The sequence below is a fragment of the Pongo pygmaeus genome, chromosome X, assembly GCF_028885625.2.
Source record: "Pongo pygmaeus isolate AG05252 chromosome X, NHGRI_mPonPyg2-v2.0_pri, whole genome shotgun sequence".
Classification (NCBI taxonomy): domain Eukaryota; kingdom Metazoa; phylum Chordata; class Mammalia; order Primates; family Hominidae; genus Pongo; species Pongo pygmaeus.
Window position 1 is genome coordinate 53,330,015 of NC_072396.2, and position 69,890 is coordinate 53,399,904.

The 69,890-nt window shown below is 42.9% G+C and overlaps 2 protein-coding genes and 1 pseudogene across 2 annotated transcripts; 1 reads left to right on the forward strand and 2 right to left on the reverse strand.

The window, feature by feature from the left end:
* Window positions 1-31,124: 31,124 nt before the first annotated feature.
* Window positions 31,125-60,494, reverse strand: LOC129024828 (X antigen family member 3-like; the record flags this gene model as incomplete). The annotated part of the gene is made up of 5 exons (XM_054472065.1): window positions 31,125-31,147; window positions 34,649-34,774; window positions 59,276-59,375; window positions 60,064-60,067; window positions 60,424-60,494. Coding segments are annotated over 5 exons (324 nt in total), but the record flags the coding sequence as incomplete, so codon positions are not given.
* XAGE5 (X antigen family member 5) lies at window positions 45,495-51,611 on the forward strand. Its single transcript, XM_054472064.1, has 5 exons — window positions 45,495-45,551; window positions 45,850-45,929; window positions 46,432-46,537; window positions 48,405-48,530; window positions 51,501-51,611. Exons 2-5 carry the CDS (start codon window positions 45,858-45,860, stop codon window positions 51,521-51,523), a joined length of 327 nt encoding a protein of 108 aa, XP_054328039.1. The 5' UTR covers window positions 45,495-45,551; window positions 45,850-45,857; the 3' UTR covers window positions 51,524-51,611.
* Window positions 60,495-63,901: 3,407 nt separating the features above from the next.
* Window positions 63,902-65,146, reverse strand: LOC129024614 (eukaryotic initiation factor 4A-II-like; annotated as a pseudogene).
* Between the last annotated feature and the right edge of the window lie 4,744 nt (window positions 65,147-69,890).

The following is a 69,890-nucleotide window of genomic DNA, read 5'->3' on the forward strand; positions in this document are numbered from 1 at the left end:
TTAATCTGCATGAAAATAAGACTTTGTTCATATCACACATTCCAACAGGTTTCATTTGTGATTTTTCATGTGGGATACTATGAAAAAAAAAAACAAAACTAAAAACCTGGTCATTGAAATTGGACTCTGTTATTGTATTTTGTAAAGAATTTCCTCCTTCAGGGTTAATTACCCATGGGCTCATCAGCACCTCTGTAAATAAAGGGACAAAAACCAGGTGGCATCTACGAATGTGGCGAAATGAGGAAGTATAGGGAGACCACAGCACAACGGCTCTTGTTTCAAACAGAGTCTGTGGGGTGAAGCACCCTCATCTCTCCCCCATCCCTCAATATTCTCATCCTACTCCTGACTGTTCCCTCTTTAGGTGGGATTTTCTAAATATGATTGTCCACAAGTGTTGGTGGGGATGTTGCAATGTGAGGGTATCCATCATCAGTCATCTTAAAACAAAGATGAATGGAGAGGAGAGTTTTGTGATCCGTTTTCAAATGCACTGCTTTTGAGTGTGTGGCTGCAAAAACACATGGTCTCAGCAATCCCACAGCAGCTGTCTCAGAAGATTGGCCCCGACGCCACCACAGCTGCTGTTGCAGAGCCAGGAGCTCCTTGCGGTTTGGTGTCTTCTGCTTAAATTTGTGGACGTGACCCCCCTCTGCTCACCCAGTTCCTGGTAGCATCTGCTGAGTTTCCTGATTTGTTCCAGTGTTCCCTGAGAGCCAGTTGTGTAATGATATTTCAGAGGGTCTTCAGGGATTCCATCCACACTGCACCAGTTACTGTGCAATGGCCATGTGCTTATCTTCTTGGAGCCCCCATGTGTGTCCTCTTCAGTGGAGCTGTGAAGAATTCTACGTAAACATAGATCTCATTCTGATGCTCATCAGACTGCTTAGAAAGCTGCTCATCTCGTCTTTGGACACATGTACTTTATTCCTTTTGTGTGCATTGAAGGCTGATGCGGTTTTATTAATCATGTGGACCCTTGTAGTTAGGTACTTTTAAATATCTTGGTGAATGTAACTCTGGCAACAACTTGAAGAAGTCGTTGTGTGATCCCCATTTTATGGGTGAGGAAACTGACACTCGTGGAGGTAGAGCAGGTTTATTAACTCCACACAAGCTCTTGATGCATTTCACATCTCAAGGTAAAAGTCTTCCTCTAAGGTTCATGCTGTGCACTAACATGCACTACACATACTGATGAAAATAAGACTATTGTCCTCCTACCAAACGGGAAATTAATGCCACGGCTGGTTAAAGACACCTGTAAAAAAACTGCACTTCAAGGTTGTCTATCTCAGTATTCCAATGGAAAAGCACAGAATTTTAGCCAGCTCCTGGAGAGACCAGGAAGCACAGAGTGTCCTACAAGAATGGGGATTCCTTGAAAGTGAGGTTCACCTTGACTCAAGAAAGATGACTCACGTACGGTGAAAGGCAATTGTCCAGGGCCTCAAGAACAGCACCAGGAAGGAGAGCTGGGTCTGGTGGGATTCTGGGGGTCCTCTCTCCCATCTGAAAATCTACCGCTGTGTGCCGACCCTCTCGAGATGGCGACCTCTCTGGGTTCCAGCACCTAAAACAGGCAAAACTGGGAGGGTGTCGATTTCTCCATTCTGTGCCAGATATGTCTCAGAGAAACATGACCAAGGAGAACTATGAGAAAAAATGCAAACTCTGTCAGGCCATTCAGTGTTTGGCTGGTGCCCGGGGGAGCACATGCATCCCAAGAAGACTGAAGGGGGCCAAGCCTGCAGGGAATGTCTGTCAGACTTGCTTCTTAGACCTGGAGTATGACTGCCCATACAGGTTCTTGACACAGACTTGCCTTTAAAGGTGACTGCAGATATGGACAGAGGAATTTCTAACCCTGATAGAACATGGCCAGTTGTTCTGCTGGGGAAAGCCACGTCCAGTAGTGAGATGCTGCTCAAACTGGCCCGGACCACACTGTGCTGGCTGAGGAATAAGCCTTACATTTGTTCCGTCCAGGTGAAAGGAGAGGACTGTCTGTAAAGACATGAGAAGGCTGCAGATCCGGATGACCCCCCTTGCTGGTCAGAATATTAAAGATCGATATTGTGGAAACAATGACCCTGTAGCAGATAAGCTTCTAAAGCAGGCTTCAACCACACTTCATCTTGACTCACCAGCAGAGAAGGATTCCATCACAGTGTATGTTGGTGATCTGGCAGATACCATTACTCAGATTTAAGAAATTGTCTCTGCCTGTTGGTGAGATCCGGATGGTCACTGTTGTGCAGAGATAGCAGTGTGCCTTTCATCCAGCTTTCCACAGGATGGCTACAGAAGTGGGTGCTGAAAAGTCCTCTAATAAACTGATTGTCAATGGCTGCAGACTCCATGTAAAATAGGGACGATTCCAAGCACTCAGGGAAAAAAAAAAAAAAAAAAAAAGGTTGCGGGGGACAGAATCACAGAATCTGGGATCCTGCCGGAGCCTATTCCAGTGCCGCCAGGAGCTCCTTCTCTCTCTGTAGCTATGGTGCCCACTTTGGAGCCTGCTTACGTGGACTGAGGCCACGTTTTCTGACTTTTCCCAATGACAAAATGCACCCGACAAGGAGAATAGACGTAGGAACCTGGCCTCCTGGACCCTCACTTGCCCAGGATTTTCTTGGTGCTGTGAGCTGAAGGAGTTCTTGTAAGATGGAAGCAGGGCCCCAGGATCATGTGATTGGCCTCATGTCTCTGCCTCACTAATGGTCAGGTGGTGGGCACTCAGGGCCTGGGAACCCAGCCATCCCTGATTCCTTGAGTTGATGAGGCAGCGGGCTGGTCCACCTGCTCCCGCCCCACCATGGCCGTCATGGATGGTTGCTCTTTGAGCCTGGTAATGTCACTGGCTTGGCTCTGCCAGGCATGCACAGGCCCTGCGTACCCACACACTGCTTTAAGGGGCTTGCCCTGCCTTAAGCCACAGTCTAGTTCTGGCCAGTGTCCCAGGAACTCAGTCACCTGTGTGTCCATCTTAGCTGTTTCTGGGGCACCCATGGCTCCCCTGGGTCCTTTTTCTCTTAGGGCTTTGGTTGGGGAGGGCTTGGGCTGGATTGCAACCCCGTGGGTCTAGGACGCTTGCCATGTGAGAGAGGTTCTGTCACACGAATGGGCAGACAGGACATGTGACATGCTGCTGGCTGGCTGGGGCTGTGTAGCTGCCACAGTCACTCTCCCCTCCAGCAGCCTCTGAGGGCCCAACTTCCCCACTGATATTGATCCCATATGGCCTAGCAGTAGTACTGGCTGCTTTGGGGCTGTGCAGGTCACTATTCTCAGAGAAACGTCAGGTCCAGATGCCACCATGCAAGGGGAGTTTCTGTAGTCCTACCTCTGGGTTTTCAGTGGGGTGGGCAAGGTCTCGTTGTTGGAGCCCTGCTGGGGTTGCAGGGATGGGCCTGTCCATTGGTCCTGGCGGTGTCCAGGGCAGATGTGGAAGGAATAGGAGTTCAGCATGCCTGCTCAAAGCTGCACTGTAGAAACCATGAGCCCTGGATGCCCAGGTAAATGGGGAGTTTTGGGAGAGGATACCAACAGAGAAATCGCCCAAAATCCCGGGGTCTGTCCTGAGATAGGAACAGACTTGCTGCACTCTGGGCGGCTGAGCCCCCAGAGAGTGTCCTCCCGCCCGGGGCTCTGCAGAGGTCCCCTCGTGCTGCTGGGCCTTGGCCTCAGGGTCAGCTTCTGGACTTCTGGAGCTGAGCTGGTGGGCCACGGAGGGCCAGCCCATCTCCCTTGGGGAGGGTCTGCATGCTGAGGGATGCCAGCAGAGTCCTGGGTGCCAGGGACACTCACTCCTGGCCCAGGACCTTCCTAGGGATCTTTGCAGGTTTGTCTGAAAGGAAAGCAGATTTGGTCCACTTCTCTACCAAGCCCATTTGTCCCTTGCAGGGCTGGGCCCCATGAACCTGGACCCCTGGAGTTTTGGGGGCCTCTAGTGGCCCACCTGGTGTGACATTGAGGAAACACCCACAGGTTGCTGAACCCAGAGTGAGGGCTGTGTGCAGCTTGGGGCATGGGTGCTGTCGGGGCACCTCAGGCTGCTCCTGAGACGGACCCCAGGGTTCAGGCCGGCTCGGGGCTCCAGGCCTCATACCCTCACCCCAGGACGGCTCGGTCTGGGCTTCAGCTCTGGTCCAGAACTCAGCTGGGAGAGTCCTTACCTGTCACCTGGCCCCCTTGCCACCTAAGAATGAGGATCTGTCTCCATAGCGCATGAGACGCTCCTGGGCACTGGGCCCCTCTGCCATCCCGGACAATCCATGCCATGCCATGACTTCCCACAGCAAGGGGCCTACTGCACCGTTTCCCTGAATCCTCTCTGGGTCTGAGACACTGATTCTCTCCACTCCCTGGCTCAAGGCTTGCTGTCCTGACACCCTTGGAGGGGTGTTTGTGAGTGAGGGACCCCTGCTGTTCTCTGGCGTTGGTGCTGGCAGCTGTGGGTGTTGGCTCGCACAGATGGGACCAACCCCTCCAGTGCCCCTTAGGGTTCTTCTAGGCCAGGAGGGAGGGAGGGAGGTGTGGGGGAGGGGCTTGGCGGGGTCTTGCCCTCATCCCATGCCCTGTCACTGAGGCGAGTCTAGCACCCGCCCTGGGGCCCAGCTGTCCTGTTTTCAGAAACTTCTTTGAGAAGGAAGAGGAAAAGGAGGAAGGCCCAGGGAATAGGGATGGAGGGTCCTGGGCGCTCCCCATGATTTAATGCCTCAGAGGGTGACTCGGGAGGCTGGAGCCCACGTGGGATGCAGGTCGCAGTGTGTCCTTCTCAACTCGACCATGGAGGCCTGAGCACCATGTGGTCCTCAAGAGCCCAGGCCTGAGACAGCATGTCCTGAAGGAGCTCCCATGGGCCAAAGAGGGACAGCTTCAGGAGATGTTCTAGGAATAGGGCTGCACACCAGGCCAGATGGGGTCTCCTGGGAGGGGTCTGTGCCTTCACCTCATTTCTGCCCTGGGCACCTCCCAGTGGGCAGTGCTGGGCCCTTTTTGGGCAACCCTGGGGTCCAGCTGTGCACAGGAGGCCATGGATGCAGGGAAGGCCCAGGCAGCAGAGTGCTCACCTCACTCCTGCCTTTCTTCTGTGTCGTGTCAGGGGTGGGCTCAGTTTCCAGAAGGACTCACGGTGCCCTGCGCAGCTGACCAGGCCTGGCTTGGCTTGGCCGTCCCTCTAGGCCAGAGCAGAGGGTCGTGTGGACAGTGCAAGTGTTGCCCTTAGGCCAGCTGAGGTCTGTCTTGTGTGTTCCTCCTGCCACCCTCAGGCACATGGGGACAAGGTTCTATGAACTTTGAATGCCGCTTATGTCCTGGCTGTGAGCTTGTGCTCACCCTGCAGAAGGCAGACCTCCCAGAGCCTCAGGATGAGCCCAAAAAGGGTCTGTGGGGACAGCAGGCCTGGGAGGACCTGGCCCATCAAGGCTGACGGCTGGTGGAGTGAGCAGAGCCTATTGGGGTCTCAGTCTGTAGTGCCGGGGCCCACTCTGCACAGTATCAGACCCCCCTTCCCAATGAGGCTATGTCAGACAAGATCCTGCAGATCCTCATGGGGGTCGACTCATCTCAATGGGATGTGGCCCCTGGAAGAAGGGGCTCCCCAACTTTTCTCCCAAGGTGAGTCCTAGCCCAGTCTGTACACGATGCCGGCTCTGAGCCCCAGCCCCTGCTGTGGGATGTCTCCTCTCAGGCAGGGCATGGTTTCTGTGCCCTGCAGGGACGTGCCTCTGCCTCCTGTGCAGAGGAGAGGAGCAGGATCATTCTGGAGGAGTCAGAACCCTACAGCGGGGAAGCCAGGCGCTGTGGGCAGCAGAGTCACTGGACTGGGGTGGGGGTGGTCTCCTGTGAATCCTTGCCCCATCAATTGAGTGCTGTGTGAAGCACATTAAGGTGGCAATCTGGGTGCACAACATTTCCTTGCCCTCATGGAAGGAGCACAGGTGTTCAGAGCCCCTTGGACTTCCCTGAAAGCCTCCCTATTCCCGGGCCCTCTGCAGTCCCTTCCCAATGCCAGAACTCCAGGCAGTAGGCTGGGTTGCCACCCTCTTCTCTGAGACACCTACCTCGACTCAGAGACCTCCCCGATCCCCTTCAGATGGGGACCCTCCATAGGCCTTATTTGATTCTGTAGTGCTCTCAGAGCACACATTGTTTCTGAAGGCGTGGCTCACGTCCAGGCCATTCTGGTGTACATTCACTGAGGCCAGCTTGCCCTGCTCCACCATTTTCTGCAGAGCAGGGCCAAGAAGAGGACCCAGACTCATCACAGACACAAGACTCACTGCCAAAACAGCTGTCATAAAACAGCAGTTCTGGAAGGAAAAGAGGCTTTTTCTGCAAAAAACTTCTTCTCCTCCTTGTTTCCAAAGGCAGGGAAAGCCATCAGAGCCCAGCTCACCTGTGGAGCCCAGGTCACTATCTGTCCAGGATTTGTGACTGGCCCCTTCCACCTCCTCAGGACTGACTTTCCCTCCAGCTGGGTAACTGGGTTCCTGACATGGCATGGCATGTTTGTCCTGCTCTGGCCAGTTGTGGTCGGGCCAAACGAGGTATTTCCCTAGGTTCCTGGCCTTCCCCTTCTTGACATCCATCAGGAGTGACCACACTGGTCCCCAGACTTGTGGGGGGATTCCCTTGTAGATCCAGTGAGAAAACTATGGACAGAAGAAGGCTTTGGTGAGACAGGTCTCAGGGTGATAATAAGGGGGATCAGAGTCTAAGCATTCTGGAAGCCTCCTGCCTTTGGCTCCAAGGTTCCTCGGGAGAGGTTGAGTCTACCTAGGACCAGGCTTTCCTTCCAATGAACAAACAGTGGACAAGTGCTAAAAAAGACAAACAAAAAGAGTGTAACTGCACATTTAAAAATAATGTGAACAGTATAATTGGATTATTTGCAACTCAATGGATAAATGCTTGAGAGGAGGAATACCTCAATCTCCATCATGTCCTCATTTCAAATTGCAAGCTGCATCAAAACATGTCAAGTATATCTGCACCTACTAAATACCCACAAAAAATGACATAAATTAAATGTTAAAAAACAAATAAATGACATATATAGCCGTGTATCAATTAAAGGAATTGGATTCAGTAAAAGCAACAAAGAAACTCAACAAAGATATTTCTCAATTAAACCTCATGTTTCTGGTGACTTCACTGGATAATTCTGCCAAATGTTTCTGGAAGAAATAACACCAATTCTCCACAAACTTCAAGATAATTGAGGAGAGGCCACACTTTCCAAAGCATTTTACAGAGCAAGCACCAGCCCGATATCAAAACCAGACAACATTATGAGAAAATAACATGACAGACCAATATAACTCACGAACATAGACACAAACTCTGTAAAAAAAAATCAACCGGAGTTCAAAACTAGCAACATAAAAAATGTACATCATAGCCAAATGGAATTTCCCCATGTGAGTTTAGCAAAGTAACACGGTACAAGATGAACATGAAAAAGTCAATGCTATTTTTATACGCCAGCAACAAACAATTGAAAATTGAAAATCGATATCCCTTAATACAGCAGCAAAACCCCCATGAAACATGTAGTGGTAAAATTTAACAAAATATGTGCAAGACCTGTGCTCAGAAGCCTAAAAAACATTTCAGAAAAATATGAAACCACATTGAAATAAATAGAGAGGCATACCACGTTAATGGATTGCAAGACTCAAGACTGTCAATATGTCAGTTACTCCCAAATAATCTATATGTCTAATGTAAACCAATCAAAGTCCCTGCAGCCTCTTGTTGCTATAAAATGACAAGCTGACTTCAAAATTTATATGGGAAAGCAAAGGGACTAGAATAGCCTAACAACTTTATAAAGGACCAAGAATATTGGAGGACTCACATTACCTGATATCGAGATGCATTTGACAACTATGCTAATCAGGACACTGTGATAGTAGCAGAAGAAAAGGCATAAGAGTCCAAAGCTAGATCTATATATTCAAGTTAAATGGATTTTTCCATAAAGTGCCAAGAGAATTCAGTGGGGAAGGATGTTTTATTCCAGGAGTGGTGCTGGAACAGTCAGACATTGACATGCAAACAAATGAACCTCAAACTTTGCCTCACACCATACACAAAAGTTAACTCAAAATGCTTCATAGAGCTAAAAGTGAAAGCTAATGTTACAACACTTGTAGAAGCAAATGTAAGGGAATCTGTGGCATCATGTAAGATACAGACAGGATGAAAAAGTCCCAGAGTGTGATGTTCCCCTTCCTGTGTCCATGGTGGGTGCAGCCCACCAGCCTGGCACATGTACACATATGTAACTAACCTGCACATTGTGCACATGTACCCTAAAACCTAAAGTATAATAATAATAATAATAAAAAATAAATAAACAAATAAAAAAGAAAAAGCACAAACTATGAAATAGAACAAGCATACATTTTTAAAATTTTGTATACTACAAACCTGTCCCTTCTATACCTTCACAAAGGAGAAAGAAGCTTTGGAGCTGGGAAAGCAGACTGTTCCCCTGCTCTAGTAGTTCTCAGACAAGCTTCTATGAAAGTTAGAACCCAAGATCTGTTAAAAGTGCAGATTCCAGGAATCACACCCAGTGAAGCTTATGTAGTGTGGCCACAATGGTGTCCTAGGATCTGGGAATTCACTGCCCAGCCTAGCACGACTGTCTGAAATATATCCACTCTTCCCAGGACAGACATGAGGTTGAGAAGAGTGACCTCAGAGCACACAGAAACACAGGACATGATGAACACAGTGTGAAAATCACCAAAAGGGTAAGGCAGTGTGTCTTATGAGAAGACCTCACAACTCTTACTGGCCTTTCTCCCCAGAGGCCTCAGTTTATCTCAAATCTCTGCTCCTCATGGGTGGTGAATGGAGTTGTGTCAGGAAATGACCTTTTAGATCCCCAAAAGGCATGGGCTCCTTTCAGGGGCCACTGAACACATAGGATGGGATATGATGCAAGCTGTTGTTCCCCTCCCACCAGCCTTAGTTTCCTTCTTGCACCATCATGTGCTTCCACGGGAGCCTAGAGCAATGACACGACTTAGGGCCAATGTCTTCCCTTTCTAGGAGACCGGCCCCTCGCCTGAGCAGTGCGTCTCCCCTCTCCTCCTTTCAGCTGTCCTTCTTCTGATCTCATCTGCCATTCCACAGCAGACAGCTGTCCCTCGTAGCCTGATGATCTAGCCTGGCCCCTTCCTCCTGTGTCCCAGCCTGGAGAGGGCTGCCCTCGCCGAGTGGAAGGACATCAGTCCCAGGATCCCAGAGCCATGACTGCTACAGAACCATCCTTAGCATCAGTGTCCCATGGCAGTGGCTGACCTTTGAAATGAAGCTTCACCACCCATCGCAGCTGGCCCCGAAACACTTTCTTTTCTTTTTGTCTCATTTGAGACAGGCTCTCACTGCATTGCTCAGCCTGTAGTGCCGTGGAGAAATCATGGCTCACAGTAGCCTTGACCTCCCAGACTCAAGCAATCCTTCCATCTCAGCCTCACAAGTAGCTAGAATTACATGCATGCTCCACCATGCCTGGGTATATATTTTTAAAATTTTTTGTAAAACGGGGTCTCCCTATGTTGCCCAGGATGGTCGTGAACTCTGGGGCTGAAGGAATCCTCACGCCTTGATGACTCAACGTGCTGAGATTTGACGTCTGAGCCACCTCACCTTGCCGTGAACCATTTTCTTTCTTTTAAAATTATTATTATACTTTAAGTTCTGGGATATGTGTGCAGAACGTGCAGGTTTGTTACATAGGTATACACGTGCCATGATGGTTTGCCACACCCATCAAGCCGTCATCTACATTAGGTATTTCTCCTAATGCTATCCCTCCCATAGACCCCCGTCCCCCAACAGGCCCCATTGTGTGATGTTCCCCTCCCTGTGTCCACGTGTTCTCATTGTTCAACTACCACTTACCAGTGAGAACATGCAGTGTTTGGTTTTCTGTTCCTGTGTTAGTTTGCTGAGAATGATGGTTTCCAGCTTCATCCATGTCCCTGCAAAGGACACGAACTCATCCTTTTTTATGGCTGCATAGTATTCCATGGTGTATATGTGCCACATTTTCTTTATCCAGTCTATCATCGATGGGCATTTGAGTTGGTTCCAAGTCTTTACTATTGTGAATAGTGCTGCAATAAACATACATGTGCATGTGTCCTTATAGCAGACACACTAAGTCAGGGACAGGCAGGGCCGACCAGGGTTTTCCTGATGTCCCCACACCCGAATTCCAGGGTGTTTGTAGTGGAAAGACAGGGATGTGAGAGCTTTTGTGTGTGTGTGTGTGTGTGTGTGTGTGTGTGTGCGCATCTGTGTGTGTCTGTGTTTGTGTGTGTGTGTCTGTCTGTGTGTGTGTGTGTGTGTCTTGCCCAACCATTCTCGTGCATCCAGAAACATTGGGAACAGAGAGTCCCACGTCACCCTTAGTGCAGAGTGTGTCTCAGAAAGACTTTTTGTGACAGAAATAAAGAATTTTATGTCTATATTTACACATGCCTTTTTCTCAGGATGTTTTTCTGTTGCCAAGGGTGGAGGGCAGTGGCATGATCATGCCTCACTGCAGCATCCATCTTCTGGGCTCAAGAAATCCTCCTCACACTGAAACCTCCCGAGTAGCTGGGAGTGCAGGTGGCCGCCACCATGCCCACCTAATGCATTTAATTTTTTTTTTTTTTTAGATGAGGTGTGTCATTGTGTTGCTCAGGCTGCCTTCAAACACACAGCTTCAAGTGATCCTCCCATCTTGGCCAATTTTTATAAATGCTTTTTATACATGCTGTAGACTCAATCAATTCACACTTGTGTGCTTTTTTAATATTGTGTTACTCCACCTTTGAACCTGTCAACTGGTAACTGATTTCCATGAAAACCTGTAAGGTGATCATGGCTCATCAGTCAGTGTGATTTCAGCATTGACTCACAGCAGCTAGGAAAGCCTGCATGGGAAGTATGTCTTGAGGAAAACTGGAGAGTTTCCAGGAACAGTTTTGAAAAACAGAGACTACTTATGTCTTCCTTCCCTCCCTTGCTTCTCCTCATGTGCCAGGTATTCTGCTGTCTCCAGTTGTTAACAAATCAGCATGGAGTATTACGTGATGAAAAGCTTTTATCTCTTTCATCATCCTGTTTCTTTCTCAAACCATTTTTTTTTTCTGGAAGGGTTGTAGCAGAAGGGACTAAACATGTTCAGAAAAACACAGTATAATATAAATTTAGTGAAAAGATTCATCATATTTAAGAAATGGTCAGGATGAAATCCTGAATCTGTAATAATTGTAAAACTCAGTTTGCATAACCTCCAACCCTTTTGTCTCTATCACTTATCCGGCGAGAAGTGTAGAAAAGATGAATTCCTTGCTTGTGACAGCTGCATTAATTAGTCAAATTGCTTGACCTCGTCCATCGATATCACATATCCAGATTTAATAGCCACAAAATGCAAAGGCATTTTACAACTGTGGCTGTTTTCTTTATCTCATTGTAATTTCCATCAAACCCCTAGCACTAAATTCAACATTCACACACTTACAAGTACCATGGCCAAGAGAGATCCTGCCTGAAATGTTGAGAGGGGGCTGCAGCAGTGGCAGCCCAGCTGAAGACAAGGCTGGAATGTGTCTTCACAAACCTGCACCCCCCTTTTTGAGGCAGGGTTTCTCTCTTTTGCCCAGGCTGGAGTACAGTGGACGACTTATAATGCACCACAACGTAGGACTCCTGTGCTCAAGCGATCCTCCTGCCTTAGGTTTCTGAGTAGATGGGACGACAGACACATGCCACGACGCCCAAGTAATTTTAAAAATTCTGTAGAGCAGGGATCTCACTATGTTGCCCAGGCTGGTCTTGAACTCCTGGCTTCAAGTGATTCTCCTCCCTCAGCCTCTCAAAATACTAGGATTACAGGTGTGAGCCACTGCCCATGGCGTTTTTCTCACGTATTTTTCCTTTATCTAAGTTTTAAGGTTTGTCTAAGGCTTTGCTCCAGCCCAGGAAACTGAATTTTTTTCCTCCCACTTGGAGGAAACAGCAATTCAAACGTTCAGGATTTTTGACCTACTGAAAGTTCATTGGCAACAATTGTGTCCTGTCTCTACCTGCCTGCAGGAGAAAACAAAAATTAAAGTCAGCACCAGGCTGCACTTTTCCTCCATACATTATCCTGTGCAGAACAGCGTTTGAGGGATCCAGTGAGCCAGTTCTCTTTCAGTTGGAGGGATTATTGTTATATGCTGTGAGTACATGTATTTTTCATAACAGACAACAGCTCGGCTGTTGCTTCATACTATTGAGAAATGCATAGTCTCCTAGGAGTGACAGCTTCATCGTCTCTACCCCTTCACTCTTCCTTTACTCAAAGAAAGCTTTCACCATATTGTAGTGAGCCAGGGTCTTCCTGGTGAATCACACGGTTGCTGACACTGTGTCAGGAACCCCCAAGGCCGCCCTCACCTTCAGTGATTCATGGACATTCTCTGCTGCCCTTCTGCATACAATACTCCAAACTGAAGCCAGCCCCCTCACCTCAGGTCAGTATACCATGCCTCCCACCTTGTCACAGGCTTTGCTCCTGCAGTGATCACGCCTCTCTCCTGAACCATCAACTGCTCCCTCTACATTGGATCATTCCCCAAGCTACGGGAAAACTCACCTTCTTCCCCCACGTCTTTCTGTTGCCACGAACACATGTGTCTGCTGCCCTGCAAAGGAAAACTGCATGAACTTATGCAGCACACTTCACTGGAGTCCATTTTCAAAATTTTCTACAAAGGAAAATGAAAATCTAAACAATTCTGAAGTGAATTGTTTACAAATTCACAAAATTCACAAAAATTTGTAGAATTTACAAATTCTACAAAGGAAAATGAATATAAAACAATTCTGAAGTGTAACTTGGGGGAATTCACCCCACATGATGTCAAGATTCACATTAATTCTATTTTATTGATTGATTGATTATGTTATCAGTGAGTTGGAAGACGGTGACTTCCCCCTTGGCTTGGGGATTGATCCGATATAGAGGGAGCCGTTGATGGTTCAGGAGAGAGGAATAATCAGGGCAGGAGCAGAACCCCTGAAAAGGTGGGAGGCATGGGATCCTCAGCTGAGGTGAGGGTGCTGCCTTGAGTTAGGAGCATTGAATGAAGCTATTGATTATGATTTTTAATCATCCAGCCCCATATGGCAATTATGTTACTTCTCCGGTATTCAAGATAGTGTGGTATTGGGGAAAACTCTACAGATCAAAATAGAGCCAGCAATAGACTCACAAACCTAATAAGTTGATTTTCAGAAAAGAGGCAAAGGCAATGGACAAAGATGATCTTTTAAAAAATTGTGTTATTTTCTCCTGCCTCGTGGCCACTACATTAATTGTTTTTTATTCCTCTGGTTTCCTTTCCTGTGTTTCTCCTTTGCACTTCAACTGCTGTTCTGTTTGTCTGTCTGCCCCACCACAGTGTGATATTTCCCACAGCAAGGACCAAGTGTCTTTGTGATATTTGCTGTGTCCATCTCATCAATGATAAACCGAATCAAGAAAACGTGGTACACATACACCATGGACTACTATGCAGCCATTAAACGAATGAGCTCATGTCCTTGGCAGGGACATAGATGGTGGTGGTGGCCATTATCCTTAGCAAACTAATGCAGGAACAGAAAAACAAATACTGGATGTTCTCACTTATAAGTGGGAGGTAAATGATGAAAACACATGGACACATGGGAGAACCATCACACACTGGGGTGTAATGGAGTGCGGGGGTGGGAGGAGGGAGAGGATCAGGAAGAATAGCTCATGGATACTGGGCTTAATACCTGGGTGATGTGATGATGTGTGCAGTAAATCACAGTGGCACACATTTACCTATGTAACAAACCTGCACATCCTGCACATGTACCCCTGAACTTAAAGTAAAATTTGGAAATTAAAAAAAAATGTCAATATCTCAGAATCCTTATTTCTATGCTTTGGTCTTTATGTCATTTATCTAAGCATTATGGTGACATGAAAGCTGAGGCATAACAACAGTTAGTATGATTAGCAATTTAGCAGGATTATAGCTCAGTATGATCTAACATCATGAATTACATTTAACTCCTCGAAATACTTAAGGAAAGTTGGTAAGAAAAAGTATTCACGCTTGAAAACATTTTTAAAATTTATGTAAATTGCATCAACACTGAGTACCACAGATGTCACTGTCACAATGCTAATGAATTACATAATAGTAACCATAAGACCCAGTAAATAATAAAGGAGGAAATAAAAGGAGACATATCAAAGCATCATCAGATGAGTGCACCAACACACACATGAACACACCCTGCAGTCAAACTGACAATTTAAACATCACTGAGTGCTATTTCAAGCATTATGTAGAAAGCTACAGACAACAGTGAACTTATTCTGAGCACGTCTTAGTCCATCGTCTTCACAGATGGCTATGGAAACGCCCTGTAAACATTTTGTCTGATAACCGCTGAAGTAGTGACGTTCAAACTCTTTTATGACAATGTGTGAGAAATACACAGTTTATATATAGTCGACTAGGCAAATAAATATATGTATGTGTATAGGGATGTGTAGTGCATTTGTATATTCTATATGCAGTGAACGCTATTTAGTAATTTATTTTATCTCCATTCTTTAAAATGCTGTTCTTTAAAATGCTGTTTTTGGCTGACAACATTAATCTTATAATCTACCATGGACCAAAAACCAGTTTAGAAATAATTAAAGTCTTTTCAGAGAACATCCCCCATGGTTGATAAATGTTGCCATAGAATATATGCAAAAACACATTAGAACCCAATTTTGTCGGCCTCCTTAGCAATTCAGTGTTTTTAGACAAAAATGTCATCTTTGATATGGGCCACAAAAGCTACTACAAAATGTACAATTACTGATGAAATGTGTGCTTCATCTGCAGATATCAGTGTCTGTTTTGCACAGGTGAAGTCTTACTTGCACAGACAGGAACTCACAGGCAAAAGGGACAGAAAGTACATGTGACCTTTTGTCCTCTTGATATCATATGGAGGCTTTGCTTGGGCTTCAGCATAGCTGAATGTCATACATTGCATGCATTCACAGGGACCTCCCTGTGAATGCACAGGGACCTCCATCCCCCTATGGTGCTCCCATTTTGTGAAGCAAGTGGGGAGCTACACTGAAAATGGTAGGTAGTAAATCATTTGGCCTCAACCACCAAGCAATCTGAGCTCACGTGACAGTGTTTACTCTGGTACCCTGAAACTTGCCAGCTGCTCAGAAGCTGTAGACTTTGTCCCACCCACCCACCATCCTGTGGAAATCTAAGTTTGGTCATAGATTCCCATGCATGGAGGATGGGAAGCTCTGGTCATGTGGGAAATTGAACCCTGTCACAGGTAGACTGGCTGTGTTGGTCCCAGCTCTGTTTCCTCCCTTCACAGCCAGAGTTGCTAGGGTCATGTATCAGGCAACTCTTCTTGTCTCTACAGTGTCTTTCATACTTCCTACTGCTTCCTGTTTGTCACAAGGGCTCCTTCACAACTTTCCCAATCCCAATGCTATAATGATCCTTTGAACTCATTCAGCAGGTCCGGAGTTACAGTCCACAGGAATGGCAGCAGGAAGTTCAAATTTGGCAAGAAATCCAAGCCTGCCCTTTGAAGCTGGAGTGAGGCCACTCAGGAATCATTAAAGTCCAGGTCTGCAGGTGATGGTTAATATTGTCAACTTGATTGGATCAAAGGGTGCAAAGTATTGTTCCTGGGTGTGTCTGAGAGGTTGTTGCCAAAGGAATTCTCTGGCTCTTAAAGAATAACTGCATTTTAAAGCCCTCCCGCAATGAAGCCTTGAATGACTGAATGATAAAATGGCAAGAGATCATCAGGTTTCTGTGGCCAGTGTAGTAGGGAGGATGCATGTAGGTCAGTGATGCTTAAGGTGGGTGTAAGATGCTTCTGCTAAGCATGCTCCCTGCTCTCCTGTCAGTCTTCATGAGCTACTTCGTGTAATTAGATTAAAGACTGGTATAGTAGAGTCACCTCTAACCATACCATAGGTTACGCATTACAGGTTTCTGCCTTGACACATTAGATGACAGGGTTTAAATTTCAATAACAGTAATGTGCTAATTCCTGAGTAGTTGACATAAGTATGTTTTACACATGTTTTCCAAACTGGTGACTGTTAATTAGAATACCTCTTGAAGTTAAAGGAAACACTCCATGTTTAAGGGAGAAATTAACTAAATGCTTTTACTCTCCTCTGCTGAACCATTCCATTAGACTATTTACATTAAAAGATAGTTCTCGGGAGGAGCCAAGATGGCCGAATAGGAACAGCTCCGGTCTACAGCTCCCAGCGCGAGCGACGCAGAAGACTGGGGATTTCTGCATTTCCATCTGAGGTACCGTGTTCATCTCACTAGGGAGTGCCAGACAGTGGGCGCAGGTCAGTGGGTGAGCGCACCGTGCGCCAGCCGAAGCAGGGGCGAGGCATTGCCTCACTCGGGAAGCGCAAGGGGTCAGGGAGTTCCCCTTCCAGGGGTGACAGACGGCACCTGGAAAATCGGGCCACTCCCACCCGAATACTGTGCTTTTCCGACGGGCTTAGGAAACAGTGCCCCAGGAGAGTATAGCCCGCACCTGGCTCAGAGGGTCCTACGCCCACGGAGTCTCGCTGATTGCTAGCACAGCAGTCTGAGATCAAACAGCAAGTCGGCAGCGAGGCTGGGGAAGGGGCGCCCGCCATTGCCCAGGCTCGCTTAGGTAAACAAAGCAGCCTGGAAGCTTGCTAGCACAGCAGTCTGAGATCAAACAGCAAGTCGGCAGCGAGGCTGGGGAAGGGGCGCCCGCCATTGCCCAGGCTCGCTTAGGTAAACAAAGCAGCCTGGAAGCTTGAACTGGGTGGAGCCCACCACAGCTCAAGGAGGCCTGCCTGCCTCTGTAGGCTCCACCTCTGGGGGCAGGGCACAGACAAACAAAAAGACAGCAGTAACCTCTGCAGACTTAAATGTCCCTGTCTGACAGCTGTGAGGAGAGCAGTGGTTCTCCCAGCACGCAGCTGGAGATCTGAGAATGGGCTGACTGCCTCCTCAAGTGGGTCCCTGACCCCTGACCCCCGAGCAGCCTAACTGGGAGGCACCCCCCAGCAGGGGCAGACTGACACCTCACACGGCCGGCCAGGTACTCCAACAGACCTGCAGCTGAGGGTTCTGTCTGTTAGAAGGAAAACTAACAGAAAGGACATCCACACCAAAAACCCATCTGTACATCACCATCAGCAAAGACCAAAAGTAGATAAAACCACAAAGATGGGGAAAAAACAGAGCAGAAAAACTGGAAACTCTAAAAACCAGAGTACCTCTCCTCCTCCAAAGGAAAACAGTTCCTCACCAGCAACGGAACAAAGCTGGACGGAGAATGACTTTGACGAGCTGAGAGAAGAAGGCTTCAGACGATCAAATTACTCTGAGCTACGGGAGGATATTCAAACCAAAGGCAAAGAAGTTGAAAACTTTGAAAAAAATTTAGAAGAATGTATAACTAGAATAACCAATACAGAGAAGTGCTTAAAGGAGCTGATGGAGCTGAAAACCAAGGCTCAAGAACTACGTGAAGAATGCAGAAGCCTCAGGAGCCGATGCGATCAAATGGAAGAAAGGGTATCAGCCCTGGAAGATGAAATGAATGAAATGAAGCGAGAAGGGAAGTTTAGAGAAAAAAGAATAAAAAGAAACGAGCAAAGCCTCCAAGAAATGTGGGACTATGTGAAAAGACCAAATCTACGTCTGATTGGTGTACCTGAAAGTGACGGGGAGAATGGAAACAAGTTGGAAAACACTCTGCAGGATATTATCCAGGAGAACTTCCCCAATCTAGCAAGGCAGGCCAACATTCAGATTCAGGAAATACAGAGAACGCCACAAAGATACTCCTCGAGAAGAGCAACTCCAAGACACATAATTGTCAGATTCACCAAAGTTGAAATGAAGGAAAAAATGTTAAGGGCAGCCAGAGAGAAAGGTCGGGTTACCATCAAAGGGAAGCCCATCAGACTAACAGCGGATCTCTCGGCAGAAACCCTACAAGCCAGAAGAGAGTGGGGGCCAATATTCAACATTCTTAAAGAAAAGAATTTTCAACCCAGAATTTCATATCCTGCCAAACTAAGCTTCATAAGTGAAGGAGAAATAAAATACTTTACAGACAAGCAAATGCTGAGAGATTTTGTCACCACCAGGCCTTCCCTAAAAGAGCTCCTGAAGGAAGCGCTAAACATGGAAAGGCACAACCGGTACCAGCCACTGCAAAATCATACCGAAATGTAAAGACCATCGAGACTAGGAAGAGACTGCATCAACTAACGAGCAAAATATCCAGCTAACATCATAATGACAGGATCAAATTCACACATAACAATATTAACTTTAAATGTAAATGGACTAAATGCTCCAATTAAAAGACACAGACTGGCAAATTGGATAAAGACTCAAGACCCATCAGTGTGCTGTATTCAGGAAAACCATCTCACGTGCAGAGACACACATAGGCTCAAAATAAAAGGATAGAGGAAGATCTACCAAGCAAATGGAAAACAAAAAAAGGCAGGGGTTGCAATCCTAGTCTCTGATAAAACAGACTTTAAACCAACAAAGATCAAAAGAGACAAAGAAGGCCATTACATAATGGTAAAGGGATTAATTCAACAAGAAGAGCTAACTATCCTAAATATATATGCACCCAATACAGGAGCACCCAGATTCATAAAGCAAGTCCTGAGTGACCTACAAAGAGACTTTGACTCCCACACATTAATAATGGGAGATTTTAACACCCCACTGTCAACATTAGACAGATCAACGAGACAGAAAGTCAACAAGGATACCCAGGAATTGAACTCAGCTCTGCACCAAGCGGACCTAATAGACATCTACAGAACTCTCCACCCCAAATCAACAGAATATACATTTTTTTCAGCACCACACCACACCTATTCCAAAATTGACCATATACTTGGAAGTAAAGCTCTCCTCAATAAATGTAAAAGAACAGAAATTGTAACAAACTGTCTCTCAGATCACAGTGCAATCAAGCTAGAACTCAGGATTAAGAATCTCACTCAAAACCACTCAACTACATGGAAACTGAACAACCTGCTCCTGAATGACTACTGGGTACATAACGAAATGAAGGCAGAAATAAAGATGTTCTTTGAAACCAACGAGAACCAAGACACAACATACCAGAATCTCTGGGATGCATTCAAAGCAGTGTGTAGAGGGAAATTTATAGCACTAAATGCCCACAAGAGAAAGCAGGAAAGATCCAAAATTGACACCCTAACATCACAATTAAAAGAACTAGAAAAGCAAGAGCAAACACATTCGAAAGCTAGCAGAAGGCAAGAAATAACTAAAATCAGAGCAGAACTGAAGGAAATAGAGACACAAAAAACCCTTCAAAAAATAAATGAATCCAGGAGCTGGTTTTTTGAAAGGATCAACAAAATTGATAGACCGCTAGCAAGATTAATAAAGAAAAAAAGAGAGAAGAATCAAATAGATGCAATAAAAAATGATAAAGGGGATATCACCACCGATCCCACAGAAATACAAACTACCATCAGAGAATATTACAAACACCTCTATGCAAATAAACTAGAAAATCTAGAAGAAATGGATAAATTCCTCAACACATACACCCTCCCAAGGCTAAACCAGGAAGAAGTTGAATCTCTGAATAGACCAATAACAGGAGCTGAAATTGTGGCAATAATCAATAGCTTACCAACCAAAAAAAGTCCAGGACCAGATGGGTTCACAGCCGAATTCTACCAGAGGTACAAGGAGGAGCTGGTACCATTCCTTCTGAAACTATTCCAATCAATAGAAAAAGAGGGAATCCTTCCTAACTCATTTTATGAGGCCAGCATCATCCTGATACCAAAGCCTGGCAGAGACACAACAAACAAAGAGAATTTTAGACCAATATCCTTGATGAACATTGATGCAAAAATCCTCAATAAAATACTGGCAAACAGAATCCAGCAGCACATCAAAAAGCTTATCCACCATGATCAAGTGGGCTTCATCCCTGGGATGCAAGGCTGGTTCAATATACGCAAATCAATAAATGTAATCCAGCATATAAACAGAACCAAAGACAAAAACCACATGATTATCGCAATAGATGCAGAAAAGGCCTTTGACAAAATTCAACAACCCTTCATGCTAAAAACTCTCAATAAATTAGGAATTGATGGGACGTATCTCAAAATAATAAGAGCTATTTATGACAAACCCACAGCCAATATCATACTGAATGGGCAAAAACTGGAAGCATTCCCTTTGAAAACTGGCACAAGACAGGGATGCCCTCTCTCACCACTTCTATTCAACATAGTGTTGGAAGTTCTGGCCAGGGCAATTAGGCAGGAGAAGGAAATCAAGGGTATTCAATTAGGAAAAGAGGAAGTCAAATTGTCCCTGTTTGCAGATGACATGATAGTATATCTAGAAAACCCCATTGTCTCAGCCCAAAATCTCCTTAAGCTGATAAGCAACTTCAGCAAAGTCTCAGGATACAAAATCAATGTGCAAAAATCACAAGCATTCTTATACATCAATAACAGACAAACAGAGAGCCAAATCATGAGTGAACTCCCATTCACAATTGCTTCAAAGAGAATAAAATACCTAGGAATCCAACTTACAAGGGACGTGAAGAACCTCTTCAAGGAGAACTACAAACCACTGCTCAAGGAAATAAAAGAGGATACAAACAAATGGAAGAACATGCCATGCTCATGGGTAGGAAGAATCAATATCATGAAAATGGCCATCCTTCCCAAGGTAATTTACAGATTCAATGCCATCCCCATCAAGCTACCAATGACTTTCTTCACAGAATTGGAAAAAACTACTTTAAAGTTCATATGGAACCAAAAAAGAGCCTGCATCGCCAAGTCAATCCTAAGCCAAAAGAACAAAGCTGGAGGCATCACACTACCTGACTTCAAACTATACTACAAGGCTACAGTAACCAAAACAGCATGGTACTGGTACCAAAACAGAGATATAGATCAATGGAACAGAACAGAGCCGTCAGAAATAATGCCACATATCTACAAGTATCTGATCTTTGACAAACCTGACAAAAACAAGAAATGGGGAAAGGATTCCCTATTTAATAAATGGTGCTGGGAAAACTGGCTAGCCATATGCAGAAAGCTGAAACTGGATCCCTTCCTTACACCTTATACAAAAATCAATTCAAGATGGATTAAAGACTTAAATGTTAGACCTAAAACCATAAAAACTCTAGAAGAAAACCTAGGCATTACCATTCAGGACATAGGCATGGGCAAGGACTTCATGTCTAAAACACCAAAAGCAATGGCAACAAAAGCCAAAATTGACAAATGGGATCTAATTAAACTCAAGAGCTTCTGCACAGCAAAAGAAACTACCATCAGAGTGAACAGGCAACCTACAAAATGGGAGAAAATTTTCGCAACCTACTCATCTGACAAAGGGCTAATATCCAGAATCTACAATGAACTCCAACAAATTTACAAGAAAAAAACAAACAACCCCATCAAAAAGTGGGCGAAGGACATGAACAGACACTTCTCAAAAGAAGACATTTATGCAGCCAAAAGACACATGAAAAAATGCTCATCGTCACTGGCCATCAGAGAAATGCAAATCAAAACCACAATGAGATACCATCTCACACCAGTTAGAATGGCAATCATTAAAAAGTCAGGAAACAACAGGTGCTGGAGAGGATGTGGAGAAATAGGAACACTTTTACACTGTTGGTGGGACTGTAAACTAGTTCAACCCTTGTGGAAGTCAGTGTGGCGATTCCTCAGGGATCTAGAACTAGAAATTCCATTCGACCCAGCCATCCCATTACTGGGTATATACCCAAAGGACTATAAATCATGCTGCTATAAAGACACATGCACACGTATGTTTATTGTGGCATTATTCACAATAGCAAAGACTTGGAACCAACCCAAATGTCCAACAATCATAGACTGGATTAAGAAAATGTGGCACATATACACCATGGAATACTATGCAGCCATAAAAAATGATGAGTTCATGTCCTTTGTAGGGACATGGATGAAATTGGAAATCATCATTCTCAGTAAACTATCGCAAGAACAAAAAACCAAACACCGCATATTCTCACTCATAGGTGGGAATTGAACAATGAGAACACATGGACACAGGAAGGGGAACATCACACTTCAGGGACTGTTGTGGGGTGGGGGGAGGGGGGAGGGATAGCATTGGGAGAGATACCTAATGCTAGATGACAAGTTGGTGGGTGCAGCGCACCAGCATGGCACATGTATACATATGTAACTTACCTGCACATTGCACACATGTACCATAAAACCTAAAGTATAATAATAATAATAATAATAAAAGAAAAAAAAAAAAGATAGTTCTCAGACGATTTCCAGGAGCCTATTGAACAAGACTTAGTTGTATTTTTAGGGAGATCATTGCTTTAAATGCAAATCTTCTTAAAATAAATAGCAGGTTACATGATAAAAGAAAATAATACTGTGAAATAATAATAAAAGAGCCACAGAATAAACTTAAAGGAAAAAGAAAGAGGTAGTGAATAAAAGACAATTACAAATCATTAGTAAAAGAAAAAATAATTCAAATGTAATACATTTAAAAGAATGGTCTTTTGAAAAATAGCTGTGAATAGAGTATTCAGTAGTTTACACCATCTTGAAGAAAATGGAAAAAGCACGACATGGAATATGAACAAGACAGAGCGATTTAATATAGGGCATTATTGAAAGTGAATAAAATCTTGAACGCTAATATTTTCAGAGCATGAGTGAAATGGTTGATAAGCTCAGAAGACATACATTATTTATTTCTGTAATACCTGATTATCTAAGCATCACAATGCCTGTGGAAGAAAGTGTGAAATTTGCCAGTTGTCCCTCAAAAACATTTACTTTTAGAAACTGATTTTGGCTTTTTCAGATGTCTCACTATTGTTTTCCATTTCCATATCCCTTCATTTTTTCATGTGTGACACAGTTCATAATGCTGTCACACATTGATGACAAAACTGATAGTGATAGCTTAAGAGTAATGTGACCTTATATTTAATTATACCAATGGGAATACTTTCAAGTGTAAAGAGAGGTATGATTCATGTTGACATCACGGTAGGAGAAAGCTGGGTACAAACGGTTACTGTAACTTAAAAACCACAGAAGGGTAAACGAGCCCAAATAAATATTTTTGCCCTTCTGCACAATAGAGTAAAAACGAATGCAATGCTGGCCTTTCTATTCACTTCCCTGATGCAGTTCCTAAGGTGACATTAACCGTTTTCTTCCAATATAGTTTTTAGACTATTTCCAGGAGCCCATTTGGCATACAGACCATAGATTCAAGCCAGAACATTAAAAGAGCGTTTGCAAAAGATTATACATTTTACATTATACATTACAAAGGAAGAAATACATCAGAAACAAAGAAGTGAAATAAAGACTTTTTCTCAAATAAATTTCACATTTCTGGTGACTTCACTGGATAATCCTGCAAAACATTTGTGAAAGAAATAATGCTGTTTCTACACAAACTCTTTATAATTGAAAAGAGATCACACTTTCCAAAGTATTTTACAGAGTCCACATCAACCTGGTATCAAAACGAGACAAACATCATGAGAAAATAACATGACAGACTAATATAACTCATGTTCATAAAAGCATAGATTTACGTTTATGCTATAATAATAGCAGATCAAAACTAGGAATATATTAAAAATTTACAACATCATAGCCAAATGAGATTCACCACATGACTTGAATATATTTATACATGTATATGTGAGTTTAGCATAGTAATGTGTACAAGAAAAGTATGCAAAAGTCAATGTGATTTTTATATAGCAGCAACAAACAATTGAAAATTGAAAATCAATGCCACTTAATATAGCAGCAAAATCTCATGAAATGTTTAGTGGTAAAATTTAACAAAATATTTGCAAGACCTGTACTCAGAAGCCTAAAAAACATTGCTGTGAAATATTAAAGCAGACTGAAATCACTGGAGAGGTATACCACATTAATGGATTGCAATACTCAAGATTGTGAACATGTCAGTTTCTCCCAAATGAGCTATACATTCAGTGTAACCACGATCAAAATCCGTGCAACTTTTTGTTTCTATAAATTGATAAGCTGACTTCAAAGTTTATAAGGAAAAGCAGAGGGACTAGAATAGTCTAACAATTTTATAAAGAACAAAGAATATTGGAGGAATCGTTACCTGTTTTCAACACGTATTTCGTAACTGTGGTAATCAGGACACTGTGATATGGGCATAAGGAAAAAATAAGGGCCAAAGCTAGATCTATATATTCTCATTAATTTTTTTTCCATAAGATCCCAAGATAATTTAGTGGGAAACGATGCTGTGCTCAGAGAACGATGGTGGAACAATTAGATGTTGACATGCAAACAAATGAACCTCAACCTTTGTCTCACACCATATACAAGAGTTAATTCAAAATGCATCATAGAACTTATCACACTTCTAGAAGAAAATGTAGGAGAATCTGTGGCAACCTGTAAAACAACGATAGATGGGATACAAAACACACAAACTATGAAATAGAAAATTCATAAAGTTTTTAATATTTATATACTTACATGCTCTCCTTATCCAGTCACTAGTTACTTTTCCAAGCATTATACAAATCACATGAAGAGGTCGTTAGACTTCTGATTTCCTAGAGAAATTTCCATTTAAATTTTTCATACAAGCTCATGATGATGAAACCCCAGCATTACCTTTAGGCTCCACATTACCCTGTAAGGAGAGCTGAATATTTATTATGCTCATAAAAATATGACCTCACCCTGCCCCCACAGACTCAGTCCTTGAGTCCCTGAAGAAATGAAGTGATAATCAAAAGATCATGGAAGGGGTCAAAGGTAGTCGTGACATTGTATCTCTGGAACATGCTCCAGGGAAATGTGGGAACAGCAACAATATTAACAGCAAAACAGTAACAGCTAGAATTGATTGGAAATTGACCATATGCCAGGGACTTTCCTGACAACCGTACCTGTCTTCTTCACACACTCAGTGCTCTAAACTGCCCCAAGAACTACATAAATTTACTAGTAGTATTTCTATGGTACTATTGGAGAAAGGAGTCACAGAGATGTTAAGTAACTTTCTCAGTGTCACCAGCACTGAGTGGTGGAGCCACAGGTCAGAGGCATCATGGAAAACTCCATTGTGCTGCATATTTGTGCAAGGGTAAGATCTGAAGGGTAAGAGCCAAAGGCTATAGCAAAATATTTAGAATTTTATAACATGGGACTGCACAGGCAAGAGACATTTGATTTCTTCAGAAATAGTTAAGAGATGGAGACTTGAAAGGATTGGCCTGGGTATGATTTAGAGACAGTGCCCTGAGTGTGTCATTACCATAACAGGCAGCATGTCCTCACCTGAAGATCTTGGGTTTGTACGTCAGAGAACACAAAAAAACCTGTCCCTTCTATACCTTCACAAAGGAGAAAGAAGCTGTGTAGCTGGGAAAGGAGACTAATCCCCTGCTCTACTAGTTCTCAGACAAGTTTCCATGAAAGTTGGAATCCAGGATCCTTTAAAAGTGAAGATTCCACGATTCACATGCAGTGAATCTCATGTAGTTTGGTCAGAATGGTGCCCTAGGATCTGGGAATTTACTGCCCAGGCTAGGGAACTTTCCGAAAGCTGATTAAATCCCTTAGGTTGCAAAACTGTCTGCAATATACCCACTCTTCCCAAGACAGACATGAGATTGAGAAGAGAGACCTCAGAGCACACAGGAACACAAAACATGATGAATGCAGTGTGAGACTCACCATAAGGGTAGGGCAGAGGGACTTTTGAGATGGCCTCACAACTCTATCTGGCCTTTCTCCCTGAAGGCCTCAGTTTATCTCAAATCCTTCTCTTCATGGGTAGTGAATGGAGGGAATGCCAGAAAATAACCCTTTAGATTCCAAAATTGCATGGACTTCTCTCAGGGACCATTGAACACATAGGATGGGAGGTGATGGAAGCTATCGTGCTCCTCCCTGGTAGCCTGATGACCTAGCCTGGCACCTTGCTCCTGTGTCCCAGCCTGGAGAGGGCTATCCTCGTCGAGAAGGACATCAGTCCCAGGATCTCAGAGCTATGACTACCACAGAACCATCCTGAGTATTAATGTGCCATGGCAGTGATTGACCTTTGAAATGAAGCTTCACCACCCATCGCAGCTGGCCCTGAAACACTTTCTTTTATTTCTGTTTTATTTGAGATGGGGTCCCACTCTGTTGCTCAGCCTGGATTGCAGTGGAGAAATCATGGCTCACTCCCACGCTCAAGCGATGCTTCCATCTCAGCCTCCCAAGTAGCTGAGACTACAGGCATGCTCCACCATGCCTGGCTGTTTTTCAAAATTTTTAGTAGAAAAGGGGTCTCCCTATATACCCCAGGCTGGTGGGAGCCACCACGCCTATCCCTGAACCACTTTCTTATCACAGAAAGCAAAGCAACACAGAGGAGGAAGGTGTTTGTAACCCCTCCCGGGGACATTGTGTCCTCCTCCTTGGTGCCCTGTTATTTCCTTTGTACCGACCACAATATCCCTACTCTTTTTATGTAAACAAGAAGTTTGAAGATACTTCTTTTCAATCATAAACTTGTGGCTTATAGCCAGAATATCGTCACCTACTTTGGGGCATTTTGGAGTTTTCTGAGTGCAGCTGTGGTTGTTGGAATGATTGGTAGGGGCTACTGGCATTTGGGGAATGAGTGTTACAGGGAGGCAAACATCTTTTTCTCAAGTCTTCAATAAACTGGATTTTCCATACATGTCACTTCCTGTAAACTGAAGGAGACTTGTACGTTTCTTCATCTAAGAACTTATAAAGACTTAGTGACTGCTTCAGAAATCACATCACCGCAGGGCATCCCATTCTTGGATTGCACTCCAACACAACATTCCAGCAACAGTTTTCTTTGTATCTGTGCCTTCCTGGGGAAAATAGAATAAGGGGAATCCACCATACCTATGAACGCAATCATTTCCATGATAAGCTCTTTGTTGATGGGGAAATTTACATGGGAGATGTTGGTAGTGTGATCTCTCATGAGTTGGTGAACACACTGGCTATGCCCGTTGCTGTTACCGCTGTTGCAGGTGTATCTCCCTCACCAGGCTCCAAGGTCCTTCCTGGAAGGATGGAAACATACCCAGTAGATTTCTGCATCCTCAGGATGGAACGGAGGAGCTCACATGCAGAAGGAGGGCAGGGAATGCTTGTGGAATTGTAGTGACCTCTGCATGGTTGGATGACCAAACCCTGAGTCACAGTGATGACCAGCATGGATGTCAGTGCATGGCAGGGGAACTCCACAGGCCTCTGCCTTTGGAGCCATGCAGCAGAGTGAGATCAACCTGCAGTACCGATCTCAGTTATGCACTTTAAGGGCCCCAAATATAAGCAGCCTATTGGTTAGGGTTCCTCTGTGTGTGTGTATGTGGAGGGGTGGGCTTGGCACCCACGTGTGTGTGTGACAGAGTGGAGAGAGAGAGAGATTGAGTTTGAAGACCTAGCTGATGCAGCTGTTGTGAACGGCAAGTCCAAATCTCACAGAGCAGGATGTCAGGCTGGAGACCCGGGGAAGAGGTGATATGAGAGCTCAAATCCAGGGGCAGTGTGGAGGCAGAATTTCTTCATCTTGTGAACCGCAGTCTTCTCTGAAGGCCTTCAAGGAACTGGATGAGGCCCACCCACACTGGGGAGGACAATCGGGTTTACTGAAAGTCTGCTCATTTAAATGTTAGTTCTCCTAAAGAAAACCCATCACAGAGGCATCTACCCTGGTCAAAGCGAACATTTCTCATGCATCGTGGCCTAGCAAAGTTGACACATCAGCTTTCCCATCATAGCCATCTTATACAAATCCTAATAATGATGAAGGCCTATCTGACAAAGGCAGGTGACTTCCTAACTAAGATTCTGTATTAGCCATTTTTGTCCAACCCAAGCCAGCATTTCAGGGTCTTAACAACTCTGGCCAGGAAGCCGAAGCTGATGTGAATGCCTTCCAGGGATGAGGCAGTGATGGGATAGTCAGGGCATACAGGTAACAACAATCCCAGAGGGCACAGGTGATACCCCTGGATACCAAGAGTTTACCTTTGTTAAGGCACCCCCAGCAGGACATACAGTCATCAGGCAGGAGCTGGCCAAGGCCCCCAATGTGGCCTCCCACTGAGGGACCTTTCCCTCTAGGGTTCTTTGTCCAGTCCAAACAATTGATTTGCATCTTTCATTTAGTGGAACTATCAGCAGGCAGTCAGTTCAGGGTAGTCATTGACACTAGTTCCTCCTATTCACAAGTGTGGATGACATCCCTAGGTGTTCTATGTGGGATGTTCAGCAGCTGGGTCGCCCCTGCTGTCCCATAGTCACAGCTCGGTCAGATGTAAGTTTGGGTTCAGGATTCAGTGTAGTTTCAAAATTGGCCTTAGGTTTTGACTGTGGGTCCCTCACAGGCAGAGAGACCCACCATCTGTGCTGTCACTGAGTATCTCCAGTTCAGTGTGGTACTGTGGGAGTAGCGACACAGTGTTGACACAATGCTGATCTTGCTTTTGTTCCGTCTGCAACTAATCAACCATTTCGATCCGTTTGGGCTCATTGTCTTCTTACCCACCAAATCTATGAATATATGACAAGACAAAGTAACAACCGCACTGGCGATCCTTGTGTCCCCGTTAGCCACCACAGGGCTGCTTAGGGACTGCCTGAGCTCTTGACACACTATGATATTGAGTTGTGTAGGTTTGACTGACTGGAGTAGACTTATTCTTCAATGGCATCACACACACCAAACAAGTTTTCAGCACATACTACTGACATAGTGTTGGCCTTGTCACACCTTGGTTATTTACAAATCAACTTCAAAAGCAATGCCATGTCTGATACCAGCTACAACTGCTATTTAATTTACATATTTACATCAAATCAGTTTCTGAAGTCAAATGCATTTTAAAAGGTAGACTAATATTCCTACTTGAAATTCCAAAGCACTTATCACATACTAGAGAAGTAGTTGTAAAAAAAAAAATATGTGAAATTTTAAAGGGATTAAGGAAAGATAACTAGTAAATTTATCTGCAATGTAATGCCTGCATCTTTTTTTTTTATTATTATACTTTAAGTTTTAGGGTACATGTGCACAATGTGCAGATTAGTTACATATGTATACATGTGCCATGCTGGTGTGCTGCACCCATTAACTCGCCATTTAGCATTAGGTATATCTCCTAATGCTATCCCTCCCCCCTCCCCCCACCCCACAACAGTCCCCAGAGTGTGATGTTCCCCTTCCTGTGTCCATGTATTCTCATTGTTCAATTCCCATCTATGATTGAGAACATGTGGTGTTTGGTTTTTTTGTCCTTGCGATAGTTTACTGAGAATGATGATTTCCAATTTCATCCATGTCCCTACAAAGGATATGAACTCATCATTTTTTATGGCTGCATAGTATTCCATGGTGTATATGTGCCACATTTTCCATGTTAGACCTAAAACCATAAAAACTCTAGAAGAAAACCTAGGCATTACCATTCAGGACATAGGCATGGGCAAGGACTTCATGTCTAAAACACCAAAAGCAATGGCAACAAAAGTCAAAATTGACAAATGGGGTCTAATTAAACTAAAGAGCTTCTGCACAGCAAAAGAAACTACCATCAGAGTGAACAGGCAACCTACAAAATGGGAGAAAATTTTCGCAACCTACTCATCTGACAAAATGCCTGCATCTTATGTTATTTCATTTATTCTTCATAGCAAGTATTTAGTCTAAATATTCTCATTTCTACTTTGGAAATGGGGAACAGTTGCATAGGATATAAGTATCTTGCCCAACATCACAAGGCCAGTGTGTGAGAGGCAGGATGGACACCCAAGGCTATGTCATGCCATCGCCCGTAAGGAGACAGTGTAGGTAGGATCCAAGTAATTTTGCTTCAGCAAATTGACCTAGTTGCTTTCCTTTTGCTTCTGCCTAGGCCCTAGTTCTTTCATCCAGCTCTATAGTCTAGGGAATTCTCACATATCTTGTGGCAAATGGGATATCCTAACAAAGGATGCAGATACAGAGATACATAGGGGAAGGAATGAAGGAAGAGGCAGGGGGCTTCCATGGCCTCTACGGGCATGCTACCCTCCAGGTGTTCCACTAGGCAGAAGCTCTATGAACCCTGTCCTTTTGGGTTTTGATGGAGGTTTTCATTATAAAGGCGTGATTGATTAAACTGTTGGCCCTCCATTGGCAATCAACTTAACCTTCAGCCCCTCTCCCCGTCCTGAAGGTTGGGGATGCGGCTGAAAGTCCCAAACCTCTCAGCTCCCATCCTAGAGCTACCTAGGAGCTGCCAGCCATCAGTCAACTCACTAGCATACAAAAAGACATCACTGTGAGGAGATTCTAAAACCTGTAGGAGTTGTATGACAGTAAGCAGCGTCCAAGACCAAATATATATATTTCACAATATCACACATGTGTATACCAGCTCAAACAGAATGCAAAGTTGCAAAAATGATACTATCTTTTATTCAGACAGAGTTGCGTTTGCCCAGGCTGGAGTTGCAGTTGTGTGAACATGACTACCTGCATCCTCGACCTCCTAGACTCAAGGGATACTCCCATCTCAGCCTCCAGAGTAGCTGGGACTACACCTACAAACATATGTGCATACATTCATGCATTCATTCATTTATTTTTGTAGAGAGGGGGTTTTGCCATGTTGCCCAGGCACGTCTCAGTCTCCCAAGCTCAAGCAATCCCCCTGTCTCAGCATCCCAATGTGCTTGGATTACAGGCATGAGCCACTGCACCCGGCCAAAATTTCCAATAGGGTCTAATATGTGAGAATAAATGAACAAAAGATGTGCGATACTGCTTTGGAGAAAACTGGAAATCTTTATTGAGATTTTTAAAATTCAAATATCTCGGATAAATCCAGTTGGCATTCTTTCAGCTTGTCTTTGTTTAAAGCTGTGGTTGCCCTTCCCCTGCAACAGAAACATAACAGGAAGGAAGATTACTAGCAGAACTGTATTCAGATGAAATTAAAGGTATACAAAGGACACCAAAATTTTAGTTTTATACATGGGACAAAAACCTGAAGCCTATGGCTAACATTCCACTAGACCTCTGTAGAGACTTTGAACATACACTTCCAAGCGTATACATTAGCAACGTTTTTTAAACACACCCTGCTTTTGGTGCTAGAAGGATACCAAAAGACAGTCAGACCAGAACACATTAAGTCAAGTGAACCTATTAAAAGGGGGTAAAAGTAGATAGCAAACATTATGTAGAGTTTTACTCAAAATACAACTAAAACACAAAAAACCTAAGCAACCAAAGGAATTTGAAAAATGTATAATTTAATGTTTTGGCTTGAAACTATCATCTGGATGTCCAATAGGCTCCTGCAAATAGTCTGAGAAGAATGTTTTGCCATAATGTAACTGAAAACAGTTAATGATACATTAGGAAATACATAAGTGAAGTGAATAGAAGGTCCAGTATTGCATTTGTTTTGTCTATTGTGCAGAAGTGCAATAATATTGCTTTGGGCTACTTTACCCTTCTTTGTCCTTTTTTGACATACGCTAACCATTTGCATCCAGTTTTCACCTATAGTCATCATGTCAATATGAATAATGACACATTTTTCACCCGAAAGTATTCCCATTTGTATAATTACTTCAATGGTAATATAAGTTTTCAGGTATCACTGTCATTATTGGCATTAAAACGTGAAAGAGTTTTACATCATAAGCAGTGTGGCAAAGAAAAAGAAATGGAGAGGGAAACAAAATCGGAGAGTAACACATCTGGAAAGCTAAATATTTGCTTCTAAAAGTGACTGTGTTTGGCTGGGCACAGTGGCTCACGCCTGTAATCCCAGCACTTTGGGAGGCCGAGGCAGGCAGATCACCAGGTCAAGAGATCAAGACAATCCTGGCTAACACGGTGAAACTCCATCTCTACTAAAAATACAAAAAATTAGCCGGGCGTAGTGGCTGGTGCCTGTAGTCCCAATTGCTCGGGAGGCTGAGGCAGGAGAATGGCATGAACCCGGGAGGTGGGGCTTGCAGTGAGCCAAGATCCTGCCACTGCACTGCAGCCTGGGCAACAGAGAGAGACACCATCTCAAAAAAAAAAAAAAAAAGTGACTGTTTTTTGAGGTACAACTGGCAAATTTCACGTCCTTCCACAGTCTTTGTGATGTTCAGATATTCAGGTATTTCAGGGTTATATTAAATAATGTAGGCATTCTGAGCATATCAACCATATCATCCACACTCTGAAAACATTAGTGTTCAAGAATGTATTCCCTTTCAATTATGCCCTACATTCAATATCTGTGTCTTGTTCATATTCTGTGTTTTGCCTTTTCCATTTTCTTCAAGATTGTTTAATCTACTGGATGCTCTTCCTAGCTATTTCTCAAAAACACATTCTATCAAATTTATTAATATCAAATTAGTTTTCCTTTTGTTAATGACGCATACCTTTCATTTACTGCCTGTTTCTTTTTCCCTTAAGTTTATTCTGTGACTCTTTTATTATTTTGCTCTTTCTTAATATTATTTTCTTGTATCATGGAATTTGTTATCTATTTTAATAAGATATGCATTTAATGCTATGACTGTCCTAAGAATACAACTGAGGCTTGTTCGGTAACCTCCTGGAAATCATCTGAAAACAATCTTTTAATGTTAATAGCCTAATGGAGTGGTTCAGAAGTGTGGAGTAAAAACATTTAGGTAATTTCTCCCCTAAACATGGAGTGCTTCCTTTAAATTCAGAAGTTCTTCTAATTAAGTCAGCAATTTGGAAAACGTGTAAAAGATACTTACGTGGACTAATCAGGACTTAGTATGTTATAGTCTTTGAACTTTAAATCGTATCTTCTGATGACTCAAGGCAGAAACCTGTAATATATAACCTCTGATATGGTTAGACGTTGCTGTATGTGTCTTCAATCTAATTACACACAGTAGCTCATGAAGACTGACATGAGGGCAGGGAGCATGCTTAGCCCAGGCATCTTACAACCACCTTGAGCATCACTGACCTACATGCATGCTCCCTACTTCTTGGGCCACAAAAACTTGACTGTCTCTTTCCATTTTATTATTCAGTCATTCAAGGTCTCACTGCGGGAAGACTTTAAAATGCAATCACTGGGTCCGGCAAGGGAGGTGGCTCATGCTTATAATCTCAGCACTTTGGGAGGCTGAGGCGGGTGGATCACTTGAGATCAGGAGTTCGAGTCCAGCCTGGCCAACATGGTGAAACTCTGTCTCTACTAGAAATACAAAAATTAGTCGGGTGTGGTGGCACGCAACTGTATTCCCAGCTACAGAGGAGTCTGAGGCATGAGAATCCCTTGAAACTGGGAGGTGGAGGTCACAGTGAACCAAGATCAGACCACTGTACTCCAGCCTGGGCAACAGAGCCAGACTCCTACTGAAAAAAAAAATGCAATCATTGTTTAAGAGCCTGAGAGAATTCAGGATTTGACAAAATCCAAGAACACTCATGAAGGTCTCCATACAGGAAAACAAACATCAAGTAGAGTGCCAGCTCATTTACTTAGGAGCAATGAAATCTCAAATTGGACTGAAGCTGATTGTTATGATAAACAAATCATGAAAATCAGATTATCTTTGTATTTTCTCCAACAGAACCGGAACATGCAGAAATCAGCAATGAAATGATTTTAATCTATCTGATGTGCATTCACTACTTTCAATAAAAGCAAAAACCAGTGCAGGATTTATGTGTTTTGTCCAGAATCTCACAAATTATCTTAGAGCTGGTATTAGAATCTTCTTCAGGGTCAGCATATTTCATACGAAGTGGTATTACAAATGTATTATGTATTTGTGAAAAGCAGAAAGTAGAAAATAATCTACAAATTTTTAGCTGTTGGTTGTACTCAGAAGTAAGAAAATGCTTTTCTTTGCTTTTCTTTTCCTTTCTTTTTTATCCCCCCCGAGATCGGAGTTTCACTCTGTTGCCCAGGCTGGAGTACAGTGGCATGATCTTGGCTCACTGCAACTTCCACCTCCCAGGTTCAAGCAGTTCCTCTGCCTCACCCTCCCGAGTAGATGGGATTACAGGCGCCTGCCATGAAGCCCGGCTAATTTTTTGTATTTTTAGTAGAGACTGGGTTTCACCATTTGCCCTGGCTGGTCTTGAACTCCTGACCTCAAATTATCCACCCGCCTCGGCCTCCCAAAGTGCTAGGATGACAGGCGTGAGTCCCCACTTCTATTTGATGATTCAATATGGCTTTGACCCAATTTGTGTCTGTATCTGATAGTCTTTCAGTTTTGCAGTCAGGCTTCTGGGGTCTCAACTAACTTCCCGAGAAAGTCTGCATTTGGACTCTGTTTTTAAAGGGGCAGTAATGTTCTCTCTTTTCATTATCAAAAATGTAATATTATGGAATACAGAAAGCACGTAATTTTGAATCTGAATGGATAACATACCTCCTTCTGGCATTTTAAATTGCTCTGATTTTGTCAGAATCTTCCCCTGGACACCAGGGCCAACTCCACATTCATCCCCAGTCTTTGACTGAGACAGCTCCTGGAGATCAGCTTCCAGGTCAGGTACTAAAAAATACCAAGGATATCGACTGCAGCAGCCAAACCAGAATGATAAATAAGGAAATGATCCTATTCTTTTCCTCAGTGTGATGCAATAAAAGCCTGTAGGTTACTGTGGTAATAAATGTGATGCAAAGATGTCCCACCTTTGTTTTCCTGTATTATGATATCTCAACTAACAATCTGAGGATAAATCACACCACACCTACATTTCCCATACTTTTTAACATTGTGTGTTATAAACACTCAGCTACCTAGGAAATCTGAAGTATCTCAGCTACCTAGGAAATCTGAAGACTGCCCCGTGGATAGCATTTTAATCATACCTTAAATACAATGTTCTGAATGATTAGATCAATGTACTGGTCTGCCTATGACAAATCTTATAGTCCTGACACTAATTCCCTGTTCAGGTACCCTGAAAATGTTGGGGTTAAACTTAATTAATGTTTAGGTCCAAAAGCCCTATATGTCATTAAGAAAAAGTACCTGATACAACAGCAAAACCACTGTCTTCCAATGAGAGTACAGGAACTGAAGTGCAAAGAAATTAATGGGCATTGTTGACAGTCATATTCTGGAAACCCCTTAACAGGGAATTGCTAAAATAATCCATGGCCCAAATTCTGTCTATCTTTAGTTTGAAAATGCTGTCTATTCGTTGAGGAAACAATTTCTGTTTCATGATAATCTTCTTGTACTTGGAGTTTTCTAATTATAAAAATATTGAAACAACTTTTAAAAGCCCCTTCAAAGTCCTACTAATATAGTTACCTGTATTCCAGTGTCCTGAATTATCCACCTTTTACCAAACATACTGTCAAAAATACGCATCAGAGGAAACAGTGGCTGTCATTTATTGGCCTCTTTTCTGGAGACGCTATCCTACTTCACTGAACTGCGTTTTGTCCTGAGCCAATGCTGAGTACCTTACAGTGCAGACATATTTGAGTATTAAGCATTTTTAAGCAAAATCATTCACATTTTCTAACATGGATGGTGGGAAGAATGCAAACCTTGGAACAAAATATGAATTCCTTCTCCATGAGTCAAATGTTCTTGGTAAGTCTCAATCTCTGAGCTTCATTTTTCTGTTTTTTTTTATTAATTTATTTATTCATTTATTTATTTATTTATTTATTTATTTATTTATTTATTTATTTTTTGACACGGAGTTTCATTCTTTTTGCCCAGGCTGGAGTGCAATGGTGCGGTCCCAGCTCACTGCAACCTCCACCTCCCGGGTTCAAGCAGTTTCTCTGCCTCAGCCTCCCGAGTAGCTGGGATTACAGGCATGGCCACCACGCCTGGCTAATTTTTGTATTTTTAGTAGAGACGGGGTTTCGCCATGTTGCCCAGGCTCGTCTCAAACTCCTGAACTCAGGTGATCCACCCACCTCGGCCTCCCAAAGTGCTGGGATTACAGATGTGAGCCACCATGCCTTGTGCAGCAAGGGGCATGCACACTGAGTCAGGCACATGCAGGGCCGGCCAGGGTTTTCCTGCTACCCCCACACCCTTATCCCAAGTTGTTTGTAGTAGGAAGAAAGGGACGTGAGAGATTTTTTAAATTTTTTTTTGTCTCTTGCCCAGCCATTCTCAGGCATCCAGAAACATTGAGAACAGAGAGTCCCATGTCACCCTTAGTGGAGGGTGTGTCTCAGAAAGACCTTTTGTGACAGAAATAAAGAATTTTATGTCTATATTTACACAAGCTGTTTTCTCAGGATGTTTTTCTGTTGTCCAGGGTGGAGGGCAGTGGCATGACCATGACTCACTGCAGCCTCCATCTCTTGGGCTCAAGCAATCCTCCTCACACTGCAACCTCCCCTGTAGCTGGGACTGCGGGTGGCCGCCACCACGCCCACCTAATGTATTTAATTATTACTATATTTTAGATGCGGGGTGTCACTGAGTTGCTCAGGCTGCTTTCAAACACATGGCCTCAAGTGATCCTCCCATGTCTGCCAATTTTTATACATGCTTTTTATACATGCTGTAGACTCAATCAATTCACACCTGTACTTTTTTTTTTAAGGTTGTGTTATTGCACTTTTATACCTCTTGACTGATAGCTGAATTCCCTGAATACCTGTAAGGTAATCACTGGCTCACCGATGAGTGTGGTTTTAACATTGGCTCACAGTGGCTTGGAAAGCCCTCATGGGAAGTATTTCTTGAGGAAAATTGGAGAGTTTGCAGGAATAGTTTTGAAAAACAGAGACAACCAAGGTCCTCCTTCCCTCTCTTGCCTCTCCTCATGTGCCAGGTTTTCTGTTTTCTCCTCTATTACAGAATCACCATGTAGTGTTCTGTGATGAAAAGTTTTTATCTCTTTAATCATCCCATTTCATCCTCCAGACCTTTTTTTATCTGGAAGGGTTGTAAGCAGAAGGGACGAAACATCTTCAGAAAAACACATTGTGATATAAACTTAGTGAAAAGATTCATCACATTTAAGAAATGGACAGGATGAAATCCTGAATTCATGAAAGTTTTAAAAATCAGTTTACATAACATCCATCCCTTTTGTCTCTATCCCTTATTCAGTTGAGAAGTGTAGAAAAGATGAATTCCTGGCTTGTGGCAACTGCATTAAGTAGTCAAACTGCCGGACCCTTTCCGTCAATATCACACATCCAGATGTAATAGCCACAAAACACAAAGACATTTTACAACTGTACCTTTTTTTTTTAATCTCATTGTAATTTCCATCAAAACCCTAGCACTGAACTCAACATTCACAGAGTCACGAGTACCATGGCCAAGAGAGATCCTGCCTCAAATGTTGGGAGGAGGCTGCAGCAGTGGCAGTCCAGCTGAAGACAAGGCTGAAGTGTGTCTTCACACACCCCATTCCCTTTTTGAGACAGGGTTTCTCTCTGTCATCCAGGCTGGAATACACTGGAGGACTTAGAGCTCGCCACAACCTAGGACTCCTAGGCTCAAGCAATCCTCCTGTGTTACCTTCCTGAGTAGATGGGACTACAGACACGTGCCATGATGCCCAGCTAATTTTAAAAATTGTGTGGAGCAGGGGTCTCACTATGTTGCCCAGGCTGGTCTTGAACTGGCTTCAAGTGATTTTCCTCCCTCAGCCTCTCAAAATACTGGGATTACAGGTGTGAGCCGCTGCATGTGGCCTTTTTCTCTCTCACTTTTTTTCCTTCATCTAAGGCTTAAGGTTTAGCTAAGGCTTTGCTTTATCCCAGAAAACTGATTTTTTTCCCTCCCACTTAGAGGAAAGAGCAATTCAAACCTTCAGGATTTTGGGCCTACTGAAAGTTCATTGGCAACAATTGTATCCAGTCTCTACCTGCCTGCAGGAGAAAACAATAATTAAAGTCAGCACCAGACTGCGATTTTCCTCCATACATTATCCTGCACAGAACAGCGGTTGAGGGATCCAGTGAGCCAGTTCTCTTGCAGTTGGAGGGATTATTGTTAAGGCTGTGAGTACATGTATTCTTCGTAATAGACAACAGCTCAGCTGCTGCTTCATACTATGGGGAAATCCATAGTCTCCCAGGAGTGACAGCTTCATCATCTCTACCCCTTCGCTCTTCCTTTACTCAAAGAAAGTTCCACCATATTGTAGTGAGTCAGGGTCCTGCTGGTGAATCACACAGTTGCTGCCACTGGGTCAGAGACCTCCAAGGCCACCCTCACCTTCAGTGATTCACAGACATTCTCTGCTACCCTTCTGCATACAATACTCCTGACTAGAGCCAGCACCCTCACCTCAGGTCAGTATACCATGCCTCACACCTTGCCACGGGCTTTGCTCCCAAAATGATCACTCCTCTCTCCTGAAGCATCAACTGCTCCCTCTTCATTGGATCATTCCCCAAGCTAAGGGAAAACTCACCTTCTTCCCCCATGTCCTTCTCTAGCTATGAACACATTTAATTCCTGCCCTGCAAAGGAAAACTGCGTGAACTTACTCAACACACTTCACTGGAGTCCATTTTCAAAATTATCTACATAGGAAAATGAAAGAGAATATCCAAAACAATTCTGAAGTTTAACTTTGGGGAATTCACCCTACAGGAGGTCAAGATTCACATTAATTCTATTATATTTATTGATTGATTATGTTATCAGTGCATTGGAAGAAGGTGACTTCCCCCTTGGCTTGGGGATTGATCCAATATAGAGGGAGCTGTTGATGGTTCAGGAGAGAAGAGAGATCAGTGCAGGAGCGGAGCCCCTGAGAAGGTGGGAGGCATGGGATCCTCAGCTGAGGTGAGGGTGCTGCCTTGAGTTAGGAAGCATTGCATGAAGTTGTTGATTATGATTCTTAATCATCCAGCCCCATATGGCAATTGTGTTACTTCTCCAGTATTCAAGACAGTATGGTATTGGAGAAAAATCAACAGATCAAAAGAGAGCCAGCAATAGACTCACAAACTTAATAAGTTGATTTTCAGAAAAGTGGTAAAGGCAATGGAGAAAGATTATCTTTCTAAAATATTGTGTTGTTTTCTCCTGTCTCGTGGCCACTACATTAACTGATTTTTATCCCTCTGGTTCCCTTCCCTGTGTTTCTCCTTTGCACTTCAACTGCTCTTCTGTTTGTCTGTCTGCCCCACCACAGTGCGATATTTCCCACAGCAAGTACCACGTGTCTTTGTGATATTTGAGATGTCCAACCCATCAATGAGAAACCGAATCAAAAAAATGTGGTACATGTACACCATGGAATACCATGCAGCCATAAAAAGAATGAGATCATGTCCTTGGCAGGGACATGGATGGTGGCGACAGCCACTATCCTTAGCAAACTAATGCAGGAACAGAAAACCAAATACCGGATGTCCTCACTTATAAGTGGGAGGTAAATGATGAAAACACGTGGACACATGGGAGAAGCATCACACACGGGGCCTACTGGAGTGCGGGGGTGGGAGGAGGGAGAGGATCAGGAAGAATAGCTCGTGGATGCTGGGCTTAATGCCAGGGTGATGTGATGATGTGTGCAGTAAATCACCCTGGCACACATTTGCTTATGTAAGAAACCTGCACATCCTGCACATGTACCCCTGAACTTAAAGTAAACTTTGGAAATAAAAAATGTCAATATTTCAGAATCCTTCTTTCCATGTGTTGGTCATTGTGTCATTTATCTAAGCATTATGGTGACATGAAAGCTGAGGCATAGCAACAATTAGTATGATCAGCAATTTTCCAGGATTATGCCCCAGTATTTTCTAACATCAACTACTAATATTGAATTGCATTTGACTCCTTGAAGTACTTAAGGAAAGTTGGTAAGAAAAAATATTCATGCTTAAAATATTTTTAAAATTTGTGTAAATTGGATCAACACTGAATACCACAGATGTCACTGTCACTGGATGCTAATGAAGTACATAATAGGAACTATAAGACACAGTCAATAATAAAGGGGGAAATAAAAGGGAACATATCAAAGCACCGTCAGACGAGTGCAGAAGCACACACATGAACACACCTGCGGCTGCAGAAAGACATGGTAGGAAGTAAAGCCCCACAACTCATCAGCCTTCCTTCTCACCAGCTCATGAGTTCACAAATGAGTTTGCTGAGGGTCAAATGCCCACAGTAAAACTGACCAATTTAAACATCACTGAGTGCCATTTCAAGCATTATGTAGAAAGCTACAGACAACAGTGAACTTATTCTGAGCAAATCTTAATCCATCATCTTCACAGATGGCTATAGAAATGGCCTATAAACATTTTATCTGATAACCGCTAAAGTAATGATGTTCAAACTCTTTTATGACAATGTGTGAGAAATACACAGTTTACATATAGTCAACTAGGCAAATAAATACATGTATGTACATGGGGATGTGTAGTGTATTTGTATATTCTATATGCAGTGAACGCTATTTAGTAATTTATCTCCATTCTTTAAAATGCTGTTTGTGGCTGACAACATTCATCTTATGATCCACTATGGATTAAAAACCAGTTTAGAAATGATTACAGCTTTTTCAGAGAACATCCCCCATGGTTGATAAATGTTGCTATAGAATATATGCAAAAACACATTAGAACCCAATTTTGTCCACCTCCTTTGCAATTCAGTGTTTTTAGACAAAAATGTCATCTTTGATATGGGCCACAAAAGCTACTACAAAATATACAATTACTGATGAAATGTGTGTTTCATCTGCAGATATCAGTGTCTGTTTTGCACAGGTGAAGTCTTACTTGGAGAAGTGGGAACTCATAGGCAAAAGGAACAGAAAGTACATGTGAGTTCTTGTCCTCTTGATATCATGTGGAGGCTTTGCTTGGGCTGCAGCATAGCTGAATGTCACGCATTGCATGCATTCACAGGGACCTCCGTTCCCCTACTGTGCTCCCATTTTATGAAGCAAGTGGGAGAGCTACATTGAAAATTGTAGGTAGTAAATAATTTGGCCTCAACCACCAAGCAATCTGAGCTCACGTGATAGTGTTTACTCTGGTACCCTGAAACTTGCCAGCTGCTCAGAATCTGTAGACTTTGTCCCACCCACCCACTATCCTGTGGAAATCTATGTTTGGTCATAGATTCCTGTGTATGGAGGATGGGAAGCTCTGGTCATGTGGGAAATTCAGCCCTCCCACAGGTAGACTGGCTGTGTTGGTCCCAGCTCTGTTTCCTCCCTTAGCAGCTAGAGAGTTGCTAGGGTCACGTATCAGGCAACTCTTCTTGTCTCTACAGTGTCTTTCATACTTTCTGCTGCTTCCTGTTTGTCACAAGGACTCTTTCACAACTTTCCCAATCCCAATCCTAATATGATCCTTTGAACTCATGCAGCAGGTCTGGAGTTATGGCCCACAGGAATGGCAGCGGGAAGTTCAAATTTGGCAAGAAATTCAAGCCTGCCCTTTGAGGCTGGAGTGAGGCCACTCAGGAGTCATTAAAGTCCAGGTCTGCATGTGATGGTTAATAGTAAGTGTCAATTTGATTGGATCGAAGGATGCAAAGTATTGTTCCTGGGTGTGTCTGAGAGTGTGTTGTCAAAGGAGATTAATATTTGAGTCACTGAACTGGGAGAGGTAGACCCACCCTCAGTCTGTGTGGGCACCATCTAATCAATTGCCAGCGCCACTTGAACAAATCAGGCAGAAGAACATGGAAAACTAGACTTGCTGAGTCTTCCAGCCTCCAACTATCTCCGGTGCTGCATGCCTCCTGCCCTCGAACAACAGACTCCAGGTTCTTCAGATTTTGGTCTCTTGAACTTACACCAGTGATCTGCCAGGGGCTCTCGGGCCTTTGGACACAGACTAAAGGCTGCAATGCTGGCTTCAATACTTTTGAGGTTTTGGAACTCGGACTGCCTTCCTTGCTCCTCAGCTTGCTGAAGGCCTATTGTGGGACTTCACCTTGTCACCATGTGAGTCAATACTCCTTAATAAACCTTACTTCATATATACATCTATCCTATTAGTTCTGTCCTTCTACAGATCCCTAACTAACACGGCGTGAAACACTACCATCCAGCCATCTGATGGCATGACCATTTGCTAAATAGTTGCTCACAAAAGGTCTGAGTCCAGAAATCACTATCTCCCATTCTTTGAGCACTTCTGAGTGCACTATATTAAAAACTAGAGTTAATAAGAAACAAAAGAAAGTGAAATTTAATAATGATAGTGTCCATGCCAAGAAAGAATAAAAAATATAAAAGGTAAATTAAATAAGAGATCATGATTATAACTGCTCTCGCATTTTAAAAAAAAAAAAATTTGAAACACCATGATTCCTACTCAAGTTGCTTTTGAGAGAGAGACAGAGAGAGACTGAGCAACCTTTCTTTTCCAGCTCAAGGTATTTGCCTAAAAGAAGCCCAGCTGCATGAAATATATAGGCGTCATTTCAGCAATATATCTTAATTTATTTATAAAGGGCTGCATTCTAATCAGGACACCCTTCCTATCCTTCCCTTCCATATAATATTTCCCACATTAAACTGCTAAAGAGTACAAAAGTAATAAGAACAGGAATCATGAGCACAGCTTACTGTCTACATTAAGGAGAGCTTATACTCCACTGGCTTCATCAACATAACTTTACTAATACAGCAATCTCTTGCCTAGGAAAATAGAAGTTTCAAAGAACTTTACTGTTCATTTCAGTAACTGCCTGAAAGATCCATCAACTCTTCAGTCAAAAGTGTCAAATGACATTTTTCAATCCCAAAACTCATTGAACTGTTGCCTAAAAATCTTTGTCTTCTTGGCTCCACCAACCCTAAATCATTATGATTCCTACCTAACTCTTACCAAACAATCCCCCACTTTAAAAGACCCACTTTACACCAGATTTCAAAATCAGAATAAATATACTTAAATCCCTTCGACGTCTGATGTACTAGTGCCTCAGTAGAGGTAGTGCTCTCCCTTACAGCATTATGCAAATAATGTCAGCCCTGTCATATGAACAGGCTATTTGGCTGATATTTGGAGAGTACAGTATATGATCCAGTTAGTCACTACTGCTTTGCATTATGTCACAGTAGACTGCGAGTAGATCCTGTCATCAATATGTATGTATATTTCTGAATCAAAATACATGATCTGAATGGCCTACAGGTATATTCAGGCAAATCAGTCACCAGCCCAGAGATTTAAATGTGCAATAACACACCCTCCCAAAAAAAAACTAAGCATGTGTGAATATATTTAGTCTGCAGAAGAGTTTATTCCATTACATTCATTAGAAGCATGGCAGAAAACTGAGAACCAGAGGAAAAAAGTGACTAATCAAAGCATGTATAAAAATTGGTCAAGGTGGGATGATAGCTTGAACCCAGGAATTCAAGACCAGCATGGCATCAGACTGAAACAACGTTCCAAGAAAAATTAAATTAATTGCTCAGGTGTGGTGTTCACACCTGTAGTACCATCCGCTTGAGAGGCTTCAGCATGAGGATTATTTGAGCCCAGGAGATCCAGACTTCAGTGAGGTATGGTCATGCCACTGCCGTCCAGCCTGGGCGACAAAGCCACACCCCGTCTGAAAAAAAAAATTATAAATAAAGATACAAAAATAGCTTATTTCTTTCACAACAGGCTTTTCTGAGACACATCTTCCATTAAGGGTGACATAGGACTGTGTGTTCCCAACGTTTCTCAATGCATGAGATTGTTTGGGCAAAGAAAAACAAATGCTCTCTTAAGTCCCTTTCTTTCCACTACTAACACCCTATGGATGCAGGTATGAGAACAGCAGGAAAACCATGGTCAGCCTGCAAGTGGCAGACTCAATGGGCATGCTCCCTGCTAAGCAAGTTCCTGCTGCCCATGTGCCTTGCTGTCTGTCTTCTATCCCTGCAGAGCTGTGGAAGGAAACGTCATGACTTCTTTCTTGCCAACTATGACACAGCAGGTAGGTCAGCAGATCAGTCCTCCCAGAAGTTGAAGTGTCAGTGAGTGTGAGGGAAAGCGGAAGGGCTTCCCGTGGGTTGGACCACTCGGTCCATTGCCTCATATAGGTTGTCATCCTTCTACTAAAAGGCAGCGACATCACCATGGCCTTGCTGTTGTGGGATCCTGGGCACGGGAGGAAGTAAGGGCATAGAGCGGAGGAGGGTCAGATGAACATGGAATGAGTTGAAGGGTGACATTATTTGCAGTATTTCAGTCTCAGAGGCATAAAAAACCACACAGAGAGGATGGATTCCAAAGTCCTTAGTGGGGACCTTGGAAGGAGCAGAGGACAGGGCATGGGTGGACACTGAAAGGCAGTGCAGCTCTTAAGGCAAGAGGGGACCTCACTGCGCATGCTCCTTGGGTGCCTCCTTAGTGCGCATGTTCATTTGCGCGCCTTCCCATTGGCCCTTCGCCCACCGGGGAGCTGTGATCCTGCAGCTCGGGTCCCTGAGGTCTGGATTCTTTCTCCCCTACTGAGACGCAGCCAGTAGGTCCACAGGCCGAGCCAACTGGGAGTTGAAGTGTGAGTGAGAGTGCGGAGGAGCCAGCGGGCTTCCGGAGGGTCAGGGCGCGTGATTGGTGACTCCGAGAAGGGCCTTGATGTCGTCGTCCTTCTCGTGTGGCCCCGCAGCTATGGGCCTTCTTGTCTTGTAGGGGTCAGGACGAAGGAAGAAGGAGGGCTTCGGAGTGGGACGGGGGTTAGGTGAAGCTGGGGCGATGCTGGGGTGCTTTTGGCGGTATTCCAGTCCCAGAAATGCCTGGAACTCCCAACAGAGGACAAATTCCAGACTCCTCAAGGGGCATCAAGGCTGGAATGTCGTGGGCAGTAAGGAAGGGGCCTAGAAAGTGGGAACACTCCGGACTGGTGACCGCCACCCCAAGGTTTGTATAACGAACCGCAGAGGTGCCCGCCAAGTGAGGACTGCCCAGTGCTATGTGGCAACTTCTCAACTCCATCTTGGAAGTTAGAATGGGTGGAAGGGGCTATGCATTCCAACAAAACTCGATTTTAGGGGGGAAACGGGCCTAGCAAATGGGTGTGTGACAAAAGCCATGGGCACTTTAATTTTAATTCTCAAGCTGTATTTTCCTAAATGTCTCACGATGGAGAGTCTAATTGTGAAACCAAACCTCATTGGAAATACCGTGTGTCTCTTGCCATAAGCCCTAAGGATTGCTCAGCTAGCTTGACGAACATAAGTGGCTGTACAAGTATTCGATTCAGAAGGCATACACGCTTATACATGCCCTCTGACTTACTTTTCAATGTCTTACCAAATTTTCAAAAATTGCAAGTTAGCATTTGGCCGTGGAAGTGCTCAAATGTGGTATATACTCAGGTGCATTTTTCCAATCACAGTATTCTGGTTTTTGGTTTGGTTTGATTTGGTTTTTTTGAGACGGAGTTTTGCTCTTGTTGCCCAGGCTGGAGTGCAATGGTGCAATCTCGGCTGGCTGCAACATTCGCTCCCGGGTTCAAGTGGTTCTCCTGCCTCAACTTCCCGAGTAGCTGGGATTACAGGTGCTCGCCACCACACCCAGCTACGTTTTTGCATTTTTGGTAGAGACGGGGTTTCACCATTTTGGCCAAGCTGGCCTCGAGCTCCTGACCTCAGGTGATCCATCCCCCTCAGCCTCCCAAAGTGCACACTGTTCTGTTTGCAGACTGAAATATGAGTTGGCGAGGAAGAAGATATAGACCAAGACGATGTTTACGACTTGCTCAGCTGGTTGGGCCTATGCTTGTGAATGACTTCACATTCGATTTTTTCTACTAGCAGAAATTTTTTTGTGTGGTAGTTATTGTTGAACTAGTATAGATACACTGATAAAGGTCTCCCATGTTGATAAAAAATGATCATGGCATCTCATGAAGGAAAGAGTAACCCAAGAAGTCTACATACTGTTTCTGCCTGGATGTGTGAACTTGTGTTCCTCGATTTCACTGGTGATTTCCTCCTCATGCTTATTCATAGCACATTACACCCATTCAACCCAACATAAATTAAAATGGCTTCCAACGCCATTGAGGGTAACGGTCTCAGAGTAACCTCTCTATGGGAAGAGTAACTTAATGAAGAATAAGTATGTGGAATCGTTTTGGGATAGTGTTGGAGCATGTCTTTAAACATGCATATGATCAGAAGTGTCTGTGTAATCTGCATATTCATATTATTGACGTGTATTGATAAGAAAAATTTTTTATCTGCACACACACACACCACGACCCCCCCGCCCTTGTCCCAGGAGCCCAGTGTGCCAGAGCCTCAACAAGAAGAACCACCAACTGAAAGTCAGGATCATACGCCTGGTCAGAAGAGAGAAGAAGATCAGGGTGCAGCTGAGATTCAAGGTGCTGGGAAGGGAAAGAAAGAATGTCTATGCGGGGAGGAGGCCTGTGTGTGCATCACGCCTTATGCGACGACCAGTAACAGGAAGAAAGAAAGCAATAGGAAAGGATCTCAAACATTTGCTGAGAGTTTTGCAAGAGGCTGGAAATGTGATGGGTATAGTTTGCAGCTTCCTGCAGTCCCCGGATATGACGAATCTTCTCTTTTTCTTTGAGATGCATTTCGTATGCTTGAAAATATAGTCCTTCCTAAATCAGATGAAACCGTTTAATTGGTTGTATAAAAATGTACATTATTTCACCAGTTTAACTTGATATTCTTAGGATGTTGCAGTGAGATCCTCTCAGCCATGGTGTTCACAGTGTTGTAAGCACTCTTTGATAGCATGTGGAGTGCCAAGTCACCCTACCATATAACACCCCAAATAAAGCCCATTTGCAAAGGGATGTTAACCTCATTTTATAAATAAGAAAACTGAGGCCGGGCGTGGTGCCTCACCCCTGTAATCCCTGCACTTTGGGAGGCTGAGGTGGGCGGATCACTTGAGGTCAGGAGTTCGAGACCACTGTGGCCAATGTGGTGAAGTCCTGTCTCTACTAAAAATATACGAATTATTTGGGCATGGTGGCACACACCTGTAACCTCAGCTACTAAGCAGGCTGAGGCAGGAGAATTTCTTGAGCCTGTGCGGTGGAGGCTGCAGTGAGCCAAAATCGCGCCACTGCACTCCAGCCTTGGTGACACAGTGAGACTCCATCTCAAAAAATAAAAATAAATAAATAAGAAAACTGAGGCTCAGAGATAGAGGCTTACCAAGAAAACTTGACTCATGGAGAAGGAATTCATATTTTGTTCTAAGGTGTGCATTCTTCCTGCCATCTATTTTAGAAAATGTGAATGATTTTGCTTAAAAATGCTTAATACTCAAATGTGTCTGTACTATAAGGTACTTCGATACTGGCTCAGGACAAAACGCAGTTCAGTGAAACAGGATAGCAACTCCAGAAAAGAGGTCAATGAATGACAGCCACTGTTTCCTTTGATGTATATTTTTTACAGCATGTTTCGTAAAAGGTGGATAATTCAGGATGTTGGTGTGCAGGTAACTGTATTAATAGGATATGGAAGGGGCTTTTAAAAGTTGTTTCAGTATTTTTATAATTGGAAAACTCCAAGTACGATAAGATTATCGTGAAACAGAAATTGTTTTCTCAACGGATAGCATTTTCAAACTAATCAGAGACAGAATTTGGGCCATGGATTATTTTAGCAATTCACTGTTAAGGGGTTTCCAGAATATGACTGTCAACAATACTCATTAATTTCTTTGCACTTCAGTTCCCATACTCTCACTGGAAGACAGTGATTTTGCTGTTACATTTCGTACTTTTTTTCTTAATGACATTCATGTATGGAAAGTCACATATAGGGCCTGTGGACCTAAGAATTACTTTAATAAAGTTTAACCCCAACATTTTCAAGATACCTCAACAGGGGATGAGTGTCAGGACCATAAGATTTGTCATAAGCTCACCAGTACATTGATCTAATCCTTCAGAAAATTACATTTAAGTTATGATTAAAATGCTATCCGTGAGGCCGTCTTCAGTTTTCCTAGGTAGCTGTGTGTTTATAATACACAGTAGTAAAGTATGGGAAATGCAGGTGTGCTGAGACTTATCCTCAGATTGTCATTTAAGATAAGATATCACAATACAGGAAAACAAACGGGGGACATCTTTGCTTCACATTTATTACCACAGTAGCCTCTAGGCTTTTATTGCATCGCACTGAGGAAAAGAATAGGATCATCTCCTTATTTATCATTCTTGTTTGGCTGCTGCAGTCGATATCCTTGGTATTTTTCAGTGCCTAACCTGGAAGCTGATCTCCAGGAGCTGTCTCAGTCAAAGACTGGGGATGAATGCAGAGATAGTCCTGATGTCCAGGGGAAGATTCTGCCAAAATCAGAGCAATTTAAAATGCCAGAAGGAGGTATGCTATCCATTAAGATGCAAAATTATGTACTTTCTGTATTACACAATATTATACTTTTGATAATAAAAGGAGAGAATATTACTGCCCCTTTAAAAACAGAGTTCAAATGCAGACTTTCTTTGGAAGGTAATTCAGACCCCAGAAGCCTGACTGCAAAGCTGAAACACTATCAGATACAGACACAAATTGGGTGAAAGCCATATTGAACCATCAAATAGGAAAGCATTTTCTTACTTCTGATTATAACCAACAGCTAACAATTTTCAGATTATTTTGTAATTTCTGCTTTTCACAAATATATAATACACTCGTAATACCTCTTTGTGTGAAATATGCTGATCCCTGAAGAAGATTCTAGTACCAGCTCTAACATAATTTGTGAGATTCTGGACAAATCACATAAATCCTACACCCATTTTTGCTTTTATTGAAAGTAGTGAATGCACATCAGATAGATTAAAATCCATTTCATTGCTGATTTCTACATGCTCTGGTTCTGTTGGAGAGAATACAAAGATATTCGGATTTTCACGATTTGTTTATCATAACAATCAGCTTCAGTCCAATTGTAATATCTGAGTTGAGATTTCATTGCTCCTAAGAAAACGAGCAGGCACTCTGCTTGATGTTTGTTTTTCCATAAGGAGACCTTCATGAGTGTTCTTGGATTTTGTCAAATCCTGAATTCTCTCAGGCTCTTAAACAACGATTGTTTTATTTATTTATTTTTGTTTGTTTTTGTTTTCTTTTTTTCGGACGAGGTCTCGCTCTGCCGCCCAGGATGGGGTCCAATCTTGGTTCACTGTGACCTCCGCCTCTGGGTTCAAGCGATTCTCATGCCTCAGCCTCACATGTATTTGGGATTACAGGTGCGTGCCACCATGCCCAACTAACTTTTGTATTTTTAATAGAGACGGGGTTTCACCATGTTGGCCAGTCTGGGCTCGAACTCCTGACCTCAAGTGATCCACCTGCCTTGGCCTCCCAAAATGCTGGGATTACAGGTGTGAACCATCTCCCTCACCGGACCCAATGATTGCATTTGCAGGAACCTACTGGACATTCAGACCATACATTCAGACCATTCCCGCAGTGAAGCCTTGAATGACTGAAGAATAAAATGGAAAGAAACAGTCAAGTTTTTGTGGCCCATGAAGTAGGGAACATGCATGTAGGTCAGTGATGCTCAAAGTGGTTGGAAGATGCCTGTGCTAAGCATGCTCCCTACCCTTCTGTCAATCTTCATGAGCTACTGTGTGTAATTAGATTGAAGACACATATGGTAACCTCTAACCATATCAGAGGTTATATATTACAGGTTTCTGCCTTGAGTCATCAGATGATATGATTTAAAGGTCAAAAACTAGCATACTAAGTCCTAAGTAGTCCACATAAGTATCTTTTACACATGTTTTTCAAATTCCTGACTTAATTAGAACTTCTGAATTTAAAGGATGCACTGCATTTTTAGGGGAGAAATTATCTAAATGTTTTACTCCACACTGGTGAACCACTCCATTAGACTAATTCCATCAATAGATAGTTTGTAGACGATTTCCAGGAGCCTACTGAACAAGCCTCAGTTGTATTCTTAGGACAGTCATAGCGTTAAACGCATATCTTATTAAAATAGATAACAAATTACATGATACAAGAAAATAATACTAAGACATAAAAAATAATAAAAGAGTCACAGAATAAACTTAAGGGAAAAGGAAGCAGGCAGTAAATGAAAGGTATGAATCATTAACAAAAGGAAAACTAATCCAAAAGTAATACATTTAATAGATTGTTCTTTTGGGAAATGGGTAGGAAGACAGCATCCAGTAGATTAAACAATCTTAAAAAAAAATGGAGAAAGCACAACATGGAATATGAACAAGACCCAGATATTGAATGTAAGGCATAATTGAAAGTGAATACATTCTTAAACACTAGTATTTTCAGAGTATGGATGAGATGGTTGACATGCTAGGGATGCCTACATTATTTAATATGTCCCTGCAATACCTGAATATCTGAACGCCACAAAGACTGTGCATGAACTTGTGAAATTTGCTAGTCGTCCCTCAAAAACAGTTACTTTTAGAAGCAAATATTTAGCTTTTCCAGATGTCTTACTCTCCGTTTTCATTTCCCTCTCCGTCCATTTCTTTTTTTTTTTCCACACTGGTTATGATATATAACTCTTTCACATTTTAATACCAATCATGATCTTGATACCTTAAAACTTATATGACCATTTAATTAATTATACAAACGGGAATACCTTCCAGTGAAAAAAGTGTCATTCATACTGACATGAGGACTATAGGTGAAAACTGGATGCAAATGGTTAGTGTATGTTAAAAAAGAACAAAGAAGGGTAAACTAGCTCAAAGCAATATCATAGCACTTCTTCACGATAGAGAAAAAACAAATGCAATACTGGACTTTCTATTCATTCCACTTATGTATTTCCTAATGTGACATTAACTGTTTTCTCAAAAGATAGTTTTCAGACTGTTTGCAGGAACCTATTGGACATTCAGACCATACTCAAGCCAAAACTTTAAATTATGCATTTTTTCTGGAGGAATTTTTTTTTCAGAAATGCCTTCTGTTTCTTAGGTTTTTTGTGTTCTGGTTGTATTTTGAGTAAACTCTACACAATGTTTGCCATCTACTTTAAGCCCCTTTTGATAGATTCACTTGATTTAATGTGATTTGACCTCAGACTGTCTTTTGGTTTCCTTCTAGCACTAAAAGCAGGGTGTGTTTTAAAAATGTTGCTAATGTATATGTTTGGAAGTGTATCCTCAAAGTCTCTACAGAGGTCTAGTTGAATATTAGCCGTAGGGAGACTCTTCGGATTCTGGTTTTAGTCCATTGTATAAAACTAAACCTTTGGTGTCCTTTGCATACCTTTAATTTCATCTGAATACAGTTCTGCTAGTAATGTTCCCTCCTGTTATGTTTCTATTGCAGAGGAAGGGAAACCACAGCTTTAAACGAAGACAACCAAAAGAATGCAAACTGGATTTATCAGAGATATTTGACTTTTAAAAATCTCAATAAAGTTTTCCAGTTTTCTCCAAAGAAGTATCACACATCTTTTGTTCATTTATTCTCACATATTAGACCCTATTGGAAATTTTGGCCGGGTGCAGTGGCTCATGCCTGTAATCCAAGCACATTGAGATGCTGAGGCAGGAGGATTGCTTGAGCTTGGGAGATTGAGACATGCTTGGGCAACATGGCAAAACCCCCTCTCTGCAAAATAAATGAATGAATGCATGAATATATGCATATGTGTGTGTAGGTGTAGTCCCAGCTACTCTGGAGGCTGAGGTGGGAGCATCCCTTGAGCCTAGGAGGTCAAGGATGCAGGTAGTCATGTTCATGCCACTGCAACTCCAGCCTGGGTGAAGGAGACTCTGTCTGAATAAAAAATAGTATCATTTTTGCAACTTTGCATTCTGATTGAGCTGGTATACACATGTGTGATATTGTGAAATATATATATTTGGTCCTGGACCCTGCTTACTGTCATACAACTCCTACAGGTTTTAGAATCTCCACGTAGTGACGTCTTTTTGTATGCTAGTGAGTTGACCATTGGCTGGCAGCTCCTAGGTAGCTCTAGGATAGGGGATTAGAGGGTTGACACTTTCAGCCACATCCCCAACCTTCAGGACAGGGAGAGGGGCTGAAGGTTAAGTTGATTGCCAGTGGCGGGCCAACAGTTTAGTCAGTCATGCCTATATAATGAAAACCTCCATCAAAACCCAAAAGGACAGGGTTCATAGAGCTTCTGCCTAGCGGAACACATGGAGGGTAGCATGCCCGTAGAGGCCATGGAAGCCCCCTGCCTCTTCCTTCATTCCTTCCCCTATGTATCTCTGTATCTGCATCCTTTGTTAGGATATCCTATTTTCCACAAAATATGTGAGAATTCCCCAGGCTGTAGAGCTGGATGAAAGAACTAGGGCCTAGGTAGAAGAGAGGGGAAAGCAACTAGGACAACTTGCTGAAGCAAAATTACTTGGATCCTACCTACACTGTCTCCTTACAGGCGATGGCATGACATAGCCATGGGTGTAAGAGCCATCCTGCCTCTTACACACTGGCCTTGAGATGGTGGGCAAGATACTTACATCCTGTGGGACTGTTTCCCCATTTTAAAGTTGAAATTAGAGTATTTAGACTAAATACTTGCTACGAAGAATAAATGAAACAACATACGATGCAGGCATTACATTGCAGATAAATTTACTAGTTATCTTTCCTTAATCCCTTTAAAATTTCAAATGTTTTCATTCCATTTTTCTTTACAACTACACCTCTAGTATGTGATAACTGCTTTGGAATTTCAAGTAGGAATATCAATCTACCTTTTTAAATGCATTTGACTTCAGAAACTGATTTGATGTAAATATGTAAATTAAATAGCAGTGTAGCTGGCATCAGACATGGCATTGATTCTGAAGTTGATTTGTAAATAACCGAGGTGTGACAAGGCCAACACTATGTCAGTACTATGTGCTGAAAACTCGTTTGGTGTGTGTGATGCCATGAAGAATAAGTCTATTCCGGTCAGTCAACACCACAGAACTCAATATCATAGTGTGTCAAGAGCTCAGGCAGTCCCTAAGCAGCCCTGTGGTGGCTAACGGGGCCACAAGGATCACCAGTGCAGTTGTAATTTTGGCTTGTCATATATTCATAGATTTGGCAGGTAAAAGACAATGAGCCCAAATGGATCAAAGTGGTTGATTACTTGCAGACTCAGCAAAAGCAAGATTAACAATGTGTCAGCACTGTGTCCCTAGTCCTACAGTATCACACTGAATCAGAGATACTCAGTGACAGCACAGATGGTGGGTCTCTCTGCCTGTGAGGAGCCCACAGTCATACCGTAAGGCCAATTTTGAAACCACACTGAATCCTGAACCCCAGATCACACCTGACCGAGTTGCAACTATGGGACAGCAGGGGTGACCCAGCTCCCGAACATCTCACACAGAACACCTTAGGGATGTCATCCATGCTTGTGAAGAGGAGGAACCTGTGTCAATGGCTACCCTGAACTGGCTGCCTGCTGACAGCTCCCGTAAACCAAAGATGCAAATCAGTTGTTTGGACTGGACGAGGAACCCTAGAGGGAAGGGTCCCTTAGTGGGAGGCCACACTGGGGGCCTTGGCCAGCTCCTACCTGACGAATGTATGTCCTGCTGCGGGTGCCCTAACAAGGGTAAAGTCTTGTTGTCCAGGGGTATCACCTGTGCACTCTGGGATTGTTCTTACCTGTGCGCCCTGAATGTCCCATCACTGCCTCATCCCTGGAAGGCATTGACATCAGCTTCAACTTCCTGGCCATAGTTGTGTCGAGCCTGAAATGCTGGCTTGGGCTGGATAAAAATGGTTAATACAGAATCTTAGTTAGGAAGTCACCTGCCTTTGTCAGATAGGCCTTCATCATTATTAGGATTTATATAAGATGGATGTGATGGGAAATCTGATGTATCAACTTTGCTACGCCACGATGCATGAGAAATGTTCACTTTGACCAGAGTAGATGTCTCCGTGAAGGGTTTTCTTTACATGAAAACTAGCATTTAAATCAGCAGACTTTGGGTAAACCTAATTGCCCTACCCAGTGTGGGTGGGCCTCCTCCAGTTCCTTGAAGGCCTTCAGAGAAGAAGACAGGGGTCCTCCACAAGATGAAGAAATTCTGCCTCCACACTGCCCTTGATTTGAGCTCTCATATCACCTCTTCCCCGTGTCTCCAGCCTGACATCCTGCTCTGTGAGATTTGGACTTGCCAGTCGCAACACTTCCATGGGCTAGGTCTTCAAACTCAGTCTCTCTCTCTCTCTCTCTCTCCACTCACCCACCCACACATGTGTGCACGCACACACACACACACACGCGCGCGCACGCAATGAGGAACCCTAACCAATAGGCTGCATATGTCTGGGACCCTTAAAGGGCATAACTGAGATCAGTACTGCAGGTTGGTCTCACTCTGCTGCATGGCTCCTAAAGCAGAGGCCTGTGGCATTCCCCTCCCACCCTCTGCAGACTGACATCCACGTGGCTCATCACTGTGACTTAGGGTTTGGTCATCCAACCATGTAGAGATCACTACAATTCCACAAGTGTTCTCTGCCCTCCTTCTGCATGTGAGGTCCTCTGAGATATTTTTAAGTCAAATGTCTAATACAAAACCAGTTTGCATTCTTTCAGCTTGTATTCATTTAAACCTGTGGTTGCCTTTCACATAATAGAAGACAACATTACTAGCAGAACTGTATTTAGGTGATATTAAAGGTATGCAAAGGACGCCAACGTTTTAGTTTCATACCATAGACCAAAACCAGAAGCCTATGAGTCACCCATTGGCTTACATGCAGTTAGACCTCTGTAGAGATTTTGAAGATAGATTTCCAAGCATATACATTATCAATACTTTTTAAACACACCCTGGTTTCTAGTGCTACAAGGAAACCGAAAGACAGTTAGAGGTCAGAACACTTTAAATCAGGTGAACCTATTAAAAAGTGGTTCAAAGTAGAAAGCAAACATTGTGTATACTTTTACTAAAAATATAACCAACACACAAAAAAAGTTAAGAAACAAAAGGAATTTACAAAAAATGTTTAATTTAATGCTTTAGCTTGAAACTACGTTCTGGATGTCCAATAGGCTCCTGGAAATAGTCTGAAAACTATCTTTTAAGAAAACAGTTTATTGCATTTGTTTTTTCTCTATTGTGCAGAAGTGCAAAAGTGTTTCTTTGGGCTAGTTTACCCTTCTGTGGTTTTTAAGGTACAGTAATCATTTTTCCCCAATTTTCACCAAAAGTGCTAATGTCAATATGAATACTGCCTTTTTACACTTGAAAGTATTCCCGTTTGTATAATTAATTATGTAGTCACATTAGTTTTAAGCTATCACTATCATTCCTGATGTCAAAACGTGAAACCGTTATATATCATGAACAGTGTGGCCAAAAAAAAAAAAAAAAAAAAAGGAAATAGAGGGATAGGAAAATGGAAAAGACGGGAAGACATCTGGAGAAGCCAACTATTTGTTTCTAAAAGTAAGTGTTTTTGAGGGACAACTAGCAAATTTCAGAAGTTCTTCCAGTCTTTGTGATGTTTAGGTATTCACATATTATAGGGATATATTAAATAATGTATACGTGCCTGGCATATCAACCATTTCATCCATACACTGAAAATATTAGAGTTCAAGGACGTATTCACTTTCAGTTATAACCTATATTCAATATCTGTGTCTTGTTTATGTTCCGTGTTGACCTTTTTCCATTTTCTCCGAGTGTGTAAACTACTGGATACTCTATTCATAACTATTTCCCCCAAAAAAATCTTTTGAATTTGTTACTTTTGGATTCGTTTTCTTTTTACTAGTGATTCGTATCTGTCTTTTATTCATTTCCTCTTTCCTTTCCCCTTAGGTTTATTCTATTGCTCTTTTATTTTTTTTTATTTTTTATTCTTCTCCTTTATCATGTAATGTGTTATCTATTTTAATAAGATGTGCATTTAAGACTATAATCTTCCTGAGAATACAGTTGAGGCTTCTTCAATAGGCTCCTGGAAATAGACTGAAAACTGTCTTTCTCTCTCTTTTTTTTTTTTTGAGACGGAGTCTCGCTCTGTCGCCCAGGCTGGAGTGCAGAGGCGCGATCTCGGCTCACTGCAAGCTCCACCTCCCGGGTTCACGTCATTCTCCTGCCTCAGCCTCCCGAGTAGCTGGGACTACAGGCACCCGCCACCACACCTTGCTAAATTTTTGTGTTTTGTTTAGTAGAACGGGGTTTCACTGTGTTAGCCAGGATGGTCTCAATCTCCTGACCTCGTGATCTGCCCGCCTCGGCCTCCCAAAGAAAACTGTCTTTGAATGTAAATGGTATAATGGAATGGTTCAGCAGTGTAGAGCCCAAACGTTTAGGTAATTTCTTCCCTAAATATGGAGTGCTCCCTTGAAATTCAGAAGCTCTTCTATTAACAGTCCGCAATTTGGAAACTATGTGTAAAAGATACTTATGTCGACTACTCACGAATTAGGATGTTATAGTCTTTGAACTGTAAGTCGTATCATCCGATGTCTCAAGGCAGAAACCTGTAATATGTAACCTCTGATATGGTTAGAGGTGATTCTATCATATGTGTCTTCAATCTAATTACACACAGTAGCTCATGAAGACTGACAGGAGGGCAGGGAGCATGCTTAGCACAGGCATCTTACATCCACCTTGAGCATCACTGACCTACACGCATGATCCCTACTACATCGGCCACAGAAACCTGACTGTCTCTTGCCATTTTATTATTCAGTCATTCAAGGGTTCACTGCAGGAAGGATTTAAAATACAATTATTCTTTAAGAACCAGAGAATTCAAAATTTAGCAAAATCCAAGAACAGTCATTTAGGTCTCCATACAGGAAAACAAACATCAAGCAGGGTGCCCACTCTTTTTCTTAGGAACCACGAAATCTCAAATCAGATATTATAACTGGAGTGAAACTGTTATGAAAAACAAATCATATCTTTGTGTTCTATCCAACAGAATATGAAAATACAGAAATCAATCTTGAAACAGATTTTAATATATCTGATTTGCATGTACTATTTTCAATAGAAAAAGATGGATGTAGAATTTTTGGAATTCATCCAAAACCTCACAAATTATGTTAGATCTGGTACTAGAACCTCCTTCAGTACTCAGCATATTTCACACAAAGTGGTATTACAAATGCATTATGTATTTGTTTAAAGCAGAAATTAGAAAATCTGAAAATTGTTAGCTATTGGTTATAGTCACAAGTAAGAAAATGCTTTCATATTTAATGATTCAATATGGCTTTGACCCAATTTGTTTCTGTATCTGATAGTGTTTAAGTCTTCCAGTCAGGCATTTGGGGTCTGAACAACTTTTCAAAGAAAGCCTGCATTTGAATTGTGTTTTTAAAGGGGCAGTAGTGTTCTCTCTTTTTATTATCAAAAGTATAATATTGTGAAAAACAGAAAGCACATAATTTTGCATCTTAATGGATAGCATACCTCCTTCTGGCATTTTAAATTGCTCTGATTTTGGCAGAATTGTCCCCTGAACATCAGGACCATCTCTGCATTCATCCCCAGTCTTTGACTGAGACAGCTCTGGAGATCAGCTTCCAGGTCAGGCACTGAAAAATACAGAGGTTCTTGATTGAAGCAGGCAAACAAGAAAGACAGATAAGGAAATGATAATATTCTTTTCCTCAGTGTTATGAAATAAAAGCCTGTAGACTACTGTGGTAATAAATGTGATGTAAAGATGTCACACTTTTGTCTTCCTATATTATGGAAACTTATCTTAAATGATAATCTGAGGATAAATCACACCACACCTACATTTCCCATACTTTACCACTGTGAATTATGAACAGTGAATATCGACTATCTAAGAAATCTGAAGTCTGCCACGTGGATAGAATTTTAATCCTAAATGAAATGCAATTTTCTGAAGGATTAGATCAATGTATTGGCCTTCCTATGAGAAATCTTACAATTGTGACACCCATCCCTTGTTGAGGTAACTTGAAAATTATTTAGATAAATTAACATTATGCTTAGGTCTAAGGGCCCTATATGTAACTATACACAAATAAATCACATTTAGAATAATGTACCAAAAATAACAGGAAAATCACTGTCTTCCAGTAAGGGTACAGGAGGTTGAGTGCAAATAAATTAGTGGTCATTGTTGACAGTCATATTCTGGAAACCTCTTAACAGTGAATTGCTAAAATAATCCATGGCCCAAATTCTGCCAGTGTTTAACGCAAAAATGCTATCTACTGAGTAAACAACTTCTGATGCAGGATAAACTTATGGTACTTTGAGTTTTCTAATTATGAAAGTGCTTCTACAACTTTTAAAAGCCCCTTCGAAATCATACTAATATAGCTACCTGTATGCCAGTGTCCTGAATTACCCACCTTTTACCAAACATCCTGAAAAAATACCGAAGGATACCAATCAAAGAGTGGCTGTCATTTATTGAGCTCTTTTCTGGAGTTGCTATTCTGCTTCATTGAACTGTGTTTTGTCCTGAGCCAATACTGAAGTACCTTACAGTACACACACATTCGAATAGTAAGTATCTTAAGCAAAACCACTGACCTTTTCTTATTACAACATGGATAACACAAACCTTGGGACAAAATATGAATTCTGTCTCAATGAGTACAAAGGTTCTTGGTAAACCTCCATTTCAGAGCCTCAGTTTTCTTATTTATAAAAGGGGGCTACCATCCTTATGCAAATGGGCTTTATTCGGGGAGTTATAAGGTAGGACGACTTGGCACTCCACATGCTGTTAAAGGGTGCTTACAGCACTGTTGACACAATGGCTTAGAAGATCATATAGCAACATTCTAAGAAGAACAAATTAAACTAGTGGCACACTGCATATTTATGCATGAAATTAAAGTGCTTCATCCAATTTAGCAAGGACTGTATTTTCAAGCATACAAAATATATTTCAAAGGTAAGAGAAGACTTATTATATCCAGGGACTGCCTGAAGCTGTAAACTGTACTCTTCACTTTTCCAGCCAACTTTCAGCAAATGTTTGCGATCCTTTCCTAATGTTTTCTTTCCTCCTGTTACCGGTCATGGCATAATGCCTGATGCACACATAGGCCTCCTCCCCCCATAGACGTTCTTTCTTTCCCTTCCCAGCACCTTGAATATCAGCTGCACCCTGATCTTCCCTCTTCTGACCAGGTGTAGGATCCCAGCTTTCAGTTGGTGTTTCCTCTCGAGGCTCCTCATCACTGGGCTCCTGGGACTGTGGTTGTGTGTGTACAAATAAAAAGTTTTGGCTGGACGCGGTGGCTCACGCCCAGCACTTTGGGAAGCCAAGGCAAGCAGATCACGAGGTCAAGAGTTTGAGACCAGCCTAGCAAACACAGTGAAACCCTGTCTCTACTAAGAATACAAAAATTACCCTGGCGTGGCAGTGCATGCCTGTAATCCCAGCTACTTGGGAGGCTGAGGCAGGAGAAATGCTTGAACACGGGAAGCGGAGGTTGCAGTGAGCTGAGATCACATCACTGAACTCCAGCCTGGGTGACAGAGCAAGACTCCATCTCGGGAAAAAAAAAAGTTTTGTTATCAATACATGTCAATAATGCAAATATACAGAATACATAGATATTTCTGATCATAAGTCTAAAGACATTTCTCCAACACTATTCCATATACTTATTATTCATAAGGTTATTCTTCCCATGGAGAGGTTACTCTAAGACAGAGTTACCCTCAAGGGCTTTGGAAGGCAGTTTAATCTATGTTGGGATGGATGTGTGCAATCTGTTATGAATAAGCATACAGAGGAAGTCATGGGCAAAATCTGGGGAATCCATCCAGGCAAAACCAGAATGTAGGCTGGGCACAGTGGCTCAGGCCTGTAATCCCAGCACTTTGGGAGGCTGAGGCAGGCGGATTGCCTGAGCTCAGGGGTTCAAGACCAGCCTGGGCAACATGGTGAAACCCTGTCTCTATTAAAATACAAAAAGAAATTAGCTGGGCGAGGCGGCATGCACCTGTAGTCCAGCTACTCGGGAGGCTGAGGCAGCAGAATTGCTTGAGCCCAGGAGACAGAGGTTGCAGTGAGCCGAGCCTGGGTGACAGAGCAAGACTCCGTCTCCAAAAAAACACACACACAACGTAATCCTCTCAGATCAGTCTTTCCTTCATGAGATGCCATGATCATTTTTTATCAGCTCAGAAGACCTTTAACAGTGTTATGTATACTAATTCAATGACACTATCACACAAAAAAAATAATTCCTGCTAATAGAAAACAACGAATGTTAAAGCACTCACACGTACTCCCAATCAGCTCAGGAGGTTGTAAACTTCGTCTTGGTCTAGGCCTACATGTTGATCTTCCTCGCCAAATTATATTTCACTCTGCGAAGAGAATACAGAACACTGTGATTGGGAAATGGCACTTGAGAGGATAGCTATATTTGAGCACTTCCATGGCCAAATGTTAACTTGTCACTTTTTTAAAGTTTGGAAATACTTTGAAGGTAAGTCCCAGGGCAAGTATAAGTTTGTGTGTCTTCTGAAGAGAATGCTTGCACAATCACTTAAGGTGGTCAAGCTATCAAAGTAATATCTTAAGGCTCCTGGCAAGAGACACTGGATAGCTCTGATGTGATTTGGTTTCACAACTGGAATTTCCATCATGGAGACATGTAGGAAAATAGAACTAGATAATTAAACTGGGAGTGACCACAATGTTTCTCACACACCCATTTCCTGGGCCCAGTTCCTCCCTAAAGTCAAGTTTTGCTCGACCACAGAGCCCCGTCCATTCAAACCTCCACGGTGGAGTTGAGAAGTTGCAACACAGCACTGGGCGCTCCTCACTGGACACCTGTGCCTGGCACTCTACAGACCTCGGGGCCAAGGTCACCAACCCGCAGCCTTCCCAGTTCCCAGGCCCCTTCCTTGCCACCCACGCCATCTCTGCCTGGGTCCCTGCTGGGGAGTCTACAATCTGTCCTCTGTCGGGGGCTTGAGGCATTTCTGGGACTCAGATACCTCCAACAGCTCTCCCAGTATGCACCCCATCATAACCCAGTCCCCTCCATGCCGAGGCCCTCCTTCCTCCCTAGTTGTGGCCCCAACAAAAAAAAAGGCCCATGGCTGCAGTGCCACATGTAAAGGATGAAGACCTGGAGGCCCTTCTCCCTCTGAGTCTCCCTCCCATCGATGACCCTCCAGAAGCCCACTGGCTCCTCCTCACCCTCACTCACACTTCAACTCCCAATTGGATTGGCCTGTGGACCTACCTGCTGCATCTCAGTAGGAGAGAAAGAATCTAGACCTTAGGAACTTGGCCTCACAGCTCCGAGGCATTCACCACGTGGGCGAAGGGGTAGAGCAGAAGACGCTCAGTGAACATGTGCACTGAGGTGGACGCCCAAAGAGCATGTGCAGTGAGATGTGCGCTTGCCTTAAGGGCTGTGGTGTCTCCGTCCTTGTCCCCCCTCCCCCTGCTCTTTCCTCCATCCCTTCCTAGGACCCCACTAAGGACTTTGGAATCCATCCTCCCTGTGTGTTTTTTTTTATGCCTCTGCAACTCAAATACCCAAATATCACCATTCAAAACTCACTCCGTGTTCACCTGACCCTCCTCCCTCTATGGCCCTTGTTCCTCCCTTTTCCAGGCCCCTCAAGGGAGCAAGTGCATGGTGGTGTCGCTGACTTCTAGTAGGAGGAAGAGGCTCTCTATCAGGCCATGGACCAAGTGGCCCAACCCATGGGAAGTCTGCCCACTTTCCCTCACACTCACTCACACTTCAACTTCTGGGAGGACTGATCTGTGGACCTACCTGATGTGTCATAGTCAGCAAGAAAGAAGTCACGACATTTCCTCCCACAGCTCTGCAGGAACAGAAGGCAGACAGCAAGACCCACGGGCAGCAGGAACTTGCATAGGAAGGGTCACGCACATTGAGCCAGGGACTTTCAGGGACAGCCAGAGTTTCCTCACTGTCACCATGATAGCAGCAGCTGCTGCCATCACACTGGCTGCAGCAGGGAGGCCCAGCCAGGGCTGCATATTCTGTGGAGGCAGCAGGAGCCAGGGACAAGTGGGCTCCCCACCTTTTACGAGTTGGGGAGGGAGCTCCTGGGTGCACCTGCAGCTGCCCAAACTGCAGCTGTAGACCCAGACCTCTAGCTCCATGGAACAGGCATATTGTGGCTGCAGATCCAAGCCTCCCTGTCCTCTTGGGGGGACCGTGAGCAGGCAGGATCTCTGCCCTCCCGGGTGCAGCTGCAACCAAACGATCTATGGCTGCAGACCCAGGAGCTGGGGACAAGTGGGAGCCCCACCCCTTCAGAGTTGGTGGATTGGGAGCTCCCCAGGAGCAGCTGCAACTGCCCTCCCAGGTGGAAGACCCAGGCGTGTCTGCAGCCTGCACTCTCTGAAGCCCAGGAAGGCCCCCACTGTCCCTGCAGGTTTGGAAGTGTCAGCTCCCACTGCCTGATCTCTCCCTGCTCCCAGAACCCACTCTGATTTCAGAGCAGGTTGGGAGCTGAGCCCCTGCACTGTCACAGCTCAGCCAAGTGTGCACATAGCCAGGCCAGCACTGGCGTGCCATCCCCCTGCCACCTCAGACACCTCCAGAATTTGATTTTTGAGGAACATGAGACGGGAAGCCAAGGGGGTGCTGAGGGCAGCTGGGTGGAGGCCTGCAGATGCCCCTTGGTGTGAGCAGCCTGGGCACCATAGACTGCAGTGGGAGGCAGACAGGCTCCAGAGCAGAAAGGGGCGGTCCCTGGCAAGGCCCCACCTTCAGACCAGGTACTGGCCAGGCGGCCAATCCCAGAGACCAGAGTGTGGACTTGTGGTGCCTTTTCTGGGCCCATCCGTGGCCACCCATGGACCAATGTACATGCACTTTCTCCCCTCTGAGGTCCGTAAATGCCTGGGACTCAGCCAGAGCAGGGCAAAGGATGGAGAGAAAATGGGATGACCAGCTGCAGAGAGGAGCTACCCTCTCCAGGGCCTCCTCTCTGCTGAGAGCTGCAGACGTTGGAAAGACCTGCCTGCAAAGAGGAGCCACACTCTTCAGGGCCTCCTCTCTGCTGAGAGCTGAACACTTGACAGAACAACCTGCCTAAAGAGGAACTACCCACTGCGGATCTCCTCTGAGCTGTTCTAACACACAATAAAGCTCCTCTTTGTCTTGTTTTTTAAAAAAGTGAATATACAATTTACTTAACATTCAAACTTAATTAAGACATGTGCAATATGGCAATTTTACTGGGGATTAAACCCTATCTAGGATGATTGCTTGCCGGAGCTTAGCAACAGGGTCCAGTTCACACTTAGCACTGATTAAATATTTTACTGAATAAATATAATACCAAACAAAATGCATTCAAATGCTTTCTAAAAAAAATTTTAAAGTCCTTTCTACTCAGGCTAATGACAAACACAATAAAGGCAGATATGCTAGTTTAACATAATTGGCTGATTTTATACAGCACTTATATCTTTTAGCCCACAAGTATATTATTAAATCATAGAGAACATCTAATACAACCATTTCTACAGAACTAGGAAATAAATTTCTAAGAAAGAAAGATTTTACAGACTCCATCTTTTATACCCACCCCAACAGTCTAACTCTAAAGAGGATGAAGCCAATGACTTTCCTCACAAGAGCTCATGACTAATGTAGCTTTGCTATCAAAATCTATATTTCTGATCCATTATGGGCATTGAGACAAGATTCAAATAGTCCCAAAGAAAGAACCACAATACACATTGTCATTGCCTATTCAGCAACAGCGAGCACTGCATCCAAAACTCTCATCCCAGGAATTAAATAAGATCAGCCACATTCATGGGCATCTCCTTTACTGTAGTATTGTAGAAAGTCTCAATGTCATGAAGAACCCTCTTGTCTTCTTCAGTAACAAAGTTTACAGCCACACCTTTCCTCCCAAATAGTCCCCCTCTGCCAATTCTGTGAATATAGTTTTCATGATTGGTAGGTAGATCATAATTTATAACCAAAGACAGTTGTTGCACATCAATCCCATGAGCCAACAAGTCAGTAGTGATCAGAACATGGCTTGACCCTGATCAGAATTCCCTCATGATAACATCTCTCTCCTTCTGGTCCATGTCACCATGCAGAGCAGAAACTGAAGTCTCTGGCATGCATTTTCTCAGTCAGCCAGTCCACTTTGGGCCTTGAGAAAAATAACAGCCTGCGTAATGGTCAGTGTCTCGTACAAGCCACAAAGTGTATCCAACTTCCACTCCTCTCTCTCAACATTAATATAAAACTTTTTGATTCCTTCAAGGGTCAATTATTCCTTTTTCACCAGAATTCGAATTGGATCTCTCATGAATTTTTTGGTCACTTCCAATACATCAGTTGGCATTGTGGCAGAAAGCAACACAACCTGAATACTTGTATTTAGTTTTTGGAAAATCTCATAGATTTCATCTTTAAACCCACGGCTCAACATTTCATCTGCTTCATCCCAAACAAGCATTTTGATCCATTTTGGAAAAAGATATCTTCTGTTTAACATATCAAACACTCTCCCAGGTGTACCAACAACAATATGTGGTGCTTCAGCCTGCAGTTTTTGCATTTCAGTTCGAACATTTGTTCCACCAATGCAGACATGACAAGTTGCTCCCATATAGTCTCCAAGTGCCAGAATTACCTTTTGGATCTGTGGAGCTAGTTCTCTGGTGAGGGCCAGCATTAGTGCTTGGGTCTCCAACTGTTGCAAGATGGAAATAGCAAATGTGGCTGTCTTGCCAGTACCTGACTGAGCTTGAGCAATCACATCATACCCTTTCATACAGGTAATAATAGCTCTCTGCTGAATAGCAGAAGACTTCTCAAAATCGTAAGCATAGATGCCCCAAAGAAGAGACTCCTTTAAATTCATATCATCAAAGTTATCAACAATCTCATTCCAGTTCCTCTCAATGACACCATCGGGGTCCATACCCTCTGGGCTGCCACGTTCTCTGTTATAATCCATGGAGCCACCAGACATGATCCAAAAAACCACTCAGTGCCCGACTGAAAAGTCCTCTTTGTCTTGTTTACCCTCCACTTGTCTGCGTACCTTATACTTCCTGGATGCAGGACAAGAACTTGAACAAAGGCGACACCAGCCACAGAGGTTTCCAGCCAGAAAATCGACACCCCAAAGATCCCATAACACCTGTATCCGCATCCACAGGGCATTTTTTAGTAAAAAGAAAGGGACATAAGAGAGCTTTTGTTTCTTTGCCCAAACAATTTCCTGCATCAAGAAACACTGGAAACACACAGTCCCATGTCACCCTTAGTGGAAGATGTATTTCTTTTCTGACAGAAATAAGGAATTTTATGTCTGTATTTACACGTGCTTTTTCCTAAGGATGTTGCTCTGTTGCCAAGGCTGGAGGGCAGTGGCACAACTCCTGGGCTCAAACAATCCTCATCCTCCAGCCTCCCAAGTGGGTGGTACTACAGGTGTGGACACAACACCTGAGCAATTGATTCATTTATTTTTTAGAGAGTGATCTCACTATGTTGTTCATGCTGGTCTCAAATTCTTGGGCTCAAGTGATCTTCCCACCTGGGCCAATTTTTATACATGCTTTGATTAATCACTTTTTTCTGTGATTCTGGGTTTTATGCCACGCTTCCAGTGAATGTAACAATAAAAGATCTTACAGGGCAATAATCCTACTGAATTTCTAATCAGACTAACAATTATTACACTTCAGCTTTTATGTCACCATTATGCTTAAATGACATATTGACCAAGACATAGAATCAAAGAGTCTGAGATTTTGACATTATTAACAAATCAACTTGAGAAATACACAATTGTAGACTATCAGGAAAATTCTTGCCTTGAAACTCACGTAGGATAGGTGAGACCCAAAGTTGGAGCTTATTCCAGGGGGGTTCTTGGCTTTGCCTCGGAGAGAATTTAAGCATGAGCTGGTGGTGTTAGACAGCAATACTTTTATAGAACAGTACGGCTCCTTTCTGAACAGGGCTAACCCACAGGCAGTGCGCCAGCAGGCAGCAACCTATGGGTTCTTGACAACTGTATTTATACTCATTTATACCAACTTTCAGTTCCATGTAAATGAAGGGGTAGGTTAATGCAAATTGAAGGGCGAGTTATTTAGAACTGTCTAGTAATGCAGGGGGACAGGGGAGGGTGAACTTCTGGTTCATTGCCATGGCAGTTGTAAACTGTCATGGCGCTGGTGGGAGTGTCATGTGCTAGTGAGCAATGAAGGCAGCTAGAGATTCCTCAATCATCTGCAGTCATCTCTGTCTGCGGGTTCATGAGGGTTTCTTCACCCTATCCTGTGAGGACTGTGAATTAAGTCCTGTCAGGACCTGGAATTAAGCGCTGTGTGTCTTCTACTTCAAAACTACAAGAGAATGCAGGGTTTTCTTTCTCATTAAAATCAGGTGTCCCTTTAATCATTCCAAGCATATTTTTTATTGCATGCAGCCATTTAAAGTTTGCTTTTTCACAAATATTTGGCCTAAATTTTCTATTCAGCTTCAGTTTCAGCTTAGGATATTTAGGAAGACAAAGTAGCCAAATTCTATGCCAGCAAGATTTCTGATATCCCTATACTACTTTGTGATCCTGATAATTCTTATGTGACCATCATATCTAACCAATAACACATCATCAGTACTATAAACAACATAACATTTGGAGTTATGGTTATCATGTGAACATTCTCCTTCAATAATAGGTAATATTTTTAGATGTAACTTTGAATAGAAATCTAGTTATGTGCTTAATATATTGATATACTGCCAGTCAGTGAAGCTACAAACGTATATTAATCATAGGTAGAGTAATAATCTGCCATGTTTAATGATGATTGTAAAAACTCCTAATATTATGTATAGAAAAAAAGAATAGTCTTTCATATGAGTAATTGGGAAATAGATTGAGAGTCAATAAAAAAAGAGCACACATAAGTTAGAAAATATCTGGAAGAATGTTATATTCTTCTTGATTACACCCATGTTTATATAAATGTATGCATTATAACATAAATGTCTTTATATTGATACAAATTCTTGGTAAACATAGTGAAAAACATTCATTTGTATCACGTTTTAATTTTGCTTGTTGAAAAATCACAAAACGCATTGGTAACTTGATGGGGATGGCATGGAATCTATAAATTACCTTGGGCAGTATAGCCATTTTCAAGATATTGATTCTTCCTACCCATGAGCATGGAATGTTCTTCCATTTGTTTGGATCCTCTTTTATTTCAATGAGAGTGGTTTGTAGTTCTCCTTGAAGAGGTTCTTCACGTCCCTTGTAAGTTGGATTCCTAGGTATTTTATTCTCTTCAAAGCTATTGTGAATGGGAGTTCACTCATGATTTGGCTCTCTGTTTGTCTGTTATTGGTGTATAAGAATGCTTGTGATTTTTGCACATTGATTTTGTATCCTGAGACTTTGCTGAAGTTGCCTATCAGCTTAAGGAGATTTTGGGCTGAGATGATGGGGTTTTCCAGATATACAATCATGTCATCTGCAAACAGGGACAATTTGACTTCCTCTTTTCCTAATTGAATACCCTTTATTTCTTTCTCCTGCCTGATTGCCCTGGCCAGAACTTCCAACACTATGTTGAATAGGAGTGGTGAGAGAGGGCATCCCTGTCTTGTGCCAGTTTTCAAAGGGAATGCTTCCAGTTTTTGCCCATTCAGTATGATATTGGCTGTGGGTTTGTCATAAATAGCTCTTATTATTTTGAGATACGTCCCATCAATATCTAATTTATTGAGAGTTTTTAGCATGAAGGTTGCTGAATTTTATCAACGGCCTTTTCTGCATCTATTTAGATAATCATGTGATTTTTGTCATTGGTTCTGTTTATATGCTGGATTACATTTATTGATTTGCATATGTTGAACCAGCCTTGCATCCCAGGGATGAAGTCCACTTGATCATGGTGGATAAGCTTTTTGATGTGCTGCTGGATTTGGTTACCAAAGACTTTCTTCACAGAATTGGAAAAAACTACTTTAAAGTTCATATGGAACCAAAAAAGAGCCCACATCAACAAGTCAATCCTAAGCCAAAAGAACAAAGCTGGAGGCATCACGCTACCTGACTTCAAACTATACTACAAAGCTACAGTAACCAAAACAGCACAGTACTGTTACCAAAACAAAGATATGGACCAATGGAACAGAACAGAGCCATCAGAAATAATGCCACATATCTACAACTATCTGATCTTTGACAAACCTGACAAAAACAAGCAATGGGGAAATGATTACCTATTTAATAAATGGTGCTGGGAAAACTGGCTAGCCATATGCAGAAAGCTGAAACTGGATCCCTTCCTTACACCTTATACAAAAATTAATTCAAGATGGATTAAAGACTTAAATGTTAGACCTAAAACCATAAAAACCCTAGAAGAAAACCTAGGCAATACCATTCAGGACATAGGCATGGGCAAGGACTTCATGTCTAAAACACCAAAAGCAATGGCAACAAAAGCCAAAATTGACAAATGGGATCTAATTAAACTCAAGAGCTTCTGCACAGCAAAAGAAACTACCATCAGAGTGAACAGGCAAACCTACAGAATGGGAGAAAATTTTTGCAATCTACTCATCTGACAAAGGGCTAATATCCAGAATCTACAATGAACTCAAACAAATTTACAAGAAAAAAACAAACAACCCATCAAAAAGTGGGCCAAGGATATGAACAGACACTTCTCAAAAGAAGACATTTATGCAGCCAAAAGACACATGAAAAAATGCTCATCATCACTGGCCATCAGAGAAATGCAAATCAAACCCACAATGAGATACCATCTCACACCAGTTAGAATGTCGATCATTAAAAAGTCAGGAAACAACAGGTGCTGGAGAGGATGTGGAGAAGTAGGAATACTTTTACACTGTTGGTGGGACTGGAAACTAGTTCAACCATTGTGGAAGTCAGTGTGGTGATTCCTCAGGGATCTAGAACTAGAAATACCATTTGACCCAGCCATCCCATTACTGGGTATATACCCAAAGGATTATAAATCATGCTGCTATAAAGACACACGCACACGTATGTTTATTGCAGCACTATTCACAATAGCAAAGACTTGGAACCAACTCAAATGTCCAACAATGATAGACTGGATTAAGAAAATGTGGCACATATACACCATGGAATACTATGCAGCCATAAAAAAGGATGAGTTTATGTCCTTTGCAGGGACATGGATGAAGCTGGAAACCATCATTCTCAGCAAACTATCACAAGGACAAAAAACCAAACACCGCATGTTCTCACTCATAGGTGGGAATTGAACAGTGAGAACACATGGAAACAGGAAGGGGAACATCACACACTGGGGCTTGTTGTGGGGTAGGGGGAGTGGGGAAGGATAGCATTAGAAGATATACCTAATGTTAAATGACGAGTTAATGGGTGCAGCACACCAACATGGCACATGTATACATATGTAACTAACCTGCACATTGTGCATATGTACCCTGGGGGAGGGATAGCTTTAGGAGATATACCTAATGGTAAATGGCGAGTTAATGGGTGCAGCACACCAGCATGGCACATGTATACGTATGTAACTAACCTGCACATTGTGCACATGTACCCTAAAACCTAAAGTATAATAATAAAAAAAGTATAATAAAAAATAAAAAATAAAAAATAAAAAATAAAAAATTTCCAGTGCCTACTACACATAAAAGAAGGATGGCCACAATTACTAGTTCTA

What these genes read in the sequence shown, in the direction of transcription:
- XAGE5 (XM_054472064.1), top strand. Translation starts at nt 45,858, where the DNA reads ATGAGTTGGCGAGGAAGAAGATATAGACCAAGACGATGTTTACGACTT. An exon ending in GGGTGCAGCTGAGATTCAAG is followed by an intron (nt 46,538 to 48,404) that starts GTGCTGGGAAGG and finishes GGTATTTTTCAG; the next exon opens with TGCCTAACCTGGAAGCTGAT. An exon ending in ATTTAAAATGCCAGAAGGAG is followed by an intron (nt 48,531 to 51,500) that starts GTATGCTATCCA and finishes TTTCTATTGCAG; the next exon opens with AGGAAGGGAAACCACAGCTT.